The sequence below is a fragment of the Patella vulgata genome, chromosome 6 (genome assembly GCF_932274485.2).
Source record: "Patella vulgata chromosome 6, xgPatVulg1.2, whole genome shotgun sequence".
NCBI lineage: Eukaryota > Metazoa > Mollusca > Gastropoda > Patellidae > Patella > Patella vulgata.
The window spans coordinates 16,755,713-16,827,801 of record NC_065884.2 but is presented as its reverse complement, the minus strand read 5'-3'; the positions used below and the strand labels follow the sequence as shown (position 1 = coordinate 16,827,801).

Here is a 72,089-nt window from a genome sequence, read left to right as displayed (position 1 = left end):
CCAAAAAAAAAAAATAGTGGGGGGAAGGGGGTCTACCTTCTGAATGTTGGTTTCTCGAGAAGCTTTTATCATTATCATCTATATATAGTCAATTGACTATAAATAGATAGAACACCCCCTTTAACTGTAATTTTGAATTGGAGCTGTTCTATAACGCGAAGTCTTTGTGTTCACATGAATATTTTATTTATTGATATACAGTAAAAATTTACCGGTTCCATAATTTTGTAGAAATAACGTATCGTTTTTATAGAATTCCAATACGTTAAGTGATATTATCTGAAAGCATCCTCACGTTAAATGGCCAACAGCATCAGTATCTACATTGTTAGATTTAATGTTGATACACAGTTAAATTGGGACCTAGGAAGGTGCTAAAAAGAATAATATGTTAAGGACGAAATATATATTTTTAAAAACCTATTACAACTTCTATCGTAATTGGTTTTTATTTAAATTTCCTTAAAGATCGACAGAAATATATACTTAAAACCTATTACAAATTTTATAGTATTAAGTTATTACTTAAATTTCGTTAAAGATCAACTTTTATCGTAATTAGTTATTATAATTTAGATTTTTTAAAAGATCGACCTACATAGATACTTAAAACCTATTAAGAGTTTTATCGTAATTAGATTGGCTTAAAGGACAATATTGGGTTAAAATTATATTTGGAACGTGTTTAACCAGTTCTATCCCATATGTGATAATGGCCGACACCAATATTGTCCTTTAATATGACAGGAGTGAATTATGGGGTATGTAATAGTCTTTATTCGGGGTTTAATGGAGATAAATATCTATTCTTTGGCACCTATAAATGGACACAACGCATATAATATTAAAATAATATGAATGTATATAAACTGATTTACATTCAATCGTTTCTGTTTGGCAGTCTTTGGCGTCTGGTTATTAGTAGTAAATGGAGGAGAACCGTAACCCACACACAGTGTCAGCTACAGCCGCCGGTGATTGGAGGGGGAAAGCTGGGCCAAAGTCTAAGGTTGAGCGGGAGCTTCAACTAGGGGTATAGGCGTCTACCCCAGACATTTGTGAAAAACACACTGCCCGAAATGCAGTCGGGCCGTATTTCAGGCACTGATCGTCGAGATAAATAGATCTGACCAGACACCGTCTATCGCCTGACCACTAGTTTATCCGATCAGAGTGATACGTGTCAAACGAACATACTTGCCATCTCGACGAAGTCCCGCCATGAGCGCCAAAGTTGCGAGCCTTTACGCAGTGTATGAGGGACCTCCCCCAGAAAGTTTTGAAAAATAAACAGTCAGAAATGCAGTCTTACAGTATTCAGGCACCGATTGTCGAGTTAAATAGGCACCGATTGTTGAGATAAATAAAGTTGACCAGATACCGCTTGTCGCCTGACCAGAGAGGAAAGTGTCAAACGAACGGACTTGCGAAACTCAACGAAGCCCCCGAAAATATGAAAAATTCACTGTCGGAACTGCACTCTGGCAATATTTCAGGCACTGATCGTCCAGATAAATAGATCTTACCAGATACCGCCTGTCGCCAAATGACTACTTTATCAGACCAGAGAGGAAAGTGTCAGTGGAATGAAGTGAGTGAATCAAAGTGAATGAATATTTTTACCACGATTTGTTTGAGAAAAAGAGAGCCGGAAATGCAGTCTGGCAGTATTTCAGACACTGTTCGTCGAGATAAATAGAGCTAACCAGATAGCTTATCCGAATAAAAAGGGATGTGTCAAACGAACGGAGCGAGTGAATCAAAGTGAATGAATATTCTTGCCGCTTTGAACCCATAACCAGATAATTTGAGGATCGTAAAAAGCACTTGTGGTTTACGTGTTATTGTTTATGTGTAGGATAAAGCACGAGACTGAGGTTTTGCTGGGGAAAGAAAGACTGAAGAAAACAACCCGAGAAAAAGAAAAACCGAGGCCGGTAAGCCGAGGTTTTTCTGTCGAGGGTTTTTCTGAAGTCTTTCTTCCCCAGCACAACCGAAGTCGAGGACTTTATCTTGCTTATAAACCGTCTGTTTACATGTACACAAGATGAGAATAATATCCCAGAATTCCCGCAAGAAAAACCTTATATCATGTTTTCTTATGGAAAATAAAACCTACCCTGGAAGAATAACCTGTTACAGGTTTAAATAAAAACTTTCAGGAGAATAACCCCAAATTTCCCTGTAGATGTCCAGAACCTTCCCCGACTTTCAGACCGCAAGTTATTCTTGGCATAGAATATACCCCAAAGATCAAAGAGATTTACCGTTACAGGTTTATAAAGTAGGTTTACAACAAGATGGGTTCGGTAAGATATCACTTGAACTCTTCTACAACATGCAAGTTTTCGACTGAGTGGGAATGTGGGATTTTATCACCGTGGAAGGTACAGATTACTGAAACATATCACAAATATTTTTTTTTATTATTTTTTAAAATTATTGGGTGGGGGGGGGCAAACAGGGCAGACCAGATTTACGGGGGGGGGGGCGCCGCAACTGCCCGCACTAAAAACAATGAGCAAACAAGCGGATGAGACACATAACATAGAGACTGTAGTCGGTAAATTATATGTACTCACGCAATAAAATATAAAACAAAATATTGCTGATTTTATAACCCACATTTACCGATTATCTGGGCTTGTTTGGACAAAATTTAAATTACTCTTGCCTACATGCCTAAACTGTATCGTCTATCTTGTTATGTAAGATAGAATACATTTTATTTCGTTCCAGTAAACCATCGTAACGAAAATTTCTGATTTTTAACGAAGCCTTCAATCTCACCGTACAGTGTTATGATCGGATATATGTTCACAACATATCTCAATGCTTGTACACGTTAGAAATGTTTTGAAGCAATTTCCTTGATAGAAATGAAACAAATCAACAAGCAACAGATCATCGTAAAGCTGGAATAAAGTACCTTTGATTTACTAGGTATACGCCCACAATCGGAGAAGATGAATTTTGCCTGACTTCTGTTCCCAGTGTCAATAGTTGGTTTACGTTCACGTCAATGGGTATGTAGCCTACTGTCTTTATCTTAGGCTTGAAGAAACAGATTCCTCAACACCGCCTTGGATTACATATATTATAGAGAAAACAAACCAAAATTAAAACCACGATCCCCGTAAAATTGATACTGTTATAATGGAAGATGTCCGTTCGACCAGATAATATGACAATCATACCATACTGGAATTCAAAGGAAGAGTTGCCTACAGCCTCAAATATATGTGCTTTATAAACTGCCTGTTGCCTTTCGGATGAAAATAGCGTGTATGAGAAAGGTTCAGTCACGGGTTCGCCCGTGCACTGCGGACAGCAAACATTCGCCCCAAATAGACATTCACGTAACAATTTTCATTCACTTATTTATCAATGAAGCCATAAAAAAATCTACTTTATACGTTTGGCTCTTAAAAATACATAGTTACGAACTTGATTCAAATTTTGACTAAAACTCAGCGATGTAATGTTTTGATAGTTGACTGTAACCAGTAACATATATGTTGTAAGGGTTATCGGTTCAGAGACAACTCTTGTAGTTTCGTCCTTTTTCTATATCTTTTAAACTCACTCTCGCGGTAACGTACCGACACTGCAAGACTGTGAAAATTACTTTTAGTTAACCGTAAAACCCTGTGGTTACTGCGGACAGCAAACATTCGCCCCAAATAGACATTCACGTAACAATTTTCATTCACTTATTTATCAATGAAGCCATAAAAAAATCTACTTTATACGTTTGGCTCTTAAAAATACATAGTTACGAACTTGATTCAAATTTTGACTAAAACTCAGCGATGTAATGTTTTGATAGTTGACTGTAACCAGTAACATATATGTTGTAAGGGTTATCGGTTCAGAGACAACTCTTGTAGTTTCGTCCTTTTTCTATATCTTTTAAACTCACTCTCGCGGTAACGTACCGACACTGCAAGACTGTGAAAATTACTTTTAGTTAACCGTAAAACCCTGTGGTTAGTTGCCGCCTTAGTGAGTTTAGAAGTTACCTTGTCGATTTACCTTGTGGAAATTTACATGAACGAAATATATCTGCCGTAGTCACGATTAAAGGGACTAGTATGATTAAAATAAATTACAGTACTGGCCACAGTACCCGAATTCTAATCTTTTTAGGGAGCTGCGAATTTAGCCTCCGGTTTTTGGTCAAATTTAATGCCAGGATGTGGTGTACAAAAGGGCTATGCCCCTAATTGTGTTTAGTATGATTATGCTTTCGCGAATATAAATTACTTTTGCAATTTCTATAACATGGTAGTTACAAAACGTTTCCTTTTTTATAAAGTCAGCAACAACTCATTCTTCTAGAACCCAAATATAAGTAAAGAGACGCAGACGCGCATTGACTGTTTCATAACCATGCATGAAAACTCGAGACGATGCGTAAATTGTGTGTCTTACCTCCAATAACAATATCCATAAAATAGAAATTTCCATATTGATAAATGATACGACACAACCAAGCATAGAGTGGTAAATCACACACAAAGGATATATTTAAACTTAAATTACTTTAGCATTTCACTACACGATCTTTATTGTAGAACTTATTATGTGTCAAATTTTCGGGACACACTGTCACGGATCGTATTCTATGGTTATACTACGTGGCGCCTCATATAACTCAACCATATCAGAAAGCATGCAGTTCCACCTTGAAATGAGTTCAATTGATTTAAGGTTTATTCTATAATTTGTTAGACAGTTTAGAGCGCAATGCGTTAGGAGTCACACTGTTTACTTCTAAGTAGATTCTTTATACGGAATTCCGGGTGCAACTATGGGTTGCACACGCGTACAAATGTTAAATTCAATCGTTATTTGTACGTACGTAAAAAACCCCCAGAAGAATCCCGACTGTGGAAATTAAGAATTCCTTTTTCAGAGACAAAGAAACTTATCTCTTTGTGGACAAAAGATCTACCACTGTAACGCCAAAGAAATATAGAAATATGTTAATTGTTCATGAACGGTGATTTTAATGGTAAGTCTTGTCATATTTGTTAAAGGGACTATCCCGATTTCAAGATAGTCTCAAAAATAAAAGTCGGAGTACGTATCAAATTTAAGCGCCAAGATATAGAGGAATGGTGTATTTACCTTCTCTCAAAATTCCAGCTCAAAATATTGAGTCGTTTGGATGTGAACCTCAAAACTGCTTATCCGGACACGTAACCCTTTTAAGATTTCGGGTCATTTTTTCGTTGGGTGACCTGATAATTGATTCCCGTTCCTTGAGAGGTCTATATAGTGAATGACCCATGTGCTCTACTTGATAAGGAAAGGTAAATTTCACCTACACATTGTCTGCGATATCACCTCGGTGGAAGCGGACGTAAAATACAACTAACACTAACTAAACTAATCACCTACACATTATTTTTATAAAATAAAAGTCTAGTTTTATCCAGACACCGCATAATACAGCTTGGGGCACCGGTCTCCATTTCCAGATGAAGTCTGACGGGTTTAAGTTGTTTGAAAACGTATCACATATATTTAGTTAGTTGCTCGGCCCTTAGCTAGAGGATTTTAAGGGATTTTAACACAAAATTAAGCAGTTTTATTCTCTAAAAAATATCGGGATTAGCCCTTTAAAATAAACCCCGAATATAGCTCGTTTATTGGCTTTTTGTTCTGTCCCTTAACCACTATCAAAGGTTCTACTCCACACCATATTACACGAGCAGTTATACCAACCGATTTCTTTTGTGTCTGGCAAGATTATCATATTGATTGTTTACACACTGTTTCCAGTAATAGGCAATTTATAATATAAACGACACATGCCAGCTAGCTGTATCTGAGATAAAGAATAATGCCGCATTTGAAATTGGAAGGATTTAAAAGTCGAATAAAAATAATCAAGGCACAATAACAGATATGCAAATTATATAACATAATCGATTGCCAGCTAGCTAGAATACATTCTTTAAAAAAACAAACAATATTGGTTTAAAGATACATTATGAGATATTAGATAAAGAGCTGGCAGTTCTTAGTATAATACTGTAGTTAAAAACTCCATAATGTAAAGGGAATTTGCTGAAAATCTCAGTCAAATTGATCCAACCTGATCCGAGTATTTAGCGGTTGAATTTTGGGCCTGGCCTTCGTCAATCATTACTAAAGTCGGTACAATAAAAAAAACATAGCCTCGATTATTATCCATTTCATGATTAAATCAGAAGCAGCAGACCGGGTTCTAATCCAGCAAATATCACAGGCTAGCGATGTCATCGAGATTTGATTATGGTCTGGATAAGTTGATTAATGTCTAATTAATAATTTAGATAGCATTCCAGGCCCAAAGAAAGACCTATGTCTAAATTAGATATCTGAATACGTATACCGCAAGTGGAACAATAGATGAAATGAAATGGGGTTTAACGTGCTACTGTTCTGCACCCACTGGACTAATGAAGACGTCATACGCCCAATCTGATACGACATACAGTGGATAAGTTAGCAAGACGTCTCGCTAACCCTGAGGTCCAGTGTTTAATCCCGGTGTTGGCCGAAAACGTTCCCACTTGTCAGTTGGAATTGGATATAAGATTAGGCCGTATCGCCGCTGTCCGGGCGAAATTCCTCTTATATCACACTGTTTGGGGCATACCCGTATTTATTAACCCAGTCGGAGAAGAAGAGTAGGACGCTAAACTCCATTTCATTTCATATTTTCCCCAAACACATCCTTTAAACATTTTTCATCCCGCAAAGTCAATGAACGATACGGATATTGACAGGAGGTTCCTTCAACCTTCGCTAACAAAATCATTTCATGTTTCCTTCAAAAAAACAAATCGCATTTGTTGAGTGGCTGCATCCCCTGGTGTCAATGAGAAATCAATCCTCGACTAACTTTTCAAATGGTTTTTCCTAATGAGGAGTCGAACTGTGGGACCACATGATTTAAGTGTAGTCAATCTCGACCTGGTAAAAAGTCATGTAGAGAAAACTGCACAAGGGATCAGGAATGCATTCACTGTAATAAATGCAAACATTGGTTTCATTCCACATGTGCACATTTTGTTTTTTCGGTATTTAATTTTTTTTTGATATTTCGGTAATTAGTATCAAAAAAGTTTTTCCCTATTTTGCGGTACTTTTTGGATTTTTTTTTCGGAACGTTTCGATAAGTAGGACAGCCGACTCCGAGCATTATTCCCATATAATACAAAATCAAATACAAGGTAAGTGTCTAGATCGAAATTAGTATTTGGAGAATGATTGATATATCCTTGCGATAACCTTTAATTCATTCATTTTATAGCAAACTAAACATTATTGTGCGAAGGCTGCTTTTTAGACTTTTCACAACTGATAACTTTCATTCATTCCAAGGTTATAACACACTAAACTAAACTTACTGTTCGACGGTTTTTGCGAATTTTCACACATGTTTCGACAATGAAAGAGACACCTTTTGAATTTAAACTTTCAAGGATTATTTTAATTCCCATCTTAACGACTAGACACTGTGCCCTGCCAGGCCCTATAGTGCACCACTTATAAGGGGAATTCACTCCTGATAATTCCGATGAACATTCGCGGCGAATATCGGGAGACCTCCTGGTTAGTGAGCCAACGTCTTACTCACTGGTAAAATCAGCCAACAAGCGGGATCACGTGGTTAAGTGGGTATGACTCTGGCTCGCTAGCCTGGAGGTCGGGTGTTCGATCCCTGCATTGGCCGAGAAAGTTCATCCAGATTTTCCGGCATGGTTCCCCCTTGTCAGTGATGTAGGACCTGACAAGGACAGCTGTCTAGTCCTTCGGGTGAGAGTAAAAACCGAGGTCCCGTGTATATATTAGAATGCACGTAAAAGATCCCCTGGCAGTTGGAATTCGATATAAGAGTAGGCAATAGTGCCGCTGCCCGGCAAAATATCCCTCATAGCACACTGTATAGTGTATGCCCGTCTTCATTCGCCCAGTATAGGAGCAGAATTTACAGTAGGACGTTAAACACCATTTGATTTCATTTCATTTATCAGCCAACCAACAGTTGATTCAGAATCCCACATCATATCCCTGTTTACTCAAACTGTTTTGTGAGATTGATCCGATGTCCAAGTTTGACATTCTAAGGTTTCGTATATAAGATGGATTGTACATTTTATGTTTTGCTACCGCTACAAAAAGGATCAATATGACAACTAGGTTGAGTGACACGTCATGACATTGATAATCTCTTTAACCAGATATCCCCCTATCTCTTAGCTATCTCAATTGCCATTTAAGATCAGGTCAACACGCGATGAGATATTAATGAAACTCTTTTGCGTCGTAGCAGAACTTAATTTAAAACACAAAGGAATAATTTTAGCTTTACATATAAAAAGTGAAACGCAATGGGGTTAGCTTTACATATAAAAAGTGAAACGCAATGTGGTTTAACGTCCTAATGTTCTGCTCCGACTTGGCTACTCTTATATCGAATTCCAACTGCCAAAGGATATTTTACGTGCATACCAATGTGTACATGGGACGTCGGTTTTTCATCACATCCGATCAACTAGACAGCTGTACTTGTCAGGCAGCTGTACTTGCACTACCGACAAAGGGAAACCACGCCGGGAAATCCCAATGAACTTTCTCTGCCCGCTATTGGCAGCATGGAGATTAGTTGCACAGTATTAACAATGAAAATCGATTTTTATTAAGCCTGACTGACTATTCCACCGATTCCAATCTTTAGAGCAAAGTTTATGGAACATATTCCTCATAAATGGCAACCTGAAATGAAAGGCTAAATGATACCGTTCCAAGGGAGTCAAAATAATCGCATGTTAGTCACGAATTCCGATCGAACCCCTTTCCGACAATATCCTATTTCCCACGCTAAAATGTACTCAAAACGATTAATTAACATTTAATTAAGACAACAAAACGGAAATATACACAGTAGATAATCACACGCTTACATTTCATCGATATAAAGATACCCATCGACATATTGTACACAAAACATATAATTGAAACATGCTTGATTTCGTCTGAGGGGGGATGGGTGGTCTGGTGGTCTAACGCGTGCGTGTGAAACCATAAAGTCTGTCATTGAGTCAACTGGTGTGGTTTCGATTCCCCGCTTGTACGTGGGAAGGAGTAGGGTCGCCTGTCCAACCTCGTGGGTTTTCTTCGGGTCTTCCAGTCTCCCCACACTGCTAACAAATACCCAGTCTCCCCACACTGCTAAAAAAAAACCTATGTGCAAGCGAATTATAAAACTAAAAAATTGAAACATATGTTAGTCCAGAAAGAACCCATTTTCTTTCGAGAGGATGTTAAATTGCGTTTCTTGGTAATCTATAGAAACAATTCTGTTTTGATTATCTGGCAGTTTTTATACCATAAATACAATGAAGAACAGAAAGGATTGCAGATTAACGGTCGGTCGTCAGCACAATGCATCAGTCATGCCAAGACTAACATATTTACATTATTGTTTGTGCAGTGCCAGAGATTTCCATCTCCCCAAATGGTCCTTCCAATGTATACACGGAGACCTTACTTTATAAACGATTAGAAACCCTGTAAGTGCCAGTTCCTGACCACTGGATCCCGAAGGTTGTCTTAACTACAGCGGCTCGGAGTTCGAGTTAATATTAGCAATCCGTCTTCATTAGCCCAGGTTAGGAGCAGAACAGTAGGACGTTAAACCCCATTTCATTTCATTTCAATATTAGCAATTAAAGAATACTAGAATGCTTTAATTCATTTTACTTGTGTAAATTATTTGGATTTATATTATAATTGTTCAATCCAATCAAAAATGATGCACAGGGTTTAGAGTGCTAATCAATATAGAGAAATTACAGTCAGACGAAATTATGTTAAAAGAAAACAAAACCTAACTATCCAAATGAAATTGTGCAAGTACTTTTTATTGAATTGCAACCAACAACCACAATTTGCGTAAACGATGAAATTGCGCACTTAAATATATAATAGCGCCTTACCTTTGCCTTGTAGTTAATCTTAGTTTGATGATAACAGTTGTTATAAGACACTTGAGACATCAGATTATGCCGTGAGCTCATATAAAATCTCTGGCTATTTATAATACTGTATCAATGGTTGAAAACATATTGTAGGGATATCAGTTGGTAACGGGTACCGACATTAGCTTATAGCCAGTATTGATCTTGGCGACAGGCTTTAAATCTATCTTTCTAGAACTATTTATAGAAAACGGCGGCAATCAATGACGTAAACCTTTTGCTTCTTAAATAGTATGCAGAATAAGTTTCCTAACAGAACGATATAAAATTATATGGAGACCATTATTACTTTATCCGTTTACGACCCACACTTGGTCTGAGAAGGAAAGTGTTTCCATCGTTCAATCAACATAAACAAATTATCAAAGATGTTAAAGGTACCTAGTCACGGAGCTGTAAACCTAAATGGAAAGACACCAAGACAGCCGTCTCGCAATCTATTAAGTGATGGGAGTATTCTAGAAATATTTACAATTTAATGGTATCAGGGCGACTCGTTTTATTATACGCCCACATTTTCATGTGGACGTATATTGTCGTCGCCCCTGTCCGTCCGTCCGTTCGGACGTCCGTCCGTCCGTCCAGAATTGTTTGTGAACAGTCTACAGGTCACAATTTTTATCCGATTTCAATGAAACTTGAAATATAGGTTTATTACCCTAAGATCTCGGTTCCTTTCGATATTGGCATGTATCGGGCTGTAACTTCATGGATTATGGCCCCTGATTGTACGAAAAATCACGTTTTTAGCTTGTGAACACTGTAGAGGTCACAATTTTTATCCGATTTAGTTTAAACTTGAAATGTATGATTATAACCCAAAGAACTCGGTTCCTTTTTGTACGAAAAATCGCGTTTTTAGATTGTGGACCCTATAGAGGTCATAATTTTTATCCGATTTAAAAAACCGTATTATTATATCACCGTTAGACCCTAAGGACGGCTGAGTTCGAATTTCGTGAAAATCGGCCCAAAACTGACGGACCAAATGGCCGCCGTTCGTTGTCAAATAGCGTAAAAATATGGTATATCAAGGTTGTATAAAGGTCACAATTTTTATCCGATTTTGTTGGAACTTGAAATTTAAGTTTATTACCCAAAGATCTTGGTTCCTTTCGATATTTACGCATATCGGACAGTAACTTCCTGAATTATGGCCCCTGATTGTACGAAAAATCACTTTCTTTTTAGCTTGTTCTCTATCCATCTCTCGAAAATGTGGGCGTATCCTGCCTGGCAGCCGCTGGTAACAATATTAATTTGATTGCTTCCTAATGCCCCGATTTTACGTGGGCTACGTATGCCACGAATCGAAATTCGCGGCGATTCGGCAATAAAATCAAAAAAGATCGTAGAGTTTACAAAGAGTTAAGCCAGGCTGACACTTGCACGACTTTTGGCCACGATTTTGTCGTGGCAAGTCGTGCCATTTTGGGGCACAAACTGGGAGGCTCCCGCACTGTTCACGACTAGTTCACGCATAGATCACGACGAGTTCACGAATGCGTGCCCATCACTGTCCACATTGACACGAACTGGCACGACGAGTTCATGTATAGTTTGCGCATTGTTTACGCACTTCCCGCATTGGCACGACGAGTTTGCGCAATTCGGACGGTGTCGTGCCGACTTGGGCACGCCCTATAAAAAGGGGGCCTTCCCAACCCCTGGTCATTTTTGGATTGTCTGTGGAAGAGACAACATGCTGAATGTCAGAGACACAATCATTGCAGGGAAGAGAAGATGCCTATACCTGGCAGCTGCTCTAGTCATTGTTCAAGAGCGGCAGAAGAGTAAGAAAAGGCAACCCCACCTCGAAGAAAGACACAAAGGATAGTGTTGGTCAGGGAATGGTTGACCAGAAGGCAAGAGTTTGGACAGTATGACAGTTTACTGACTGAACTCCACAAGGAAGATCAAAGGGGCTACAAAAATTACCTCAGAATCACACCTGACCTGTTTCAAGAGTTGGTTGAGAAGTTAACCCCTCGCCTCCAGAAGCAGTCCACCTTCATGAGGGAACCGCTTCAAGTTGGACTCTTGCTAGCTGTCACCCTCCGCTTCCTAAACACTGGAAATTCCTATCCAAGTCTGCAGTACAGCTTCAGGGTTGAAGCAAGTACCATCTGTAAGTTCATACCCGAGGTGTGTAAAGCCATCATCGCGGTCTACAAGGACGAAGTGCTGCGCTGCCCCAAAACTGAAGAGGAGTGGAAGGAAGTTACTGCCAGGTTCAGCTCCGCTTCCTAGTCACTGGAAATTCCTATCCAAGTCTGCAGTACAGCTTCAGGGTTGAAGCAAGTACCATCTGTAAGTTCATACCCGAGGTGTGTAATGCCATCATCGCGGTCTACAAGGACGAAGTGCTGCGCTGCCCCAAAACTGAAGAGGAGTGGAAGGAAGTTACTGCCAGGTTCAGCTCCAGATGGAACTACCACAACTGTCTGGGGGCTATGGACGGCAAGCACATCGCCATGAAGAAGCCACCCAATGCTGGCTCTTACAACTACAACTACAAGGGCTCCCACAGCATTTTTCTGATGGCAGTGACAGATGCTACCTACAAGTTCCTCTATGTGGATGTTGGGGCAGAGGGTGGTGCGTCGGATGGAGGAACATGGAGTAACTGTTCCCTGCATGATGCTGTAGAAGAGAACAGAGCTGGAGTGCCTCAACCAGAACCACTCCCTAATGATGACCAGCCAGTGCCCTATCTCTCCGAACCTGGATGATGAAACCATTCTCCCATCGGTTACAGGTCCTACGAGAACGCATTTACAGCTACAGGTTGTCTCGTGCCCGAGACAATTCGTGGAGAATTCCTTTGGAATTTTGTCTCAAAGGTTCCGTTGCTTCTTGACGACGATGCATCAGCACCCCGACACTATCAACCTGATCAGCATGTGCGCCTGTGTTCTGCACAACCCCATCCTCATCAGATACCCACACGCAATTTCAGAAGTGGACAGCGAAGATCCGGACACACATGATCTGATCCCTGGTGGATGGAGGACTGACCGACACCTGCAGGGGTTGCTGCCTCTAACCGGCCATCATACCCAGAAGGATGCAAAGGATCAGCGAGACTACCTGTCACATTACTACATGTCCCCTGCTGGTGCTGTCCCTTGGCAAGAAAGAATGGTAGTAGCTCCATGAGCTGCATCCACAGTTGTTTCATTTTTGAAACTCAGACTGACCTGTCGGATCTATTAAGATGGAAGTAAAAAGACAAAAGACGCCTCAAACTGTACATGTGAAAAATAAGGGGGGGGGGGTGGGTAGATCTAATAAGACATCCACATCAATTCCTAGTCTCTTGTTCCAGACATCCACCACTTTCGAAATCCGAAATTATCAAATCTTGTTAAAGACAGCATTAGACGCGAACGCCACTGTCGCGCAGTTGTCGTGAACTATTCGTGGCAGTTCGTGACAGTTGTGGCATGGCGCGCACTGCCACGCACCCTCTCGCATAGTCCCGACGAGTTCACTACGAGTTCACGGTCGCTAAATTTTGTCGTGACCAAAATTTTGAACATTTCAAAATCCTCATCCCGACATGGCACGCAGTCACGACGGGTATACGCACACTTCACGCCAGTTTACGACTAGTTTGCGCACTGGCACGACTGTCGTGCCACGGAATCGTGCAAGTGTCAGCCTTGCTTAACGATAATGAAAAATATGCCGAATGTCAAGGTATAGGGTTACGATAAAGGTACGAAATGAAAGAATCATCTACGAATTTGTAGGGAGTCAGTTACGAATGAGTTACGAATATGCCTAATTGCTTACGCATATGCCGAATTCAGTTACGAATACACTACGCTCTCCACAAAATAGGTAGCTATTACAGGCAAGGCCACGAAAGTTTTTGAGAAACTACGAACTGCTACGAAAAATAAAAATGTGTAATGCCACACAGACACTTAACGATTTTCGGTCCCGAAATGGCGCACACTTCGGCGTGTCAATGATTAAAGTCTTCCGGTAAGAATGTATGGAGTGTGTGAAGGGTTGGTAGGAACATTGATGCGTGCCAAATTTTTGAAAAATTCAAGGATAATCGCGCTTCATTCCTCGACTCGCTGTGGACGATACAACATGTTGAATACCAGAAAGACATCGAGACGCATTGATACGCACCGTTGGCAGTGTTCACGCATGGGTCACTCAAGTGGTACGAATTGATACGCACCGAACTTCAAGAACCGTATACGAATTATCGGGGCGATTCGTGGCATTCATAGCCCACGTGAAACGAGGCATTAGAATGATCTTGTTAAATTCTCATTCGGTTCAACTGATCTGCATTATGTTAAATACAATCAGCATTTCGACATGCATAGGTGTCCAGTCTAATCTCAAACATCCCAACCAGGAATATCGAAAGAGAGCAAACGAAGTAGCGTTTGTAAGGTAACGCAAGGATAACTTAGTAATATTAGTTATAAGGGTGTTTCGAAAAGAGTACACATAGACTGTCCCGCGCACGACTCCCGACACTAATGTAATAGACCACATAAAAATCGCACAGAATTATTGATGTGTTTCATTTTACTTTATTTATGAAAAAAAAATCCGAACAAAGCATTAATTTAATTATGTTTGTCCCGTCTTTAACAGTAATAGAATAATTTTAGGGAAAATTCGCCTTGTCAATCTGGTGTCCATTCCCCACAATCATCAATTCATGTATAGTTGTCTCTAGATCAAAGAGGAATCGCGATTATAGGTATAGGCCAATGGGTATATCGTTTCGCATCCATCATGTCAATCAATTTCTTTACAGAAAGCTTATGTCTGACATTTATTCATTAAATAATGATGTGTGTACTTTATAGAAAGAAATTCATTTATCTTCGTTTCTGAGATTAACATAACAAATTTGGAAAGCCCTTTATATATTTGTTTGAAGTTCTTCTGTTCAATTGAAAAACTAAATGGTAATAACCAGGATAAAGACAATTTATTAACAATAAGAATCAATGATAATTATTTAGTAATCTGACATATGATATGAAACAGCCCTTGTCCGCCCAGGGCTACCTTACAAATTGATATTTGTTTTTATATTAAGATGATTTTTGTGATTCATGGGTTTCTAATGTAGATGCAGAAAGAAAGGAATGTTTGATTTATTGGTAACATGGCCTACAACATAAACTTGATAAAGATTGTATATATTTTATATACTGACTATTTATATAACATTTGAATCACACGCGATGTTTTAGACTTATAATACATTACAAAAAGCAAATTGTTTTATTATAATAATATTTCAAATATAAAAGGTATGAATGTCATCTTTAAATTATTTGGTAAAACAGAAAGAAAACGTGTGGTAATTTGTATCTCTATGGTTGTGGGTACGATAATTTTGTCTGAGGACGCCGTTTCCGTCTACTCCCATATTTGAACGTTTTCTGCATGAATAAGTGCTTCCTCTACCTCAAGCGCGAGAACCACCAATATGATAAAACCGAAACAATATGACTGAGCAAGATAGGTCTGTAATAATATCAGACAGACATAGCCATCAAGAATAGGGTGATAGCGACCATTAAACTTTTGAAATGCAGACTTCCGTCTACTCGCGTAATAAAGTTGTACAATGTTATCATGAATGTAAGCACACCCTATACATCATGCGCGACAACCATCACAACATTCGTATTAGATTTAAAACCGAGTATGACAAATAGACCTGTAACGATATAAGCCAGACATAGCGTGATGGCGATCATTAGACGTTTGAAATGCAGACTTTTGACTAGTTAGTAAATATATGAGTTTCAGTAATATCGGAGTTAACAGTTTGCAAAGAACCAAGGAGTGGGGTCCTGTTATAAAATGAACGTGCTCTGGCACCTTTGATTTGTTTTGTTTCATCCATATACACAGGTATTTAAGTGGAATTAAAGGATCTAGCCACTATTTCAGTCAATAGATATATTCTGACGTATGTATACAGAAACAAACGTTAGCTTCCATAGGAATCCCAATGTATTTCTAAAACATTTAAACGCCAAATGTTACGAATATGTTGTCACTAAGGAATTCTAATACCCTCCCGGTACATGTATTTGGCTCCAGATTGTTTCTTATAAACTATTGCAGGTTATAATAATATACACTTTGTAATCATTTTTGTGTAGTTCGTCTGCGGGCAAAGCCCTTTTTTTGAAAAAAGCCTAAGACACCGCCATGCAATTTATCATGATTATTCTATGGATAATTGCACGCTTTTGATATTCAAAGATGGGTTCGATGACTTCACGGTCGGTTCCCGTTTCTAATAAAACGCTCGTAATTTTTGTGATTACTTTAAGACGATTAATCATATCCTTAAGACTATGTGGAATAGTTGTGTATCACAAAATCAACTGTTTTAGTGGAGGAATTTTTCGAAAGTGTTCGTGACTGTAGCTTTTATCGAGCTATATTTTGCGATTGTATATTGCTTAGAACACTTTCTTAAAATATGAATTTGCAGAACTTGGGGAGTAACGATTGCATAGCGTTTGAATGGAATTTTGTTTAGCTTCGGAATCCAATACAATTAAGGGGAAACTGAAGTGGTCATCCTGAAAGACTTGGGCAGATCAAAGAGTGGAAATGATTTCTTGAGTAATTAAATGTATTAAGGAATTCTAATATTCTTATACACCCCGCCAAGCTCTCGGTATCTGTGCTTGGTGCCAGAGTGCTTCTTACGAAAATCTATACACTAAGTTATCTAAATTTAATGTGTTATTTTCCAAACCTTTCTCTTCTTTTAATAGCTTTCCTTAAAAACGTACCCTTCATATATGTTGAGTTTTTGTTTTCATAAATTTTGAACTTACGCGTACTCTCCCGATACTAACGTAACTAAAGTTAAAAAACTAATTGGTAGCTAGCTCCGCAGGTAGCATGTCTCTAATGTTCAGAATGCAGTCACTCGCCATAAAAACGCCCTTTTCCCTAGTGTATCCGTCTTTAACAAACAATTTTGCATGACAAATATCTCCATTGTTCTCGATAATCTAAATTTAACTAAAGGCGTATCAAAAGGATATTGAATCAACGTGGTGTATGATATAGGAATTATTGGTTTTAATTGAAGTCTTATTATGTGATTTTAGCGCAGGAGGAATCATTACAAACTACAATATTGAGAAAGATGAATCTTTGTAATAGAAATTCGGTTAAAGGAGCTAAATCGCTAATATTTGGGACCTAGAAATTGACACAAATGGGTCGCAACGCATATAATAATGTAATATGAATTTATATAAACTGATTTACATTCAATCGTTTCCGTTTTTACTCTAATATTGAGTCAAGTGACGTGGTTTCTGTCCCCGCTTGTATATGACAAGGAGTATGGTCACCTGTCCTTCCTCGTATTAGTCCCGAAGTGATCTAGTTTGTGTTGAGTGGACGCTCAACCCATCTCTCTCTCTTCCCCCTCGTTCTCTCTCGATTCTGTTCTTTTAATTAAATGTTAAATAATCAATCTAAGTCCAGATTGAAGTGAATGGAAAGCAACTTGAATTTACCCCAGACATGGCATATTCAAAAGTCCGAAATGCAAATACTAAAGTTGCCATCCTAAGTTTATCTTAAAAATAATAATGCAAACATATGCCAGAAACCTGATGCTACTTTGTCATGAAAACAACTTATTTACGTAATTCCTTATATACAGTTTACTTACCGTTGGTCACTTGTACTTATGAACTTTAAATAGCCTTGAAGATGTATTATGTAAGATTCAGATAAAGAGCTGGCTTTTCTTCGTATACTTGTGTAAAAAGAGATAATACCAAAATGTATATTAAAAGTTTCAGTAAAATTACTTGCTTATTGGCGAGGTTATAGGTGTTTGAAGTATCCGATGGCCCAGAGAGTTGATTATGACCTTGTCAGGTTATGGGCGTGTCCGGATTAGTACTCTGTATTTTAAAGTGGGTGGGGAGGAGGTGCATCATTATTAATTGTTTCACCAATTGTTTTCGAGAAGTTAAATTTCTGGTGTCCGGCGAATGCAGGTGCAACAAACCGCGTGGTAATCTGATTGGAACTGGAATTCAGGTTCAGAGTGGGATTTCGGCTGCGGGCGTCTCATTTTCATAAATTTTTGTGAGAAGCGCAGCTCCGAGGAATCTAAACAGGAAAGTTTTCGGACTGTCAATTTTTGGCCCCCTCCCCCAATCTGGAAAATCTCAAATTCAGGATTTCGGTTTCAAAATCACAAATAAGGCTATATAGAACCACTTTATACTTGCTGCACTTTATACTGGCAGGTAAACGCGTTTGAAGTATGCACCGTTGGTAAACATTCAACCAAAGAACTTAATTATATGTGGCCAACCGACAGCAGCTTCTATGGTTGCCATGGGCGGCGTTGACATCAAATGATTGTAACCTGAATAAAGATTGATGGAAAACACATTCTAATAATTATTAATTCCCAATAAAAATATGTTGGATTCCTGACATAACCTGTAATAGCTCGGTAATGGTCGTCACTAATATCAGCTAAATTAGACATGATTTTCGTTAGAACCAGGGGGGGGGGGGGGTTGGATGGCTGAATGGTTAGCGTGCGCGCGCTGTATCATAAAGTCTGTCATTGAGTCGACTGGCGTGGTTTCGAATCCCCGGTTGTACGTGGCATGGAGTAGGGTCGCCTGTCCAACCTCGTGGGTTTTCTCCGGGTCCTCCGGTTTCCTCCCACTCCTAAAGACCCCTACGCGCAAGCGAATTATTGAAATAAAATTAAACCAAATGTTAGTCCCGAAATGACCTAGTTTGTGTCGAGTGAACGTTAAACCCCATTTCTCTCTCTCTCTCTCGTTAGAACCAAAACTACGTGACAACTTCTATCGGAATGGGGTTCTAAAACATATATATGGGAGGTAACTCTTTTCGAGTTAAAACTTGTAATTATCTACAATGAATTTAACACTAATGCGGGATAGAACTATTAGCGTTATGTCAACTAACGCCTCCTTACACATGTGATCATTTGCTGCCCACAGTCCGATGTCTGGTCGTTGTGACATTCATCAACGACAACAACAAAACAAAAGGTACAAATTATGGGAATAGATAGGTCAATCCCACTCCTCTTTACTTCAATTTTCTTGAATCTGTTTACTGAAGCTGAAAAACTAGTAATTAGTTTTGTAGAGCCCTATTGCTTAAAGAACAATTAAACCCAAGCAGTGCACATACACGTAATCTGCAAGAAACACTGGTTAGATCTTTCTCGTGTTAAGACGTCCCTAGGTTGGTGAGAAGTGTACACAGAAAAGACGAGAAAGAAATGGATTTAATTCCCACTCAACACAGTGTATTTCATTTCGGGATTAACATTATCGCTGTTTCATTTATTCTCTTTTGCGTTGCATTAATCGATGACAGACCTTGTAAAGTACACATGGCTTGTATTAAAGGGAAACATTCCTCAGACATGTTTACATTTAGTGCATTTGTCAACGAAATAATCAGTTATATGCCAATGAAAATTAGTCTGGTCCATAGCTTTTATCTGTAGCTACCCATTTCCCCCTCGTTACAGGACGGCTGACCTGGTAGTGTCTCGTCGTTCGGGTGGAACGTTGACCTTGAACTAAAAGAAACTATGATACTTGGAATTCGATAATAGATCGGGCCGTAGAGCTACTGTCCGGGTAAAATGTCCCCCACAAGACACTGCTTGCGTGTATTCCCGTCATAATTATCCCAGTAGGTGCAGCATTATATCCCATTTCATTTCAAACGCTTCATATTTGTTTGGTCAAGACTAAACCGCTGTTAATTTAATGACATTGTTGGCGTACGAGGAAGGTTATGCTTACTCTTTTGGGAACACCTGATACGACCTTGTTTGGTGAATCTATTTTCTGTCGTTACACGATTTTACCAAATTCGTTCACTGAACTTTGTATATTGGTCGAGATAGATATTGCTTATTCCAGGAAGACAGCGTTCGGGTGGGGCGAGTCTAGGTTATAGTGTGGGGCAAGCCCAGCTTATAGTGTAATTTGCAATCAACTCATATAAGATTGGTTGTTATTTGGTAAAACAGCTTCTTGCCTTTCAACTTTTAATGTTTGCGAACATAACAAATGAAATAAACAAAAAACTAAAAATCTTATGTCTCCAACGAGTGGGTGGGGGTGCTAACGGTCGAATCTGTCTCACAAGGGCCGGATTAAAGAGGGGGGAGTGGACTGACTGGGCTGCAGACCCAAATTAGTTCTAAAAATATGTTTGTACCATAAATAACTATGACATACAAATTGCATTTGGTGTGTGTGGTGGACTATGACCAGAATATGCCCCTCTTTTGACGCTAGATGCTAGGACCCAGGCGACATGTTCAGCAAATTTAATCCGGCTATATGCGTCACTATTGATTAGGAACGTGTGGTAAACAAACCAATAAGATACATGATCTAGATTTTCCACAACATATACTATTCAACGAGAGCATTGCTAACGCTGCAATATACGTCCACATTCCTGCTTTGATTGATATGGTACTTTTTAAAATGAAGAGAATGAAATATGAAATGGCTGTAATATGACAAGAAGCAAAGAAGGCAAAAAAGTGGGTGTGACAATGCCCCAGGGGATCGGGCATTCACCAAAATAAATAGTTGCTGTCTTTACGGTATAAGGAATAAATATGCAAAGTTCCAAGATGATCCATTCAGAATTGCAGCCTGCAGACGATAAATACAAAAAAATGGGTGTGGCTCTATCCCTAGGGGTGGGACAATCACCAAAAAACAATAGGGGTCATCCTTAGGGTATAAGGAATAGGTATGGAAAGTTTCTAAAGGATCTGTTAAGAATTGCTGCCTGTAGGCAAAACACAAGACACATACAAATTTGGTCATCCTTAGGGTATAAGAAATAAATATGAAAATTTTTCAAGACGATTGATTAAGAATTGTGGCCTATAAGCAACACACACACAAAAAAAGAAAATGGGTGTGGTTCTGCCCCTGGGAGTTGGGCATGCACCAAAAACAATAGGGATGTTCCTTAGGGTAAAAGGAATAAATATACAAAGTTTCAAGATGATAAGCCAAGACATGCGACCTGTAGATGACAAACAAACAAATACAAGAAATGGGCGTGGCTCTGCCCCTGGGGGTCGGGCATGCACCAAAAACAATAGGGATCTTCCTTGGGGTATAAGGAATAAGTATACCAAGTTTGAAGAAAATCCATGAAGAATTGCGCCCTGTAGGCGAACCACAGACACACACACACACACACACACACACACACACACACACACACATACATACATACATACACACACACACACACACAGACAGGGGCGACGGCATAATACGTTCACATTATGAATGTGGACGTATAAAAAAAGTAGGGGATATTTGATTTTTAAGTGTTATTAAAGTCACCTAATGAAACTGACGAAGAAACAAATGACAAAATGAAATGAAGTTCACATTCATCGATTTATTCCAAATGATCGTTACACTAAGTAAGGCACAGACTGACCATTAAAAGGGTAAAATGATACCCGGGGTCAAACAGCAAAGTTACCACAGCATCACAACCAAGTCAGTAACGGGTAAATCCTCCTCTGTTTGCCAAACAAGCATTGATCCGACGTGGCATACTCGTAATGAGACGTCTAAGGTCATTTTGGTCCAGATTGTCCCATTCCTGTTGCAACGCAGCAGCAAGTTCTTGGACATTGGCAGGACGTTGTTGACGTTGACGTAACCTCTGTCCAAGCATGTCCCAGACATGCTCGATGGGGGAGAGGTCGGGACTCAGTGCTGGCCACGGTAATGTGGTGATGTTCTGTTGTTGGAGGTAACCTGTAACGATCCTGGCCCTGTGACATCTTGCGTTGTCATCCTGGAAGATGAAACGGCGGCCATGACGTCGTGCGAACGGCACAACATGGACTGCCAAGATGTTGTCCCGGTAGTACTGGCCTGTAACACGCCCTGCAACAACATGTAAAGCCGTTCTTCCAGCAACAGTGATGCCTCCCCACACCATAACAGAACCACCCCAAATCGATCATGTCTGATGACGTTAACGTCTAGGAAGCGCTCGTTTCGACGACGCCACACCCTCCTACGTCTGTCCAAAAAATCAACAGTGAACCTTGACTCATCTGAAAACATGACATTGCTCCAGCGTCGATTACCCCTGTGTTGACCATCCCTACACCAACGACGTCTTGCCTGAATGTGATGATCTCTCAAACAAGGGATCACGCGAGGACGTCGGGCGCGAAGGTGACCCCTATGCAGTCGATTCCGAATCGTCTGGCCACTCACTCTCACACCAGTGTCTGTTTGAAGACGAGCGCTGATCTGATTTGCTGTGATGACACGATTTCTCAAGGCCAAGGTACAGATAAATCGATCCTGGGCTTGAGTGGTCGACCTGAGCGTGGTCTGTCCTGTACAGATTGTGTATCTGGACCATAGCCTGCTTATGACAGACTGAGAAACATTCATCGTCCGCGCCACAACCGCCTGTGTTGTGCCGATCTGTAGCATGCCAAGGACACGTAACCTTTCATTTTGGGTAAGCCGACGCATATCAAAATTTGTTTTCTGGTCACTAAAACAATTAAACTGATGTTTCCACCCTGGAATTCAATGCCACAATGACTGTAACATTCAAAGTCAGAGTCGTGCAAATCTTGGGTTGGACCCCCATGATGATCCCAAGCATCACCTGCATTCCATGCGGTAGCTATTGGTGCGTTTGGGCGTCACATGTAACTGGAAATGTTTCTTCTGTTAGGTTCTATAGTGACTTTTTTCGTAGTCATTTGCATATTTTAGTATTATGCCCCCAAAATCAAATATCCCCTACTTTTTTTGAATAGTATACTAGGTGCATTGGGGTGTTTCGCTTGATGGTTATGTCATTGGTCTTTTGTTCTGTTTGATAAAGCAAACCATTATACATAAACAAGGTGATCCTCTAGCTGTACTTTAACAATCAGTAAAAAAATCTTAAAACCTTGTTTTGATACATCAAGTCATATTCCCGTGTTGGTCATAATTTACAGATTGTCAACATTGTGCCCATGCTTTCATTAGTATCATAATGAAAACATACTACGATCTATAATAATAATTCCCATGACCAATTTGAGACAAAAGCATCTTTGAGGCGAACAGTACCAGTCTTAAATATTTTATAGTTTTCTTTTCATAAAGTATGTTCTTAATTTCTTTCCTGGCCCTTTGTTAAGACTTTCAAACTAATAAGTTGGAAAGATAAGGAAAGAGTTTTTCTGGTTACAAATAAAAAATGCATCTTTAAGTATGATTAGATAGTGTACGAAGGATCACGGTTAAAGCGAGAATTTCATATTTTCTAAGAAATCAAAACATAATTATTTCTATGTCTTTTGCTCAATAGGTTATCAACTCACTATTATACGGTCATAGGTATCATTCTTACACTTAAAACTCATGTACACAGGAAATGACAACACAATTTCCTCCCTTGTTTTCCTATTGAAAACAATGGTCAGCCATTTCCTCAACGTTGGAGTTTGAAGTTGAAAATGATATTTTTGCCAATTTCTCAGCTGGCAATAGTGAATTATAGGATTAATATGATTATTCTTTCACCCGATTAGATTTTATTACATACTTCGAGAAGGTATTTGTTGAGTAATAAAACCTTCTAGTAGTTTATCGAGGGCTAGCCGTCCTTACCGCACGGTACAAATATTATCACCACTAGAAGCAACAATTTCCAGAACAAGCCAGAACTCATACCAAAATGGCCGCTTTATACAAATGAGTATTTCGGTGAATACTAACCCTAACCCTGACCCTTTTAAGAGAAGTAAAAACTAAATTAGACCCAAGTTCAGTCTTTTAAAAAGGTTTAGGGTTAGGGTTCGGGTTAGTTATCCCCAAAATTCTCATTTATATAAAGCGGCCATTTTGGACTCCGGAAGCACCCGAACCTCGATAAACTACTAGAAGGTTTTATTTGTACCGTGCGGTAACGACGGCCAGCCCTCGATAAACTACTAGAAGGTTTTATTACTCAACAAATACCTTCTCGAAGTATGTAATAAAATCTAATCGGGTGATTCTTTAACAAGGTAGGACTGTTTATGGATACCATCTATTTTAAGGCTTTATTTTAATAAATTTTAAAAATATGACTTAAAAATTGAAATTTTCGTATGCACAACACATTTCTTGAAACATTACTTAATGCGTCAAAACAAAAGGGAACAAAGCCATTGCCTATCAAAAGGCAATTACTTTTAAAAAGAATAGGAGTGGATATTATGGTTTGTCAACATAATATTTCGAACATTTGAGACAAATTTATTTTCTATGGCCACGTTTGTAGTGCTAAACAGGGGTGTTGCATTTATCATGACAGCGGATACCAACGCCTTACTTGTAAGCCGCACAGGTGCTATCCCGGATTCGCCTCGGGGGTCACGGTGGGTAAGACGCAGGCTTGCTAGCCTGCATTGGTCGAGAAAGTTCATCCAGATTTTCCGGCGTGGTACCCCCTTGTCAGTGATGCAGTACGGAAGGCCTGACAAGGACAGCTATCTAGTCGTTGGATGGGACAAAAACTGAGGTCCCGTTTACAAATTGGCGTGCACGTCAACGATTCCTTGACAGTTGGAATTCGATATAAGAGTAGGCCGTAGTGCCGCTCTCCGGGCAAAGTTTCATAGCACACTCGATGGCGTACGACCGTCTTTATTGGCCCAGTTCGGAGCAAAATGGTAGGACGTTAAAGGCCATTTCATTTCATTTCTGATCTCTCGACCCCGGCGGAACCCGTGTCATTTTAGTCTCGAATCCATAGCACATCTACTTAAAAACAGAGTTGATCCTTCGATGAGATGTTATCAATATTTTAAAGACCCGTACGCGCCAGCAAATTATTGAACCATATGTTAGTCCCAAAATGACCTAGTTTGTGTCGTGTGGACGTTAAACCCCATCTCCCTCCTCTCTCGTTTCGTTGAAGCTGCCGGATAGAATTTATTATTGTACATGATAACACCAAATACACAGTCTGAGTAATCTTGTATATTCCAACGGGAATACAGTTATATGAATAATCTACTAGGCCCGTGACATACCAATTAAAATTATTGTACTACTATTATTGTACTGTCAGCCATCCGATATCTATCGCATCAGTTGTTTTATTATATTGTATCCGAAGAATGGCACCGCCATTGTCAGGTTAACCTGATCGCACCATCATGTAAGGATTTCCCAAAGGACTCAACCAATCAATTCCCATTGGTTACTTTTGTTCTCTGCGTTGCGGTTTTCAGTAAGTTTAAAAAGCTATCAGTTGTTATTTATATCACCGCCATTGAAACAGTTGATGAGTTGTACGCGTTAGTGAGTCGATATAACAGGAAACTGTTCTCTTTCGTCGAAGTAAAGATATGAACGGTGGATGTATATTATATATTCTGATATTTATACAGTTTACCTTTAGACCTACCTTCACACGTCCTGGTAAATATAGCCTATTTCTTCAAATTTATCTTTCATAGAAAATATATCTTAAAAAAAAGTGCGTTGTTAGTTTTTATAAACAATTTGATTTATTCAAATTCAGTCAGTACCTTTTCGCATCTGAAAATACCAATGTGATATTTTCCAAAAGATGTATGTTTTATTTCTAGTGGAGCGAAATTCAGGATTCTTGGAATTAAATAAGTCGTTTAATTATACAGAAAATTTCTTGCGGGAATGTATTGTGTTCACCACGTGCACACTCAATTTCAGATGCCCCTCTCCCTATTTCCTGGGATTATTCATTTATTTATTAAAATAACATGGGAAATCAGCCCTGTCATAATTTTTTAATTGTTCATATCCTTATTCAGCCAGTTATAGGAAGGAAGTTTCAAAATTCAGAGCCGCATTCTGATATTAAGTGGAGTTATTGTCTCGGTCACGGATTGGCTGTAAATTCTTTTTCAAACTTGCTGTGGTTGTTCGGCTAGTCATAGATTCATTCACAAACATTTTAATTCAAGACTTTGAGAACAGATCAAAATGCAGTGACGTGATTGCTGCCTACCTTAACAAGGAGGGCGACTCGATTTGTGGCGTATTATAAGAAGAAACCCTGTATCAAGATTCATAGCCCCTGTTTAACACGCAATCTAAACTCTGCACTAAAAGGCAAAATTCTATAGTCGTTATCATACAACTGTTGCTAGATTAAAATGTTTTCAGTATCCTGTGTTATTGTATGAGTGGCTAGTGGTAGATCCCTTACGAAAGTTTGGCGATTCTGTGCTATAGCACTGATTGAGAAACATTGTGTGTTCTACTTCTACCAACTTTCGAACTTAGGACCACCAGGTTAGCGATACAACGCCTTGCTCACTAAGCCACAGCGGCTCCCTGGCGCTTAAACGATTCTGGGGTTGAGAAACTCTTTTATCAAAGATATAACTTCAATATACTTATCAGGGTTTTTGTTTCAGGAATTGATTATGCTTTTAATAAAACCTGTAAGGAATCGTATGCGGCCGATGTTAGTTTAGCTGGTTATGCAGTAGATGGCAACATTACCACTTGTAGTCGGACCAGATTTAATGACAATAATACAAGATGGTGGTACGTTGACTTTGGAAAGACAGTTAATGTCGCCTCCGTTATCATAAGTAATAATCTTGACTTCCGTAAGTACCACAAATATTGTTTCATTTCTGTGGAATTTCGTTGCTGAATTTATTTACAACTGTTAGTTTTATTTATTGTAGTTTCGGGGTGGCGGGGCCTCAGTCTAATTGACATCCGCAAAGTATAGTTGTACCTTGGTGGTAGGCCTTACGGGGACTATTCTTCGCAAAGTAAATCATTCTAATACTTGAATGAATGAATGCAGTGAGGTTATGCATTCTACTTTTCTGCACCAACTGGGCTAACGAATATGTACATACGTAATACAATATGCTATAAGGGGCATTCTGTCCAGACAGCAATTGAATTAAAATTGCCAAGGATTATTTTACGTGTATACGGGATATTGGTTTTCCGTCCTACGTTTCGGAATGACGTCATGTAGGTTGCTATGAGGGGAATTTTGCTCGTACAGTGGCGCTACGTCTACTCGTATTTCGAATTCCCAAATATCTTACGTGCACGCCAACAGGTCACAGTACTTAGGTTTTTCGTCCCATCTGTATAGAGAGCGCATAGTCATGTTCATTAGACATATTATTTATCTTGGTTACATTTTCAGCTGGTCGTTTAAAGAACTTCACTATTAAAACGTACTTAAGCAGTCCTATCTTAAACCAAACGGATCACGAATTATGTCTCTGGTACGAAGGAAGATTTACTAGTGGAACAGATACTGTAACCTGCAATAACATTGTGGCAGGTCGATATCTAGAGATTGCCAAATTGAATAAAGATGCACCATTGGGTTTGTGTGATGTTAAAGTTTATGGTGAAGAATTGCCGAATCGTAAGTACTTTTTCTTTCGTTAATGTCAACTAAATGGTTTTCAAACATCACAGGAGTGGGGTGCACAGCCGAATGGTTAGCACGCGCGCGCTGTATCATAAAGTCTGTCATTAAGTTAACTGGCGTGGTTTTGATTCTCCGGTTGTACGTGACCAGCAGTAGCGTTGCCTGTAGAAAATATAACTTATACCAACAATGCACCTCTCTAGTGGGAAGTTTTGAGATAAATGCTGACTAATAATATTGTTTTACTGGGCAAAGCTTGATAGATATTATATTGCTGCATATTATGTGGGTGCTGTTCATGCGAGAATACTACCAAAAACTTATAGTTTAGTTTTAATCAAGACAACTTTCTTAAAATTACAACAAAAATATCCAATATCAGATCTGAACTTTGCTGTCATTTAGGTCACATGTGCAATACCAGTGTTCGGTTTGAATTCCTTTATAAACATTCAAGGATTTGCGATCTAGGGTGTTTTATACTAAAACGTGTTCATTTCGGAATTCAAAGGTCATGGGATGGTAGTGCTTCTGAGGTAACAAATTTTACCGGAACTAAAATAAACCGAGTCTGCATTTCGAAAGCAAAATAAATTAACAAATTTTCTTAATATATTATTTTTAGATACAATGTACTGCGAAAGCCGTGGTGTACGGATGGTGAGCAATTTTGTGAAAGCTATGGCTGTGGTAGAAGGTCCAATAGAATGCGCTCGACGATGTAGTCATTCAGATGGGTGTGGCATGTTCAACTATGAAATCAATCTAAAACATTGCATACTAATTTATACCAATGGAACTCTAAATCCGGATTCGGAATACGGTTTTTATGTAGCATGTTAATAGGGCTATATTATTTTAATACCAGAAGCCGATGTTAAAGGAGATAAATCTCTACTCTTTGGAATCTAAAATGGAAGAAAATGAGTCGAAAAGCACATATTGAATAATATGAATGTATATAAATTGATTACATTTATTTCTTAAAATTTGTTATTGTAATTTCTTATCACTTTTGTTCGTCGAAATATGTGCTGAACATTTTTATTATTATTTACAGAAATCTTTTATCATTGTATGCTTATGAATTTATATACGCCCACATTTTCATGTGGACGTATATTGTCGTCGCCCCTGTTTGTCCGTCCGTCCACAATTTGTTTGTGGACACTCTACAGGTCACATTTTTTATCCGATTTCAACGAAACTTGAAATATAGCTTTATCTTCCTAAGATCTCGGTTCCTTTCGATATTGGCATGTATCGGACCATAACTTCATGGATTATGGCCCCTGATTGTACAAAAAATCGCGTTTTTAGCTTGTGGACACTCTAGAGGTCACAATGTTGATCCGATTTTGATGAAACTTGAAATGTAAGTTTATAACCCAAAGATCTCGGTTCCTTTCAATATTCGCGCATATCAAACCGTAACTTCCTGAATTATGGCCCCTGATTGTACGAAAAATCACGTTTTTAGATTGTGGACCCTATAGAGGTCATAAAATTTCTCACAATTTTTATCCGATTTTGTTGAAACTTGAAATGTAAGTTTATAACCCAAAGATGTCTTTTTTTTCGATATCTGCACATATCGAATTATAATTTCCTGAATTATGGCCCTTGATTGTAGGAAAAATCACTTTCTTTTTAGCTTGTTCTCTATCCATCTCTCGAAAATGTGGGCGTATCCTGCCTGGCAGCCGCTGGTTTGTCGAGTTTTTGAATCTGGAATTTTACTTAAAATCAATAGATGATTAAAAAAGGGACTAATTGATGGATAAATAATTCTGTGATTTCTCTTTGAAACGAACCGTGAATTACATTAGGCATGTATAAAGACAAGTGTTCAATGTCATATAGAATCCATGTGAAAACTGAAAAAGACAACATGCCTTTGAATGACAGCTTTCCGTCGACAAAAACATACTCGAAAAGTATGTAAATATAAGCACTAAATATTAGTATTAAATATGAGATTTAGTTTGTCTGAAGATGTCCCTCAAAGTTACTGATCAAATTAACACTAGGTCATAATGTTAGTTGGTGACTAGAAAACCGTATTTCAAGGTGGGGCTTGGGAGGAGACGGGTTACTGATAAAAAATATATTAAAGACAAACAATGGTCTTGCCTGTAACAATATTAATTTTGTTGAGATGAATGAGTGGGTAGAAAGGCGGAGACATAAACAGGAAGAATATACCATAATTAGACGAAGGCCATTGTTTACACCAATTTCATAATTACAATCATCAAAGAAACGCCATTTAACTGATGCGAAAAGTTAAATATCAATTATGCCGTTTGATAAAGCACAAAACAATTTTACAAAATTTAAAGTAATTTGTTCCCCTGTGTTCACCCACAATCACGAAGACAGAAGATAATAATAACCTATACACTGTAGCACACCTGTATCCCTAGACAAGTACAGCAGAAAAATTTGATATGTTATGAAGGATTGATTGAATAGTTAAATAAGAGGACAGTGTTACTCACCCTTGATCTACCGAACTATTAACTAACACTTTATTCAGTGTTTTATTCATTTATCAGAGACAGCTTCATGACAATACATAGTTAGTTTCGCACTGGCTTACGTCACTGATTTCTTTAACAAAGGTGTTATCTGTTGTTTAACATGCTCAATGTTGCCCAAGTTTCCTTAAAAAATTGTGCATTTTTTAAATTTTGTTTTTAGGCTTAAATTTTTATTTTTTTATTCAAGATCATAAAATTTATTTTTTATTCAAGATCATAAAATTTATTTTTTATTCAAGATCATAAAATAACAGTTTAAAATTTTATAACTATGTTTTATCTTGTTTTCCTTATCTTGAAAAATGTAAACTTAAATTTAAGGCTCTACATTTGACCTAGGCATGACCTTAATGAAATGATAGATCATTGAATGCAGACAAATATTTTTGCATTATCTAAAATCAATATTAAAATTAATCATTGTTGGCAATGTATGAAAGTTGTCTGAATGTAGACAACCTGTCATATAATAATATTATTGGCCTACTGTGCACTATTTAGAGACTGCATAACTACTTGTTCAAATCTACTATCCGTATTAAAACAACACAACAATCTTCTTGACAATCAGTGGAGTCTAATATATCACAGTCTATCTCTTTTATGTTCCTCCATGTTTTGTAGACGCTCTTTAGCCGTTTCTAAAACAAGTGCTCTAGATATCTAAAATGTCAAATTAAAAAGAAAATGACTCGAAGACATGACTGCTGTCTCAATAGTTTATCATATAGGTTAAATGAAATGAGGTTTTACGACCCACCTTTCTCCACCGGTTGGGCAAATAAAGACAGACTGACGCTATACAATGTGCTATGGAGTTCATTTCCTCTGGTCTAGGGCGCTACGGCGTACTCTTTATTTCGAATTCATTATTTATTAATGTATAAAATGAAATGGGGTTTAATTCCGACATTTCTGCGCCTACTAGACTGGCACACGCCATTCAGGGTATAATGAGGGAAATTTTGCCGGAAAGCGGTGCTACGACGGACTCTTATTTCGGATTCCAACTTTCAAGGGTTATTTTACGTGCCAATGTGTACACAGGCCTAAGTCTTTCGTCGTACCCAAACCTACTAGACACTGTCCTTACAATACCCCCCCCCCCCCCCCCGCCCTGCACAGCTGAACACTGGGATCAAACCCCGGACTTTTCTGGTTAATGAGCTAGTGACTTCTACATTGGGCCACTGCGGTTCCATTATCATATAAAGTAAAATAAACTATCAAAGGGGGGCTTAACCATTTTAAAAAATGAACGTATTGGATTGGGATGGGATTTTTCGTTGTGTCACTGAACCAAATCATTTTGACGCGAACTAATTTCTTATTTGCTTCATGTAAGTGTGGCTTTGGTATTGATCTTAACGATCAAAGGCAATGTCAATTACACAACTATCCAGTTTCTCGTTCGTATCAAATTATGGACGCCCGCATCCTCGGTATCCCCAGTGGTATCGTTCCCTTCTACTCAAATAACCCCTGGGCCCATTCACGGGGGGAGACACACAGTCAAATTATCCGCCCTTGTGCTTTTTTTATCGACCAATCAATAAATTCGCGAGTGGGCGAAAGGAAGTATCTGGCATTTTTTATTGTAACTAAGATCGTCGAATTGTTGTGTCAAACTTTATCAAAAAATTTATGACATTATTTTGTGTGCATGTCACTTCTTTGACATCAATTTTGCAGATCTTCTCATAATGGATCGAACAGCCTGCTGTATTGCGATGAACGTAAAAAATAAAGCTAAGACTGGTATGTAAACTGTTTTTGATTGGTTCGTGGAATCAAAATCATCAAGGGCAGGTAATTTGGATTAGTGGAGCAGAACGGAACGATACCACTGGGGGTACAAAGAAAGGGAATCCTGTTGCAGTCATTTTATAATCTTCATTTCAACTGACCGACATTGTCAGTACATGTAGGGAAATTTATCCGAAATGAAATGATTTCTACCTTTCTCCGGGAACCAACTTTTGCCAGGTTGTCAAACACAAGGCAGTAATCGGGACAATTTCTTTCGGTCAACTGAAAATAAATAAGCTTTATCATTCTTCCATCAAGAAAATTAATTTTATTATTCGTATATCATATTGAAAATAGCCCAAAATTCACGTAATTATCAGAATCCCTATCACCGGTAATCATAGATAAAAAAAACACCATAATGTGTAAGATTCGCATGAATGACATTATAGATATTTAAACTATGGGTTGATGAACAAATGAAATACAGTTAAATGGGGCTTAACTGTTCTACACAGATTAAGTGGATTTATGGCACTTTTGCCATGACAGTGGCGCTACAGCCCACTATTATTTCGAAATGAAATAAAATGAAATGGGGTTTAACGTCATACTGTTCTTCATGAGAAGACGGCCATTCGCCATGAAGTGTATTATTAGATAACTTTTGCCAAGACAGCGGCGCTACGTCGTATTCCTAATTCCAACTCTGTTCTTTTACGTTGAGAATAATGATCTCACAGGCAGCCACCCAGGGTCTTTATTATGGTGTTGCTTGGGGTTTTGTGCTCGTTACTGACTTGATTTAGGCTATTGCGTCTATCTTTCACTTAAAAGTAAAGTTGTTATGACCACCGAGGGGTGTCGTTGATTTTCTTTTGCCGGTAATTAACCAGACTGCAATCATGTAGGTCAAATCAATGGTGTGCTCCATTGCGTCATAGTATGTATTTTGGAATCAACCAAGTTTACACAGCACAAAATTATTATTTTTATTCTACCGTGTAGCCTCAAATCAGAAGTGAAATACCCCGCGTAAAGTACTTTAAAATCCGTCACGTACTTTTAGAAAGACTTTCAAAAGTATTAAAAGGTGTGTGTCCAGTACAAAGGAAGTCCGTTAAAACATCTTTACTGGTAATAGTCAAATAATGTAGCAAATCAGCCTAATAGTGAAGAATGAAATCCAATAATTAATGTCCTCTATGTTGAATTACATTATAAATAAAATAACTAAATTGTAAATGTTCATTTACCTGTTCATCACAGAACGACAGCAATTCTTCACCCGAAACTTGTCCTTCATCTTGTTTTAAACTGCAGGTATTTAAAATGTTAATTAAAATGAGAATAAAATACCGTAATACAAATGATGGAATTTTCATTTGCTGTTATCTTGATCAATTTTGAAAACCCTTAAAAATTCACTGAATTTTGATACGCTATTTGTACACACTGACATTGATAATGTTGGTTACAAGAATCGTTATTGGACTAATTCGACTAATGTTTTAAATTGTGTTGTTTACCTTTTCGTTAACAGCCGAAGAATGAAATAGTTAAATTGTGAAGAGTACTTACCTCACGCATAAACAAATAATATCTCCTTCAAAATCAGAAGCTATTCCAACAACCTAGTAAAGTAATATACATAATACAATTATGATTATGAAGAATCACCATCAACAACAACGGAGTGAAATCTATGCACAATGGATAAGCTCCTGCATCGTTGCTTGTAGGACCATTCTCTACTCTGTCGAATTATGCTTCCCGTGGTTTTAATACTCATGCCCACTTGAACAGTGGCGTAGTAGGGCGTTCGCGGAAAATGTGTGTGATGGAGAGAAAGTGCGTGTGTGGATTGGCGTGGGTGGGGGGTACGGTGACGCATCGGAGTTCAGTACCTGCTGCAGGAAGCGGCAATCCAGCTGGGGGTATGGTCATCGTTTGTCTGTTAAAATGGTCTACAGTTACATCTCTAGTCTATAAAATGTAGCACTGACGGGGTTTAATTAGCGAATTGGTTTGAAATATTGACTTAACGTCCAAGTTTTTCAGCACAACTTATGCAGTGTGCTTTGAGGGGAATTTTATTAGTAATATATAGTCATCAAGACCATGTAAATTGTTTTGATGTTAAAATTGTTTGCAATTCTATGGATAGAAACATCCTGCACCATACAATCGTCTTGAAATGGGGTATGCACTTCTCCAATAGCCTGGTTTTCATGATCAACACATAGACCCCTACTTACAACAGCGTCATTCACAGCTGGGTGTTGGTGTGCAATATTTTCTATTACTTGTGGATAGACGACATCCCCAAAATGTTTAAATCTGATACCATCTGCTTTTCTTCCGATTATAACTACATGACCAGTTTCATCCATGGTACCTACATCCCTGACAAAACCACAATCACATTTTGAACTATGTAGATTTTGTATATGGACTCATAGAAGTTATATTGTCCTATAAAAGTTTGTTTATTAACATCCCGATGATCTCGATCTTTAAATGGATAAATAGCCCATGTTAAAGCATATATAGGCAGTGGAGTCAGTTTGTTTACCTCCTTATCCTTCCGCCTCAATATTCACCAAATGCTGATGGAAAATGTAATTTCTACCATTCTTCCTCGATTTTTAGACCAAATATTGACATGAAAAAGGAGGGGATGTGGAGGCAAATGCTTTAAATAGGCGAACTGATTACTAGTCTTTGTTCATACAGTACAGGGATGAATGGACGACGGCTGACCTATATGAATATTTCAATCATTTAGTGTAGTCTTTGTATGTTGAAAATATTTCTATTTACCACCAATTATATCAACTTTCAGATTAACTGAAATTAAATACAGAAAAAAAGAATTTGTAAATATCATTTGTTTTACCCTGTGTGAAACCAACCACCAGAATCTGCTACAGGCGTAGGTTCTCCATCAACGTTAAAATATCCAATGGTCATGGACCACCCTTTTAATAGAATTTCACCTATACTCTCAACTGGAACAATACTACCAGTATCATCCACCAACTTACACTTTTGTAAAAGAAAAAATGCAAACACAAGTTAGAAAGAGACCATAAATTCCTCGTAATTATATTAGAAAATATTTTAATAAAAAGAGTGAAGATGGCATGTTAGGAAATATTGTACAAATGCACACAAATTTGGGCCTTTTTCTATAGAATTATGGTATTAAACCTAAACTTAAGCCAAATGTGAGGCTGATAATCCCCACCCCAGCCACCATCCCGAAATAGATGCTGCATATCAATAATTGTACATTTATCTTATATAAATCATCGAACATCTGAACTGCTTATCTATGCTTAGCCTAAGCAGGAAATATTCATATTCATATTAGTCAAGGTTGTGATGTAGTGAAGCTACCCATATACACCAAGTTTCGTCGGTCACGTTCAATTGGGATGAAAGTTATCGTGTCCAAAAGCATCGGTCAATCAAGTTGCTTGTTTAGCATTAGTGGAAATTGTTAGTCAACGCACTCAGTCAAGGCATTTCACCAAATCAACTTTCGTACCAAGTTTCACGATTCTACCTCAATTAGAAGAAGACTTATTGCCGAATATGTACATCATCAGGGTATTGATATGCTGTAACCATATACACCAAGTTTCGCCAAAGTTATCAAACTTTGCTTATCACTCCGCCTTAACTTGGTAGAAAATGCTCATTATCGAAATTAGTCAAGGTATCGAATTCACAAGTCCCTCAAAGGTATCTTGACCCAAAGCATTAAGTTATAGTACAAAATGCTCATCATCAGACAGGCCGACGGACGAACCCATTTTAATAGCATAAAGCAAACATACTGACATTTTGTAATTTGTGTTTTATCCAATGCAAGTTCATAATATTTATACTGACCTCTATGTGGGATACCGGATACCCTGATGTCCGCAGGAACTTATCAAAAGTAGAAAATGCAGGGGACGTTACTAAACCAGCTAAAAATTCAGTAAGACCATAAGCGCTCTGTCAATAAAAGAGATAAGTGGGGTTAAACATCCATTCGACACAAACTATGTCATTTCGGGACTAACATATGGTTCAACTTTATCAGTGGGAGGAAACCGACGGACCCCGAGAAAATCTACGAGTCTGGAAAGACAACCTTACTCCTTTTCACGTTCAAGTGGGGAATCGAAACCACACCACTTGACTCAATGACAGACCTTGAGATCTAAAGAGTACGCATTAAATCGTTTAGCCACCTAAGCCAAAATATAAACGTTGTAGTAAATTGCGACTACGCTTTAGAAACCCCAAAACAATTCGAGTATGTGGCAGTGGTTCAAATGTATAGACTGGCACTACTTACAATATATTCTGCGTGATTCTTACCAAACCATTGTTTCATTTCAATACTAACAGTTTGTGATGCTATCATACCTAGTGCAAATAGAAAAAAATATTTAAAAAGATTTATAAATTACCTCATATTATATATTATGGTAGGCTTATTCATTTATATTTGTCTGTAACCAATATAGTTTGTGATAGATACAAAAGGCATTATTTTATAGATTCGTACTAAGGACAATGCATACAAAGAGAATTACAGGAAACATGATAATCACAAAATGTTAATGTTACACAAAGAGAACACTGTGGCACATGTTATACACAGAGTAGTATACATGACAATTGTACCCAATTAATACATTTTATTTTTTTAAAAAAAGAATTTTAGTTTTATATCCATTTTTCATTATATACAGAAGACATTATATGATAACATTACACAAACATCACTAAATGCTAATTTTTTTTTAAGAAGTATTAGACATCATACAAAGAGTATTTATACATTTATATGTGCTACAAATATAAAACCCCATTTTATATTACAAGACGGCCTATTGTCGTACTGTGAACCAGGAACCAATTATGACGTCATTGCGGACGTCTTGAAATCGTAACGTCATATGAAAAATCGTACTCAGTCCATGTGAAAATGTCTAAGGAACAAGTTGTATGTACATCGTACATGAATAGGCTGAGGCTTGGTCCACAAATGTGGGCGTATCATATAACACAAAGAGCCGCCTACGATAGATACAGTTCATACAAAGAACAGCAAATGATAGATACAGTTCATACAAAGGGCGGCATATTATAGGTACAGTTCATACAAAGAGCAGCATAAGATAGATACAGTTCATACAAAGAGCCGCATACGATAGATACATTTTAAACAAAGAGCCGCCGCATATATACAGTTCGTACAAAGAGCTGCATACGATATATGCAGTTCAAACAAAGAGCCGCATATGGTAGATACGATATATGCAGTTCATAGAAAGAGCCGCATATGATAGATACAGTTCATACAAACAGCCGCATACGATAGATACAGTTCATACAAAGAGTCGCCGCATATATACAGTTCATACAAAGAACCGCATATAATAGATACAGTTGATACAAATTTAAAGAGCCACATACAATAGATACAGTACAGTACAGCCACATATGAAAGATACAGTTCATACAAAGAGCCACATACGATAGATACAGTTCATACAAAGATCCGCCGCATATATACAGTTCGTAAAATGAGCCGCATACGATAGATACAGTTCATACAAAGAAATGAAATGAAATGGAGTTTAACGTCCTACTGTTCTGCTCCTAAACTGGGCTAATGAAGACGGGCATACGCCATACGGTGTGCTATGAGGGAAATTTTGCCCGGGCAGCGGCACTATGGCCTACTGTTATATCGAATTCCAACTGCCAAGGGATCTTTTACGTGCACGCCAATGTGTACACGGGACCTCGGTTTTTCGTCCCATCCGAACGACTAGATAGCTGTCCTTGCCAGGCCCTCTGTCCTGCATCACTGACAAGGGGAAACCACGCCGGAAAATCTGGATGAACTTTCTCGGCCAATGCTAGCGTCTTACCCACTTAGCCACCGTGATCCCCAGTTCATACAAAGAGTCGCATATAATAGATACAGTTCATACAAAGAACCGCATATGATAGATACAGTTCATTCAAAGAGCAGCATATGATAGATACAATTCATACAAAGGGCCGCATATGATAGATACAGTTCATACAAAGAGCCGCATACGGTAGATACATTTCGTAAAAAGAGCCGCATGTGATAGATACAGTTCATACAAAGAGCCGCATATAATAGATACAGTTCATACAAAGGGAGGCATATGATAGATACAGTTCATACAAAGTGCCGCATATAATAGATACAGTTCATACAAAGAGCCGCATATAATAGATACAGTTCATACAAAGAGCCGCATATGATAGATACAGTTCATACAAAGAGCCGCATACGATAAATACAGTTCATACAAAGAGCCGCACACGATTGATTTAGTTCACACAGAGATCCGCACACGATAGATTTAGTTCATATCAAATACATATATTTGTTTAATTACCTGATCGTAAAGATGATAAATCATACTTTGTACGATTTGAATTATGATATATATAATATAACCATGCAGGATATACTTGTAGTGTGGTAATGCTGGAAATAGACAATATATTTATACATTAGTCAGTCCAGCGAGAGATATATTTCAATGTCTTACTGACTTTAATATATTTTGCAATAATCTGATCGTAAATGCTGACACAGGGGCTTTAGAGCGGAGTACATTTCATTCTTAATGGACTGATTACTCATTACTGATTAAACTCTCTCATCGTCCATCGATATTTTGTTAAAGTACATCGTATGGCTCTAGATGACAGTTTGTTCGGAAATACATTTGAAAAGTTGAAATTTGTCCTACATCAAAATATAAAAAAAATCAGTAACAAATTGACAAATATATCAGCCAGCAAGCAAATACAAATACCAAGCCATAAGTAATCGGAGATAAGCCGGGTTTTGGACCTTTCAAATATCTCAAAATTAAAATAAAGTACTATTTTAATGAAAGGACTGTTATTTTTATGTTACGAGTTGATTCTTTGTTAAATGTCAAGGCTTGTATGGCAAAGGTAGCAAAATTATATGGCTAGGACACAAAAAGGTATGAAATAAATAAACTACTGTAAATCTTTAAAAGAGGCAAGTCTTTAACTCAATATCATCCACAGTCCTCGACATTGCAAACGCTACTTATTGGTCAAATTAAATCAACATTGATGTTGTTATCTTACCATGAAAAGATGAGATTTTAATATCCAATATTTAAGAATCGCGGGCCAGAATGCCATTTGTAATGAGGCGACTCCATGAACGATGCTAAACATACTCCACAGGCGAATACTGCCGGTGTAGATTAGTATAACAAGACACCAAACAATGCCATTCAATTTGGACTCTTTGCGTGTTTCGCCGAACATAACGGATTAGAAATGGAAGTAAAATCAAAAACGATTGAATGTATATCAGTTTAAATACATTCATAATACATTATTATATGCGTTGCGACCAATTTGTGTCCATTTCTAGGTGCCAAAGAATGGCGATTTAGCTTCTTTAAGTTACACTGGTTTGATTCGAAATTTCGAATAATTGTAAATGCTTTTGATTGTGTATGGCCTTTTATCTGTATTTTGGCATGTTGGAAATGAAATGAAATGGGATTTGACATCATACTTTTCTGCACCGACTCGGCTAATGAAGATAGACATGGGTCAAACATTGTGCCACGGGTGGTTCTTTTACCTGTAAGTCACCGTGGGTTTTATAGTATTACTGGATCGCCAGTTATTAAATTGAGATTTCGTCTTTGACTTCTAACATTGTGCTTTTCTCTCGTGAACAAATACAACAGACCACTTCAGTTCTAGTTCGTTGGTGGAACTTTAATCTTTAGATTAAGGCAAATTGTTAGTCACAAATCTACCCGCTCTCAAAATTAGTAACTGACTTTCTGGCTTTGATATAGCTGGTATGCCAGTCTGAGCGAGCCCTCATGAATCACAGCCCGCTCTCTCTTTAAAAGATGCGAACGCCCATAATTGTGTTACGCCAGAGACTGACTAAAGTATTAATTTCTCAACATTGAAATGGACATGTATATGGTGTGTCTTTGATAACCAAAATGAAAAAGGCAATACTAGCCAGTCTCTGTATTTTTATAACCGATAGGTCATTTGAATATATAAATATACCATCTATTTCCGTAGCATTACCTACTGTCCTATCTAATAAACCCTGTTTATGAATTTGAAACCAATGTTAGGTCGAGGCCATAATATTGTTACAGTTACGCGCCATCCGAACGACTAGAAAATGCCCCCCCCCCATCCCATCGCCCTGCACCACTGATAATGCGAAACCACACTTTCTCGACCTCCAGGTTAGTGAGCCACCGCGGCTACAGTGGCATATTGGGACTTTAAAAGGCGCTGATTGTATTATCTATAAGTTGAGATTGGAGGCGATTCGTGGAAATCAAAACCCAATACAGACATGGTAATTATTTTTACACAACATACCGCATGTCTTCAATTATTTTCAGTATGACATCACTGGATCCTTCACCAAAATTAGCTGACGATGGAAGAAACACACCTACCATTTGTTCCCGCCAAAATGCCAACACAATCAAACTTTCAAAGACAGCAAGCAGATCATCGGCGTTTGGATTAAGAAAAGCTATCACCTGTTTCTGTTGTAAGGTATATTTAGAAGTATTAGATACTGACGAATATAATAGTGAAAATTTGTATTGAAATAACTTTGCCATTCAAGATAATTTAAACGGAGAAACGGAAGTAATATACGTTAATTTCAATAATTCGCGTGGCGTAGGGATCTTAGCAAAACCGGATTGAACAAATAAATATCCGAGGCCCCGTGCACATTTTCGGTATAAAATAACCCTTGACAATTCGAAATGACGCAGCACAAGGCACAGCATACTCCGTCTTCAATAATTTCATTTTAATTATCGTCCGGCTATTTAATTTAGTAGGTCGTAGCGACGCTATCCGGGTAAACTTTCCAATAACGCAAAATACATAGTCTATATGTCCGTCTTCATTAGCCCAATTAGTACAGATAGGCAGGATGTTAACTCCATTTCATTTCATTTTCTGAATTTATCAGAGAGACAGATTTAAGAATCCGAACTACGGCAACGTCTCAAAAGATAACCGTAAGATAAGTCTCTGAAATCCCTAGTCTTTGAAATGGAAGTGAAGAAGAACTGTACCATACATAAACAGATCTGGACGTGTCACGGGGATTGACCGTGATCGTCCACTACCCTGCCCATGGGAGACAACTCACAAAACGACAAAGCTTCAAAAACGTTAACCGAAGGTAATGGTTGTTAATGAAATGAAATGAAATGGGGTTTAACATCCTACTGTTCTGGTCAGACTGGGCTAATGAAGACGGACATACGCCATACAGTGTGCCATAAGGGAAATTGTGCACGGTTTTCCGTCCCATCCGAACGACTATACGTTGTCAATTGCCGGGCCCTTTCTCCTGCACCATTAACATGGAGGGTCGACGCCGGAAATACCCGATGAACTTTTTCGGCCAACGCAGGGATCGAGCACGGGACCTGCAGGCTTGCGATCCAACGCCTTTTTGTTTCTTGTAGATCTATTTATTCATGAAATATACAAAATACAAAATTCATTTTCATTCTACAAGGATAATCCCAAAAGGTATTTACTTTTACAAATAAATATATACACACATGGACAAGCACCCATACATACATATACATGTACATACATTTAACAAAAGCATATTTTCGGTTGATATATCATTAGAAATATATCTATTTTGCTTTAGTCTTACTCACTGAGCCACCGTGGCCCTCAATGGTTGTTAATATCGATGTGTATATACTATGTACGACGTAACCTTCTCTGCACAGGTCGGTATAATTTAATAATAGATTTTCAAAAAATAACCTTTCAACGGAACTCACCTTATTAAAAGGATTTCTTCTCAATTCGCAAAATAGACTGTAATTGACTAATGTATAATGACTTATACAAGATAATCTAACATCGCCTGTTGTTCCCTTTAAAATATATCATTAATCGATTTGTATATGAGGTTATTGTTTTATTAACGCAATTGTTCCCATTAAAACATCATTAATCAATTTGTAAATGAGGTTTTTTTTGGTTTATTAACATAATTCATTGATTGCATTTGTTTATTGTTATTAAATGCAAGTCTTTGATTGTATTTGTTTCATTATGGACCAACTGAATAAAGCAATAAATATTTTTAAGTTTCCAACAGGCAAAAAATAAAACATATTCTCATATCAGCTAAGCCGCCTGATGGGGTCCACAAATCGCATTGTGAATCTTTGGATAATAAAAAAAGTCTTTGTCATGTTAACAACGTCAACAAGGGCAATCAACTGCATTAACTATAAGAAATTATCAGAAATTTTTCAAATTCGAACCCTTCGTCTAAACCAGTGATTACTCAATTGGGATCATGTGGTTTTTCATATTATCTTAGTGTGCCGTTCCAAATTCCGGGGCACACTTAGGAAGATCTCGCGACCAAGATAATACGAAAAACCACATGATCCCAATTGAGTATTCGCTGGTGTCTACTGATAAGTTCATAGCTGAGTTTTTCTTTATTTAGTTTGAGTCATTCTATTTTTCTATGACTACTCTCTGTTTACGGTTGTATGCCGTCTCACTTGCCATGTTTTTATTTTGCAAATTTCAAATATTTTTCATATATATATATTTAGCCAGGTTTGCCGCTATGTTTTCATGTGTTCCAAGGTGTGCCGTTGGCAAAAAAAGGTTGGGAATCACTGGTCTAAACAATGCATAACCTTTTCCTATAGAGCATTCATAAAGTCAAACACAATAATTGTTTAAATTTTGTAGGGTTATTGGTCTTATTAATTCATGCAAATTTCAACCATCCATTGGTAATTTTCATCACAAGCGTATTCATAAGCAATACTTTACAATGTCATTAGAGCAATAATGACCAGGTTTATGAAAACTTCTCCCAAGTTAGTGCAAATGGCAGATTTTACAGAAAGTTCACATTTTTATCTGATGGATTGCTTATATCTTGATTAGAAAACAGAAACTTCAAATATGACAATTTATGAAGTTTATTTCTACGAAACTCCTTTAAAGATGCATTTTGCCAGATTTACATAAAGAGCTGGCCGTTTTTGCTATAATAGTTTGAAATTGGCGACCGTGTTTTAATCCGTGTAAATGTCTGCCAATCGGGTTGATTATAGGCTTGTCATGTAAATAAATCGTGGGCTGAGGATTAACTGGTTCTATGTCCACTTTTTGTGAAACTGAGAAAAATGGGTGTGAAGTTTTGCATCGCTGTATTTTGAAACTCGTTGAATTTTTACCAAATTTTCATTGTTGTGGAAGCTGACAATATAAGCAGCCGGCAGGGTGTGTGGTGCTTTGTAATGCAGTGGTATCCGATCTAGTCAAACCGAAATACGATAAATGGAGATGGGACTTTGTGACTTTCAAAATTTTATGAATTTGTCAGGCACAAAGTTCTATCTAGGAGATAGAACCTTGTGTCTCAAGACGGTCCAAATCACATAGTTCTATATCCAGCCTCATTGTTTAAAACAAAAACTACCCGTAAACTGGGGCAACTCTAGCACAGGGATTACATTGTCACAGGTTCAGAATCCTTCTATTTGTGTAAAACATATTTAGCCTATGCCAAAGTAACCCCTTAGGTCTAAAGTTACTCTGGTTTACAGGAGAACAAAATGGGTTTAATTCATGAAAATTACTATTGAAATCCATGCTACATTTTCGCCTAACGAAGATTAACCATGAGTGTCAATTTATTGAATAGCTACAAAAATATGATTTCGGAAAAAGTAACACATAACACTCTCAAGCATTAAACATAACAAAAAGCCTTTTCCGGCCCAAAATTTAACGAAGAGAAAGAATTGTCCACTGATTGGACAGGTAAACCCACTCTTAGCTTACCGCCAAGGAAATGTACATTTGATAAAGATCATAAATATATTGCACTGTAAGCCTATGATGGTAGGGAGCCACGGTGGCCAAGTGGGTAGGGCGCTGGCTCGCTATACTGTAGGAAGCGGCTGTCTAGTCGTTCGGATGGGACGAAAAACTGAGGTCTCGTGTCTGGCATGTACGTAAAAGATCCCTTGGGCCTTGATGTCAACTAGTTCCATCTCCATCATTATGCACTGAACTACTGTGTACGATCATTCAAAATAAAAATAGGGTTTCAACAAAACATCAGGCCTATTAAGCTGTCTTAAATTGTCTAACAATCAATACCTTTCTAACAGATTAAGAATTTCATTCTGGGACAATATTCTGAGGGCCTTACTGCGAGTTTTCTGCTCTAGAAATACAGCCTTGCTGGTGTCTCTTTCCGCCATTTTGTCAAAAGACCACATGACGCCAGACCCAAGAATTATATATATTGGTGAAAGTGGACATAGAACTTTGTGATGGGGAATGGATTGAAATTTAAACAAAGGCCTATGTGTTTTTTTGGCAATTTAACATAGAGGGCGCTTCTGAATTAAATCATGCTCACAGTACATAGCACCTGTTGTTTCAAAGATAGTTTTTATGCAAATATCTCATTTTTAGTGAAAAGTTGACATAGAACCAGTTAATCCTCAGCCCACGAAATGTCTAAATAAAGAGTTTATATAACTTTTGAAGCCAGCATAGAGACTTGCAATAGGCAGATTTAGCTCTTACATCATTCATCTTTAAGCTGACAAAGATGACGAGGAACCCAGAAGAGAGCAATATAGAAACTGTGACAAAGCTCGTCAAAATCGGTACCAAGACTGTTCTAACACCTATCAGGAGTGAGTATCTAAAAGTCCACTCTTACGTATGAGTTTTTATCACCCTGCTCGAATATACTTCATTTGTAGGACAAACGAATATATTTTGTTATCTTCGTTAGTATAGCAGTCGTTCTGCTAATGCCAGTTTTAACATAATATCTATGGAGGTTTGAGTTTTTTATTTATCCGTTTAATCTACTTGGACTTACTGATGAAGATAGTAAATAGGCAGTATCATTCGGTACAACAGATTTCTTCACTGTGGCAAGATGAGCATCATCAATAGGAGTATTATTGGTAATAAAATCTTGGAATGTTAACCACGAGGTTCTGAAATATAATGAATTATGTCCTGGTATATTAAGATACATATAGCTTTACCCCTTGCCAGTGCTGTATGACAACTGGCAAGGAAAGGCGTCTAGATGTTCCCATGGGACGAAATGCCGAGTTCCCGTGTCTACCTGATAGTAAAGAATCGAAATGTCCTATTTTAAATGTCCATGAGAACATTTCCCGACCTGTGATTCGGATCCATATACATGGTACTCGTGTGAAACAGAATCAGTTACAAATAGTATTTTTTCCCCCAGTTTCCTTATGGAATCTAGCTTATAGCAATAGAGAATGCTTCACTTTTGTTTCACCATTGGTAATATGAAACACCCAGCATATAGGGTGATTTTCATAAACCCAAATGTTTATTTATTAGAATAAGTTTTGATTTATTGTTGCATTTCCGATTTATTTTCAAACTTTTCGTTTTTATTTACCATAATTAGATCTACTTAGGACTATGGAGTATACTGCATTACTTGCATGCATTTCCATATGTAAATACATGAAAAGAGGCTAAAGTCGCCTTTAACGGTGGGGTGGTGGGTGGGGAACCGGTTAATCGACGCTACTTCTTGACACACTAGTCCTGAAATGACCTAGCTTGTGTCGAGTGGACTTTAAACTCCATTTCTGTTTACTTTCTTTTTCTTGTCATACAAAAGCGTGTGATCGCATCACGCCCATGGGAATACATTAATGACTATACCCATTTAGTAATATTGTCTTTTGATACAAATGAAACTGAAAGGGGTTTAACGTCCTACATCTCCACAGAGTTCGGGCTAATGAAGACAGGCATAAGACATGCAGTGTGTTGTGGGGGGGGGGGGTTATTATCCGGACAGCGGCATTTTCACCCGCTCTTCACCAAGTTCCCATCGACAAGGGTTCTTTTTACGTGTGGCCATTGTGTTTAGGGCTCTCGGTTTTCCATCCAAACCGAACCACTACATCAATGTCCTTGCCATACCATCGGTCCTGCACCACTGGACAATCTCGAATAGCACTGGGATCGCACCCAACACCTCCAGGTTGGTGCGCCAGTTCTTACTTACCGAGCCACCGTCGCTCTGCTATAAAATAGAGTTCATGTTTCACATTAAAAAGGAGATTTAAAAACGACATTGTCCTTTCATCTTAAGTAGATATGAGCTAATCAAAAAGATAACTTACAATTTCATTTCTTCATCTCTCGATTGGTAATTTTCAGAGAATATGATTATCTGAGACCTACAAGTATTATTTTGTGAGCGTCAGTAGTCAAAATTCACTGCAAAATCATTGCTAAATTTAAAATACACCTCTTTTACAGAAATGTTACGTAACAGAACAAAATAACCCGTCTCATGCATTAAATCTGTTATCAAAACAGATTAACACTAAAATATATCGCCCTGGGCCCTTATTCACGAAAAATTAAACTAAGATACAATCGAAATTTTAAGAAATACTGCAATTCGATTGGCTGACCAGTAAAATCAATTTGCATATATCCAATGAAGTTGCAGTATTTCTTAAAATTTCGGTTGTAACTTAGTTTAAGTTTTCGTGAATAAGGGCCCAGGGGCTATACTGTCGTTATAAGTAACAAAGTCAGACATTTTCTGTGAACCTTTTATCTAGTCAAATTGATAATAAAGAGATTTTTAGCATCTAAACTAAAATGTGTCTTCAAAGATCATTTGGAGTATTTTGAAATCCTTGCAAGCTGCAATATTGTTGCATCTCTAAATGGAATATCAGTCCAAAATGGTTCATTTCCGTTCGGCATCCTATAAACATGTCAGTCTTTGGCAAATTTTTTACGGGCTTCTTTTTATATATGACTGAATCTAACCGTTTATTAAATGTTAATTCAGGCTGAGAAAAAATACCGGTCTTATGCTAGGTTCCCACGATCACGATTCGCGCTACGATAGAAATCGTGGTTTTAATAGCGGGGTAATCGTGGTGATCCTGTCAAGTCTTATGATATATTGAGATCAGTTTATTAGTCCTGCAGAACTAGGGCTGAACCTGGAAATTGTATACAAAGTTCTTTTTATAATTGACTTTTAGAATCTGCCGGGTGAACCTCGGTCACCCTTGGGCGTTTTGAGAAATTCAAGATGGTGTCCAAGATGGCCGACATTTCAACTAATCCCCTATAACTATCACAGTATTTATTCTAGGATGCTAATTTTGGTGTCTAACCGTATGTTTGTGGGCAATATTGTCTTTTGATTCTACTTTCATCTCATCACCCCAAAACATAATGAACGATTTCAGTGTATTCCTTGACACCGAGAATAATACGGTTAGACACCAAAATTATAATCCTAGACTAAATAGTATGGGGGTTATAGGGGATTATTTGAAATAGGGTCCGCCTTGTACGCCATCTGGGTGGGGGGGGGGGCACGATGGCTAAGTGGGTAAGACGGTGGCTTGCTAGCCTGGAGGTCGGGTGTTCGATCCCTGGATTAGCCGAGAAAGTTCATCCAGATTTTCCGGCGTGCCCCCCCCCCCCCCTTGTCAGTGATGGAGGACGGAAGGCCTGACAAGAACAGTTGTCTAGTCGTTCGGATGGGACGAAAAACCGAGGCCACGTGTACATATTGGCGTGCACGTAAAAGATCCCTTGACAGTTGGAAGTCGATATAAGAGTAGGCCGTAGTGCCGCACACCGGGCAAAATTTCCCTCATAGCACAGTGTATGACGTATGCCCGTCTTCATTAGCCCATTTCGGAGCAGAACAGTAGGACGTTAAACCCCATTTCATTTCATTTCCTTGTACACCTAGGTTCACCCGACTAAAATCAATTAATGAAAAAAGACTTTGCATACAATTTCCAGGTTCACTCCATATATTGGGTTTGGCTATATAGCAATCGTGTTGATCGCATCGAAACTTATCCGAACGTATCGGCACGTACCAGGGCGTGGGCTCATTAGGGGTAATCCTGTCGTAACGCATCACACGACAGTGGGAACCTAGCATAACGGTTACTTACCCCAAATTAATTCGGAAACATTTTAGCGTGGATTCTGTGCGATAGGACTCTAATGGAACCAGAGACGACTAGACAAAAATATAGCATGGTATCAACCAATTAGCCTTTTAAATATAATAATATAGTCACAAATTTAGAATGTTTCAATCAACTCCCGCAATCCCTACCACACAGATATATCCGTTGCCGTTATTGTGTCAGAAATGAAAACAAAATGGTGTATTTATTCCGCTTTACTTACGGTTTGTAACAACTTGGTTCTAAAGAAATATAAAGATGGCGTAATGCTGTCATCCCAGGATCGTCTTCTTCTTTGCAGCAATATATTAATACCTTGGGTTGGACCTATAGGATGAAGAAGCTGTATTATTTGTTGTCGTTAGTAAAAAGACAATTTAGATAAACGCTACACTTATAGCTAACTATCCCCACAAGCATTGCCGGGGTGTTATTGACGCACAATTCCTTGAGAATTGTTTTATATGTGTTGGCCGGATATTTCATATATCCAAAATTCTGCTTTAACGCTCCGCCGTTCCCCCCTTGAAGTACTTATTATGGATAAAAGAAATTACTATGGGATTCTCGATGAGTGAATTACCTTATCTAGAAGACTCAATAACGATTGATCTCGAGGTGGAAATAAAAATGTCTGAAAAAAAATAGAACAAAAAGTCATAATCTTCGAAATTGGACTATGGGGACTAACATTTTTTTTGGTGTGTTCCACATAACTACAACAGACATTCCTCTAAATATTCTGGTAATTTCCGGTGTTATCAATATTAGAAGAATATACCAGTTAACAAAGAGTTTAGCTACCGTTTGTCATTTCGAACCTAAGTTTTGTAAATTATATTATCTTCACATGTTACATCATGCTCAATCTCGGCTTTTGAAGACATGTTGCAAACCAAACTGTACAGAACGTGGGGATGTCACAATTATTAATCACGTTTATGTATATTAGACAATTTCATTTTATTTATCTATATTCCGTCTTTAGTTCTATTTGTCTAAAATATATATGACCGAATAATATACTTTGAAAGGCTTCAGTTCAGGCTGCATCAGACTTTAGTAAATTTACAAATTTATCCATGTTTTGGCCTGATTGAAATAACTATATTTTTGATTGGCTGTTTCTTGGTACACAAAAATAAGAACAAAACACAACGGTAAAAGTCCGGTAGAATAACAAATACGGAATATAAAACATCGAAACGAAGAACCTTTCAATTTAATCAGATCGTAATGTATACATCTGAAATATGGGTTTATAAACAAAAAAGAGAAAAACTAACATTAAAAAATATGGCCCCAATTCCTACAACGCCGTGAAATAATGCAAAAAAATCTTTAGTTACAACGCCCGTTACCATAACAACATCCCCCTTCGTTACTCTCAATCCAAGTAAACCTTTCGACACCTCATCACTCTACAAAAAATTAAACAATTGAAAATTGTAAAAGGGTGTCAAAATGACAAGATATCATTGGTGTTGGTAAATAATGAAAGCGTTGAATAAGTGCGAACATCATCACACAAATGTTTGATAAGTTTCTGAACAAATATATGATCGTGTAAAATGACCTTTAATGAAATTGTTGAAAATAGAATAATGTCATCATTTATTTACAATAGCCTGTCATAAGAGGCATGGGGACATTTGATTGAATATTTCATTTTTGGGGGAATATAAAACTTCAAGTTAATTGAGATATTCAACAAAAGAAAATACAAAAAATCGATTTTGTACGCCCAAAGAGAAAATTAGTTATTGATGTCGAAGATATATTCCAGTAGAAGACATATGTAATAAAATCCAGTATAAAATATAGATCGTCGTTATCGTTCAAAGTAATAACGTGTTTATCGATATAGTTGCAGTGCATTTGAAAAGATAAGATGTCAGGCAATGCCGAAACATAACCCACAGTAGCTAAGTTGTCCAAAAGGTCCATGATGGTAGCTGCGTTTGTAATCAATTCGTATTAACATTTACAAGAAACTAAAACCTGATCAAGGGCTACAGCCCTGAAGTAATTATCAGGCATAATTAAACTTGTGTGCTCGATTGGTGTGTGAATTTCAAGTCAATGTGATGATAACTTCAGTAAACGCTCTAAAAAAAATACCTGTCTTCATTTTATAACCCAGTCGGGGCAGAATAGTACGTACTTCTTAATAATATTGTAAATAAGGTTAAGATTTACTTAATAGATTTGTTATTATGTACATATACCTTTGATTTTATTTGTTGAGCTGTCATTGACTGACCAAATTCTGGTATTTTATACACAATTCTCTCAGGGTCACCATCGCACGACTCTGCTAACAATTCGGCAATTGTCTCATTACGTAATGGTTCCTTACTATAACCTTTAAAATAACTTCTAATGAGAGGTTGTTGCGATGGTCTACAGTCTCTGAAATAAATCACAAATACCCAGTGGTTAATTTACAGCTGAACCCTAAAGCACTCGGGCGACATAGAATTGCTCATTATTCCGAAAGCTTACATCGATCACTGTGTCTGTATGCGGGAGAAAGCAATCCCTCGTTCTTGTTAAACCAGTAAGCGCAACCCGATCTTACAAAGTGTTAGTCCGCCTTAACTAAATTTTCATCCTTAGGCCCGCCAATTTCATTGGACACTAGACCAGCTGTGGCAATCCGTGACGCGTCCCCCCAATTCTGTTGTAAGCGCACATACGTATTCGTGATTTCGAAAGCAGAAGTGTAAGACTTTTGTAGAGTTTTTGCTCTTTAAATTAAGGATATCATTATATTGTATTAATTAATATCTCTGGCAAGTTAATAGATTCACATATTTGTACTTAAATCAAGTTAGCGAATGAGTGAAAGAGGGTTACATAAAAAAGAGTCATAATGAGGTAAGCATTCAATTCTAGGTTGATAACAGATATCTTGTGGGGAATTTCTCCAGTAAATTTCCACTATCTATTTAAGGGTGGGTTTCAACGTCATTTGGCTCAATTAACCAATCTCTCTAATTATTTACATCATATATTATTTTAAAAAAGTAGGCAATATTTGATTTTTAAGTGTTATTAAAGTCACCTAATGAAACTGACGAAGAAACAAATGACAAAATGAAATGAAGTTCACATTCATCGATTTATTCCAAATGATCGTTAGACTAAGTAAGGCACAGACTGACCATTATAAGGGTAAAATGATACGCGGGGTCAAACAGCAAAGTTACCACATCATCACAACCAAGTCAGTAACGGGTAAATCCTCCTCTGTTTGCCAAACAAGCATTGATCCGACGTGGCATACTCCTAATGAGACGTCTAAGGTCATTTTGGTCCAGATTGTCCCATTCCTGTTGCAACGCAGCAGCAAGTTCTTGGACATTGGCAGGACGTTGTTGACGTTGACGTAACCTCTGTCCAAGCATGTGCCAGACATGCTCGATGGGGGAGAGGTCGGGACTCAGTGCTGGCCAAGGTAATGTGGTGATGTTCTGTTGTTGGAGGTAACCTGTAACGATCCTGGCCCTGTGACATCTTGCGTTGTCATCCTGGAAGATGAAACGGCGGCCATGACGTCGTGCAAACGGCACAACACGGATGTTATCCCGGTAGTACTGGCCTGTAACACGCCCTGCAACAACATGTAAAGCCGTTCTTCCAGCAACAGTGATGCCTCCCCACACCATAACAGAACCACCCCCAAATCGATCATGTCTGATGACGTTAACGCCACACCCTCCTACGTCTGTCCAAAAAATCAACAGTGAACCTTGACTCATCTGAAAACATCACATTGCTCCAGCGTCGATTATCCCAGTGTTGACGATCCCTACACCAACGACGTCTTGCCTGAATGTGATGATCTCTCAAACAAGGGATCACGCGAGGACGTCGGGCGCGAAGGTGACCCCTATGCAGTCGATTCCGAATCGTCTGGCCACTCACTCTCACACCAGTGTCTGTTTGAAGACGAGCGCTGATCTGATTTGCTGTGATGACACGATTTCTCAAGGCCAAGGTACGGATAAATCGATCCTGGGCTTGAGTTGTCGACCTGAGCGTGGTCTGTCCTGTACAGATTGTGTATCACGGTATCTGGACCATAGCCTGCTTATGACAGACTGAGAAACATTCATCGTCCGCGCCACAACCGCCTGTGTTGTGCCGATCTGTAGCATGTCAAGGGCACGTAACCTTTCATTTTGGTTAAGCCGACGCATATCAAAATTTGTTTTCTGGTCACTAAAACAATTAAACTGATGTTTCCACCCTGGAATTCAATGCCACAATGACTGTATCATTCAAAGTCAGAGTCGTGCAAATCTTGGGTTGGACCCCCATGATGATCCCAAGCATCACCTGCATTCCATGCGGTAGCTATTGGTGCGTTTGGGCGTCACATGTAACTGGAAATGTTTCTTCTGTTAGGTTCTATAGAGACTTTTTTCGTAGTCATTTGCATATTTTAGTATTATGCCCCCAAAATCAAATATCCCCTACTTTTTTTGAATAGTATATTTGACCAATTAGATAATTGAAGGTCCAAAACCCAAAGCTACAAAACTATCATACTTGTGAAAATTCGCCAGACAGCAGCATGATTCCAGAATGGAAAAGATATAACAATTTCTATCAGCAGACTCGCGTAGAGTCTGGCTGGCTAGTGTTTGAGAATGAGTTTAGTATTGTAATCTATACTATGCTTGTATCTATGTATCCGGCTATGATATATAAAAAATGTAACAACGAACTGTTGCATTGTTATTCCTGGAAAGACAAACGTCTTAACTAACTGATAGATAAGAAGAAGAAAATGCCCAACGTGAAGGGGAAGCAAAGACGATCACAAGGCTACTAAGATATGTAGTAAGAAAAGATGCATGGGTCATACGTAGGATGTGGCGACCGGATTTGATGGCCCGCTTTCTACGTCTGACAGAAAGACCCATGGTGCTACAGAAGAACAAAAACACGATGTGCTCTAGGCTTTATATTCATGAAAAATTTAACAGCAGGGAAATATTTTCAGTCTTTAAATGTTACATGTAGTATCTGGAGTCTTTTCGTTCCAAACGTTGATAAAAAGACAGAATAGGACATGAGGCATCTTAAAACAACCCCATCTTCACTACGATACATACATCTCTGGTCAAGACAATTTCTTGATCAAATCGATTCTTAAAAGAGAAGTGCGAAGCATCTCTTGTCGGCATTCCGTACACCGTGCTCGACACGTGTCTCTAAAGAGATTGACAATTTGGACGTGGATTCAGGGGCGGATCCAGGATTTTTTGCAGGAGGGGAGTTCGCTGGGTTCCTGTTAAGGAAATTTGACAGCTGACAATGCATAATGCCATCATCGTCTCCAAATTACGTAGGCATACATACACACTGATCATTTTAAAAGAGAGAAGTCCAACTCCCCGTTTGACATCAATTTTTATTATGAATTAATAGGATCATATAGTGATTCAATTTCATTGTGATATCACACTAATTTTGTTATCCCATCTATATCATTATTAATTGTGATATCACATCTATATCATTATTTGAATTCCCACCCCACCCGACCATGTGATGATAAAGGGTGAAGCACACGACCGTGAAACTGTAGCTGACGCCGCTGGGGGTCTCCTTCCGCCCTCCCTTGCGGATTTGAGAATGTAAAATGGACCACATGCCACCAACAGAGTAAATTATAGCAGCAGTTCAGTGGTTTACCTTATCTTTCGGTTAACAATGCTATATCTTAATAGAATCCTGTGATATTTGCCGTATCGGTTAGATGGCCGAATGGTTAGCGTGTACGCGCTGGATCATAAGGTCTGTCATTGAGTCAGCTGGCGTGGTCTCGCTTCCCCGGATGTACGTGACAAGGAATAGGGTCGCCTGTCCAACCTCGTGGGTTTTCTCCGGGTCCTCCGGTTTCCTCCCACTGCTAAAGACCCCTACGCGCAATCGAATTATTGCAATAAAATTAAACCATATTACATAGTTTGTGTCGAGTGGACGTTAAACCCCTTTTCTCTCTCTATCTCTATTTGCCGTATCCACCAGTTTGTCTTATCCTTATCGGTCGTGAACCGTGTACTATTTTAAATAACCTGGTTATAATTATATCCACCACTGATATATACTCTTCAAGAAAGTAGGGGATATTGAAATGCAAATACCTATGCAGGTTGCGATAAGATAAATAGTCATGGACACTTGACATGCTTTGAGAGTATGTTCACAGATGAAGACCTTATCGCCCCAACAGAACCACTGAGCTGCAATAGCGCCATACACGTGGGAGGGGTTCATTGTCAAATTTGACACTTCATGGAAGGGTTGATGAAAACTGCCGCGTGCTGGTTTATCCATGTTTGCTTTCCTATCGGTTCTTGCATAAGATTTACTGTTCAGGGTATTTGTGCTTTAGTGTGTTACGTTTAATTTGATCGGGAGACGTGTTCGTCGACGTCAACCGACAACACTGCAAGAATTGGCCGTGGCACTGCAAAAGGAGTGGGCTCCAGGAGGATCCAAAATCTTCGTAAATATTTTACAATTACGCGTAAAAGTCAATGGTCATAACCCCAAAAGTTGCAGTCCGATGCGCAATTCTAATCCCCATCACACTGTTAAAATTATATGTATATTTACAGTTATAAGTATAGTAAAAATACAGTGCAGGATTTGTAAAATCACATGGTTTGTACATTTAAAACGATGTCGATGCATATGAATACAAGGCTTATGTAAAATTACATCAAATTTAATGTAGTAATACAACCATATGTTAGTTTACATTATATGAGCTGTATATTAACAGAAATGCCGTTTGAAGTATTATTTTTACAGGAAATTGTAAATTTACTGTCAAATAGTGGTCACATCGGTTATTTCCCCCTTTTGTGCAAAATATTGACTGTTCTGTCAGTCACTTTAGTCCATTTAAGATACATAGGTTATTCAAAATCTGAATGCACCGAACTGGCTAATAAAGACATGCATATGCCATACATTGAGATGTGTGGGGCATTTTGCTTGGACGGTGTCATGCCACCTACTCTTCCATTGTAAGGAGCAGAACAGTAGCACATTAAACCCCATTTCATTTAATTTCTTTATTGTCTGCGATATCACCTCGATGGAAGCGGACGTAAAATACAACTAACTCACACAATTTCTTTACATTATCGAATGTTGTGTTACGTGCTCGGCTGAAAGTTCCGCAAAACTTTCTGTGTTCGCCAGGATAGAACCTAGGACTAATTAGCCAAGCGGGGACAAATTACATAATATATAATTCTACAATAGTTATGAGGTATTAATACATAAACTCTGTGAAAATACACAATATTCTTTTGTATTAAATGTTATTGTACACATTTATGTAAATTAATATGATAATTTTACATGTACTCCATTTACAGATATGTAATTTTACCTTGGATGTATATAGCTAGAGGTAAAGATACATTACAGACTGTGAAATAACATGCAATGTTAAATTTACAGTTATAACGATGGCAATATTAATGCCAGTTGAAAAAGGGTAAAAATACATAATAATGTATAATAATTTTAGCAATGCAGATGAAGGTATTTTCAGTTTATATTATTACCTTATTTCAGCCATTTCATCATCTGGTAAAGCCATTCTACACGTTTCTTTGCTCGCAGTCCTACGAGTTTAAATTATAGTTCTTCAGATAACGTGTATCCAAACATATTAAATCACATGATATATGTGCACATAAATGGTACATGCTGCAGCATATTATGCCTTAGCATAGCTTGTAATATTAGATAAGCGTAAATCTACGGAGCCCGGTAAGGGACACAAAATAAAAAAAATATATCTGGCGCGCGCCACATATTATCCGGTCCGCACCGGATAACTAAGTAGCGCGCGCCAGATAATAACTTGCTCAGGTTCTCGCCACTACACGCATGGATCAAAATAGACTAACAATCATTCGTAAACCCGATGTCCTATGTACACACTGATGTGCACGTAACAGAACAATTGGCACTTGGAGTGTTGGATGGCCCAATGGTTAGCAGTGCGCTGTATCATAAGGCCTGCCATTGAGTCAGCTGGCGTGGTTTCGAATCCTCGGTTGTACGTGACAAGGAGAAGGGTCGCCTGTCCAACCTCGTGGTTTTCTCCGGGTCCTCCGGTTTCCCCCCACTGCTAAAGACCCCTACGCGCAAGCGAATTATTGAAATAAAAAATTAAACCATATGTTAGTCCCGAATTGACCCAGTTTGTTTCAAGTGGACGTTAAACCTCATTTCTCTCTCTCTCTCTCTCTCTTTTGACAGTTGGAATTCGAAATATGAGTAGGATGCAGTGCCGCTGCCTTGCCTCATATTCTGGCATTAATTAGGCGCTAGTTATTATCCGGCGCGCGCCAGATATTTTTTTTATTTTGCGTCCCTTACCCGGACTCCGTATAAATACTCTATATCGTAAACTTTTTATACCCTAGTTGTCGTAAGCATACCTTCCTGTATCGGAGTTATGCTACAACATGTACCATTTATGTGCACTCCATTAATAGAGAATCATTATTAACATCCAAATCGCTGCTAAACTACACCAAATCCGTATTTGAAACATACCATGGTCACCAGGACATCGTTGATTGTTTCATACCCGAGTCATCACGCTGTAGTGAACATAAATTCCAATAGCAGATTTATGCTATATGGACCATCTAAATAGAGAAGCATTCTTGACATCCAATTTGCACATGCCCGTCATTACCATAGTGATTCCCCGAGAGTACGTGACAAGGAGTAAGGTCGCCTGTCCAACCTGGTAGTTATCTCCGGGTCCTCCAGTTTCCTTCCACTGCTAAAGAACCCTATGCGCAAGCGAATTATTGAAATAAAATTCCATATGTTAGTCCCGAAATGACCTAGTTTGTGCCGCCTGGACGTTAAACCCCATCTCTCTCTCTCTCATGCACGTAAAGAACACTTAAAAAATCAAAATAAAAGTAGGCCGTGGTGCCGCTGTCCGGGAAAAATTTCAACCACAGCACATTGGGTAAGACGCTGGCTCGCTGGCCTGGAGGTCGCGTGTTCGATTCCTGCATTGGGCGAGAAAAATTTATCAGTATTTTCCGGCGTGTGTTCCCTGTCAGTGGTACAGAACGGAGAGTCAAACAAGGTCAGCTGTCTAGTCGTTCGGATGTGACGAAAAACAGAGGTCCCGCGTATACATAGGCGCGCACTTAAAAGATCCCTTGACAGCTGGAATTCGATATAAGAGTAGCCCATAGTGCCGCTGCCCGGGAAAAATTTCCCTTGTAGCACAATGCATGGCGCATGCCCGTCTTCATTAGCCATTGGACGTTAACCCCAATTTCTTTTCATTTCTATGCGGTTAACGACACTGGGAGACATAACATGACAATGCAAAACAATAGGGCCTAAATGTCAACCCTTTACATCATCTATTTTATAGACCAAGTCCTATAAAATAACCCTAAAGCTTGATCGGATCTTCATTGAGTCTGCCTACGTAGTGACACACAAATGCAATAGTACAGGTAGTAACGCAAAGAAAAATTGTGTTATCTATATGTGTAATGTCAAAACGTGAAATTGCATCGGGTTTTCTAGAAATAGTAAGCATACCACTCTTTACTGAATAATGTTATTGAAGGGAGGAGGGGGGGGGGCATTTATAAGTATGGATTTCTTTATTTCCTTTTTGTTTTTCACTTAAGTAATACCCGGCTGTGTTATGGCTATGCCATGTACATTGTTTAAGATAAAATATTATTTGAAAAATTGAATATCTCAGTTTCACTGCAATGTTCTGCTTTTTGAAAATGCTGACCCCAAAGCCCTATCCCTGACACTATTCGTAATAAATCAGTCTGGGAAAATAAATCCTTACGTAATTGCAATTTAAAAAAGAAAAAAAAATGTTATCGAACCCGGATTAATAAACCCAGTGCTAGTGTACTAGATCGGATAAATGTGTTGTGGATAGGAAACTACACAAGTCAATTAGAAATTAGGAAAAAAACGAGGGGCGCTATTATCGCAGTGTGTGTTTATATTTTAATTTCCTATTTTCGAGTCGATTTTGGCTTGTATAGCGTGCTGTCGCCTCACATTTTGTCGTAACTTCTACTTTTCGACTTTCGCGCTTTGAAGGGGCGAAAAGTTGAAATAACGAATGGTAGTTATAGGTTTCTTTAGTTTCCATCCCGTGACTTCTGGCTCAATTTTTCAACCGGACTGTTAGAATTATCTCTGCTTTTGTTCAATTTCTATTGCTCTTGACGAATAGTTTATATCATCGATACTTTGACTTTTCAAAAGAATCATTGATTCCGTGATTAAAATAAATTTTAATAAAGCAGAAATGGAAACAACAATATGTATATATGACAAATATTTTGTTCAGTGTCACCTGCTTTAAACCACGATTTGAAACGGCATTTTCTGTTGGTTATTTGGGAATTCCATACAAATGTTTTTAAAGGCACATCGAACCAAACAGACCCCTTCACTTACAGCTTAATAGTCAAACAAATATGTTCTGTTTTAATGTGAGGACCATTGTTGTAATATAATTAAGCTTGCCTTGGCTTGATCGCAGCTTATCCGAACAGAAAACCACGACAAATGAAATGAAATGAAATGTTGTTTAATGGCACGTCAGCTCCAACCGGGCTATATTGCGCCAAACATATGGTGAATCTAACGAGACAAATTAAAACAATATCACATAAATGAATTTATATATGTAAATAAAAACAAATATCACAGAAAATATATTAATTAAAAACAAATATAACAAATCTTTTACATACATAAATATTTAAAACGATATACATGATTAAATATATACAATTAAAATTGAGAATAAAAGTTTGTCTCTTTTAAAAATGTTAGCAATTTATCATATAGCTCCGGTTGAACAAATAGCTGACGTACTGACTGGCAACGGTAGTATTTAGATCTAATATACTTGAGATGTTTGCACTCAATCAAGATATGTTTCACTGTCAAAGGAACATGGCAGTGAACACATTCCGGTTGAGGCTCTCGCTTCAAAATGAAAATGTGAGTTAAAAAGGTATGGCCAATTCGAGAGCGACACAAAACAACTTCATCCCTCCTGTTGGTTCTATAGGAGTTTGGCCAGTCTCCTAAGAGAGGCTTAATGTGATGAAGTTTGTTTGTGTCTGCAAGATCCCAAGACCGTTGCCAGCGGCCATATGTAAAAAATTTAATGGGGGATTTAAAATCGGTGAATGATAAAAGGAATTTTGATATGGGAAGATCTAAAGCAGACTTGGCAGCTAAGTCTGCCTGATCATTCCCTTTAATATCAACGTGACTGGGGAGCCAGCAAAGGCCTGTGTCCTTGCCGATAAACTCGTGTGATAGTAGCAGACGATAAAAAACCCACGACAAAGGGGGGTAACTCTGTTTATGAATGGAAAATGCAGGAATGCTTAAAGATGTATTATGCAAGAGCTAAACACGACTGGCTCTCTCTGAAGGTCCAGAAAATTGTAACATAACCACAGTATATGTTAACAAAGTTCCAATAACCTGAAATATACAACAAGTCACATAAATTAATCTAGTTCGAGTTCGTATCTTTTGGTCAATATTGCTGAAATGGATTTTTCCATTATGTGTTAGTATAAAGTGTATTAAATAGAGATGAGCATTCTACTTTTACAATAGACTTAAAAGTTACCTTTCATTACAAAATTGTCAACTGGCAGTCATTTTAGCAATTCTTACCAATTGGGTCAATTGTCCATATTGGCCAAAATCACCAAAGTAGAATGGTTCGTACCTCGACAGCCGTTACTCCAATAACGCTAAAAATTCGGAGTATTATTATGTCATGCAATATAAGTATATAAACCAATATTTAGCCAAACTAAATTGGGTACGATTTACTATTTTATTTTTTTTAAAGTTTCGGGTGATTTGATACGGAATGATCCCTCTATGTATAAAATCTCTTTGATTACACGCAGGTCTCTGATATTGTGTATGAGTGCAAGAAATATCACATAAGGCGATGGTTTAAATAACTGCTAGTATAAACGACCCAAAAATCTGGCAAATGACCTTTGTATTATGCAAAAACACACTTTTCCCCTGATGAAGGTCTGTAAATATAGCACCCCGATATGTTGGAAATCAAGCGTTAATTTATCACTCCTTTAATCAACGCTATAGTACTCAGATTAATTTACTTAACATTAAATTAAAAACAAAACAATATCAAAATAACAACGCAAGATAAACTCAGATTTAAAATGGGCCTACCAATTATATCCGTCCACAACAAAATGGAACGTGCGGATTACATTGCGAGTGTAATACTATAGGGGTTATTTTAGTTCTAAGAAAAATGTTCTGTTTAAAATAGAAATCTTCACCTACATGATGTGTGACGAAAACTAGGGTAATGAAGTAGCTTGCATTATTCTACTACTATCTTAGACTTACTTACCGACAGTTATATCAGTATCGTTCAGTCATCTCGTTCACTGATTAGTACAATTAACTAGAATAGTGTTGACGTAAAACGGTGCCTATACGAAACACTTACCCAAAAATGGTAATTGCCCCGCCCTAATAGCTGACACATCTACACTTTGTATATAAGAAAGAAGGAGGTTAAATTTCCCTTAAAACATCATTCGGAGTTCAGGGTAACGTCATACCCACAGCCTCTTCGGCTAAGAGGCCAGGGATACAGACATCATGATGAGACCGTAGAGAAGACATAATCCGTGAGTTTCTAGGGGTAACGTCATACACACAGCCGCCTCGGCTGAGAGGCTGGGATAGAGACAAAATGTGATGTTTAAGCCGTTACGTCAGAGTTATAAAGTAGTTTGCTGTATTTGTTATATAAACTTAGTAACACCATAAACAGTGTTTCAGACCTAATTGATCATTGGAAATAGTTATCACAACGTGAAGGCAATGGAAGTCCTAGACGGAAGTGGCACATCTGTCCCCATAGTGTCACAAGAGAAACATACGTCGAAAACCATGTGAAAGTGATAGAGGGTACAGCATTTGATTCATGAGGAGACGAACCCTATCGGTATCCAGACTTCTGCGACTTTTAGCTTTATGCGACTTTCCGTTACGGAAAAACCCCCACCCCTCTTCTGAAATTCTTGTAAACACGATAGAGGCTACGGCTTTTTCAAATTAAGTAGTAAGCATCGGGTCATGGGAGGATGAACTCTAGCAATATTCAACGTTCTGCAACTTTCCATTCCGGATTTATCCCCCTTTGCCAAATAACTTGTTACCGCGATAACTACTTTAGTTAAGAACGGATTTCTTTCAAATTTGCTGGGAATCATTGGGTCATGAGAGGATGAATCCTATCAATATCAAGCACCCTACGACCTTTCCGTTCCGGGGTCATCAAATTTGATTAACATCCAAGTTTTCCTTTATGATAAGCTACAATTGAGACAAAGCTGCTCTTGGGCGTATTTGTACGCTATGTTAATTAAAGTTTATATAATGTCAGTGTTTAAAATGAATAGCGACTTTATTTGAAAGACATGCGGGACGTCATGTGAAACATTTAACCTCGACACAAATAATTCCTTTGATGGATATAATAGAATTAAATGTCGATAAATGCTTCAGAATGTCGCAATATTACAGATTAACTTCTTCACCAGCATAAAGAAAATATTGGACATCCACTATATTAAGAGCATGAGGTGAATGAAATGGATTCAACGTCCTACTGTATAGTCAATTACATGTTATTCACCAGCATATATACATTCCTTAGTTTTCATTTTAACTGGCAGGATAAATGAAATGAAATGAAATGGGGTTTAACGTCCTACTGTTCTGCTCCTAACCTGCGCTAATGAAGACGGGCATACGCCATACAGTGTGCTATGAGGGAAATTTTGCCCTGACAGCGGCACTACGGCCTACTCTTATATCGAATTCCAACTGCCAAGGGATCTTTTACGTGTACGCCAATGTGTACACGGGACCTCGGTTTTTCGTCCCATCCGAACGACTAGACAGCTGTCCTTGTCAGGCCTTCCGTCCTGCATCACTGACAAGGGGGAACCACGCCGGAAAATCGGGATAAACTTTCTCGGCCAATGCAGGGATCGAACACCCGACCTCCAGGCTAGCGAGCCAGCGTCTTACCCACTAAGCCACGTGATCCCCTGGCAGGATAAAGGCACCATTTTTTACGCAGTGGTATGAACTGAAATGCTATTTAAGGTCTGCTTTACCCGGGCTAATAAAAATAGGACGAGCATACAGAATGTTATGAGATACATTTTGTCCTGACAACAGATATACGCCCTATTGTTATTTCAAATTCTAAATGACCCGAGTTCTTTTACGTGCACGCCAATGTGCACACAGGACCTCGGCTTTATGTCCCGTCTGAATGACTAGACGCTGTTCCCTGCTAGTTCCCCCATCCTTCACCACTGAAGAACCCACCCTCACCCCAGTGGGGAAAAAAAGAAGAACTTGCTTCTAGGTTAACACCGAGATCGAACACAGCATCTCCGCCTTAGCGAGCCATTGCCTTACGCACTGATCAACCGTGGCTCACTTCGCAATTGTGGATCGAAGTTATTTCTTTGGTTGATTTTGTATGATTCGCATGACGTCTGGCCACCGCAAGCTATCGCGCGATCCTTAACTGTCGACTGTTCTACCTACCCTTACTCATTGAATTCAGTCGCGACCCCATGGCAACTGGGCGACCTCATATGGGAACCCCCACAGTTTAATGGACTCTTAATATTCTTAATAGAAGGGTAATGTCTTCCATTTGAAATAACAAAATGAAGCGGTGTAGTGTTCCCTTTTCGTTTTATCTTAACCGAGTTAATGACCACTGGCACGAGGAAAATATTCCAACATAGGGGGCGTTTCTACCTAATACATTATATGAACGTGTTTAAACAGATTTAAGACCTGGCACAAACAAAACTTGTATTGTCCAAAACATATTGGTCCAAATATTACCCAGATCGGTCGATTCCAATTAAAAGTCACACCACGTTCCCCCTGATAACGCCAGCAACATCAACAATTCATTAATATTGAGTTAGAGGTTTAGCCCCTTTAAAATATAGTCTGTTGAATAGGTATATAGACTCTCCCAATAATTCGACCACCGACCTCTAGGATAAACCACTGATTGTGTCATACCTAAACCAATCTTAATTACGGTTTTCCTAAAACATATAGGTAGCGGTGGGTGGGAGAATGGTCTAACATGTGCGTTTCCATTCCCAGTTTGTACCTGACAAGGAGTAGGGTCGTCTGCCCAACCTCGTGGGGTTTCCCCCGAGTCCTCAGATTTCTCCCTACGACCACAGAACCGTACGCACAAACGAATTATTGAAAAAAAATGAATAATCATATTCGTCCCGAAATGACTTGGTTTGTGTCGAGTGAACGTTAAACTCTCCGGCTAAAGAACCCTACGGGCAAACGAATTTTAAAATAAAAAAATAACCCAATACAATCAGGTTGTGATATAGTTTTTATTAGGCTGTTAACGTCGACTATTATAGGCTCGAGTTATGTCTTGTTTTAATCCATACAACACGCCTGTTTGGCCTGCAATATCACCTCCCGCTCCATCTGAAAAGAAATATAATTGGCCTATATATCTATTTTAACGATTCCACAACATCAGATAAGCAGCCGTGCACATAATATTGTGTCCACAGTTTATAAAAAGTCGGTTCTTAAACATATTCGAATCTTTCCCTAATCGTGTTTTATGGTAATTCTAATTGTTTGACGATACAAAAAAGGTGTAATGATTGTGCCCAATCGCTAAATGACACTCAAGGGGTTATAAAACCATCCATATTTCCAGAGACGTATCTTGGACCTATACACACCTGTGTCACTCGGTCTTGTCAAACATGGACTTTCGCAGTTTAGACTTTTAACAGCTATTTTCGGTTTCTGGTATGCCCCAAATACTTTTATTAACATGGGAAACCATGCTGGAAAATCCGATAAACTTTCTCGGCCAATACAAGGATCAAACGTTGGACCTCTAGCGGGTCAGCGCCCAGTCACTAATCGCCGTGGGTCACAAACTGGCAAAGGCAATTCCGTTGCATAGGGTAAATTGTCATGGGCGGAAGTGCTCACAAGTACGAATCTATCCAAAGTTTTGCACAAATCACTAAACCAAGTATCGAAATGTCTAATTTATATTTTTACCGGCATTAGATGTCGCGATAGTTTTTATGCTTGTAACACAGAAACAAGTAGAAAAATCTGAGTTACATAATTATTTATAAGTCATTAAAGCCGCTGATCGTCAAATGTTTTTTTCGGACAATTCTATTTTTCTTACGTCTTTATCCAGGATAAATTCCACTCAAAATTGTTTAACATTTAGTTAAGAACACACAATCAAAATATCAACAGTAGATAATCCCCATGCTCATATTCAATAGGATTAAGAAGAAGCTCATCAAAATATTTTAGCGAAGGTTATATCATAAACTCAGGCTTTTCTAAGTTTTTGAAACTTGTGCTCAATCCTTTTGATATTTGTCAATAAAATATGTTTAAACTATAAACTCAGAAGATGGAAGGACATTGCCGAAATGAAATATATTTTGCATTTTCTGAATTCCTAATTATGCTACACAAAATGAAATCAAATGAAATGGGATTTAACGTCCTACTGAAGCTACACAAAGTACATTATTATAATCCTTGACATGTTCAATAGGTGCATGTGCAAATGGGTCGATTTGATTAGTGATTAGACAAAATAAATATACGATTAAATTTGCGTTACGCAACAGAAGAGAAAGTCAGTCTGTTTACTAAATTTAGTTTATTTTGTTTGGCTTTAAAGTTGTCTAGATTGGACCACAAAACTAAAAGTGACGTCACGATCACCCCCCAAACCGCTCCACAATGCCCACCGCCCCATCGAAGACGACCTAGAGACCACACTTGTACAGATAAATTAACGACAGGCAGTGACGAGGTACTCCTTGCCGATCGATCGCGACTCGCAACCCGGATGGGTCGCCGACGGGGATGAATCCTCCCGAACACACGAAGAGAGCTAGATTTGGCTGATGGCACAGGCTATTCCAGCCGTTTGCCTGTAGGTGATTTCGCGGTCTCTTGAACCCCCTCTTCAAAGTTCAGTTGTTCGCTATCTGGCTCGTACAATGGATCTTACCACCCACTTGGAGTAGCAATCCGAATCGCATGTACAGGCTGCATCGTGAAGAAGACCTCTGAGAGCAGAGATGCCCCTCGCGACTTTTTCTGACGCCTGACGAGACGGAATATATGCATCAATTACAAAACCCGATGACGAATCAGCTCTGTGGGGAATTGTCACTTCCACGGATGTACCCGAGACATTGACAGAATTACAGAGACAAAGAAGTCTAGTGATTTCAAATAATCAATTAATAATAATGAATTTGTATAGCGTCTCTCATCTAGAATTGTTCTACTCGATGGCGCTGCGCTGCACTGTCACGTTTGGTATTCACAGTTAAATAAGTGAGTCTTTAGGGATAATTTAAAGGACTCTAATGTTCAGACTTCCTTTAATGTTGCTGGGAGTTTATTCCATTGGATGGGTGCTGCCACTGAAAATGCCCTATCACCACATGACACTTTCAAAGTTTTGTGAACCACAAGGTCGTGTTTTGATATTGATCGAGTTGTTCTTTCTCCACTTTTGATTTGTATAACATCACTCAGGTAGTCAGGAGCTAAACCATAGATGCACTTGTAAGTTCAGTTTAGGAAAGTTTGCAGTCATCCATACTTTGATGCTCTCAATGCAGCGTTCTAATTACTGGTGTTTGTCTGGAATATCACATGGTGGTCCTATAAGATAGAGTTGAGTGTCATCTGCAAAAAGATGGTAGTCTACACAGTGTTTGCGGATGATTTCACCAAGGGGAGAGGTATAAATAGTAAACAGAATTGGTCCCAAGACCGATCCTTGGGGAACACCAAATTGTAGTCGGGCTGAATTTGATTTAGCATTGTCTACACATACAGTCTGGTTACGATTAGATAAATATGACTGAATAAGCTTTACGTACAGCAGTCAAATAATTTTAACCTATATTTGAGTCTGTGAAGTAAAATATGATGATCAATAGTGTCGAATGCTGCAGATAGATCAAGCAAAACAAACAATATCACACACTTGTTGTCCATACCACGCAATAAGTCATTACTCACTCTGACTAGTGCAGTTTCACAACTATGGTTGTCTCGATATGCGGACTGAAATGGTTCCGAGAGATTCTCATGAGTTAGATGTTCTTTGAGTTAACTTTCTCGATGACTTTCGACACAAACGATACATTTGATACTGGTCGGTAGTTTTTAAGACCGTCTGGATCAAGGTTTAATTTCTTTAGTAATGGTCTGACATGGGTCGTTTTGAATGCAGTCGGAAACTGGCAGCTAGGGATGCAATCATTTATTAAAGTGAATAATATCTGAAGTAGGTGTGGTAAGCATACCTTTAAGAGCCATGTTGGTATAGCGTCTAGACCGCATGATTTTGCGGGAGCATTTCGAATAATTTTCTCGGAATTTATCAGAGAAACTGGATTAAATGTTAATCGGTTTGAATCATCTACACTGTCAAGTAAGGAAATATATATGTTTTTCGGTCTCAGCCACATCGGGAAACTGATCACGGATTTTGTTTATCTTACTTATGAAAAAGTCAGAGAAAACCTCTGGTAGAGTATCTTTGTCAAAACATGATAGGTACTTATCCCCAGAAGGGTCTTTTGTAAGGTTGTTGAAAGTTTGAAACAGTGTTTTAGAGTTACTGGGTGTGGTTATGAGATCTTGAAGATATTTAATCTTGGTTAATCTTAACTCAAGATGAGTACTGGTTACGTTTACATTTGTATATTTGACGGTGCACTTCTAGACCTGACCTTCGCCAGCTGGTTTCGGCACTCCGACATTGGTGTTTTAATGTTAAAATGGAATCATTGTACCATTTACTGTCTGTCTAAGGTACCACTATGTCTTGATTAAAAACTAACCACTTATCATCAACAGAGTCTAATTCAGATATCTTTTGTAAAACAGTTTCAATATTGATGTCCTTTATGAACTGACCCACGTTGATATTCCGGCACTTCCTATATACTAATTCAGTTTTAGTAGGGGCTGTTTTTGACAGGTTTAGATCCACAAACACACTGAAGTGATCTGATAATTCGTGGTTACAAACATACACATTTGTTATCAGTTTTGATGTTGATTTGCAGATAACTAGATCTAATGTGTGGCCGCTACCATGTGTGGGTTTGGCAACAAGTGGTTTTAATCCAAAACTATCCAATATCTGTGTAAATCTCTGGGAATTATTGTCGAGAACATTGTGAACATGGATATAAAAATCTCCAAAGAATAGGGGTTGACTGCAAGTTACATTAAGATCACAGATCAATTCAGGGAATTCATCCTCAAAATTTTGGAAGTTTAGTTTGTTTTTAGAAGAAGAGGGAGGTCTGTATAAGGGAAATATTCGAACAGAAACATTATTTTGCTGCAAGTCGAAGCCAATATGTTCGAAACTCTTGAAAGATTTGATGTCACAGCTATTAAACTGTTTCAGAGATAGTGACTGTCTGAAGATAATTGCTAATCCACCACCTCTAAGAGGTTTGGCGATTTTCAAACAGAATGTCCTAGTCTGGGGGGGGGGGGGATTTCGTTGATAACTATTGTGTCATTGTTTTTAGACATGTTTCAGTTATTAACAATATATCTATGGATTCATCTAAGATACACTGATTCAGTTGAATTGGTTTGTTTCTGACAGATCTTGAGTTTAGCAAACAAAGTTTCAACTTATCATTATTGACAGATTTTAACCCAGATTTATTGGGTGTTTCTTGAACAGTATTGGGGTAGGCTGTGAACTTTTTTCCACCTCGCCTACTTCTTTTGGTTGATTTAAAAGAGTTAACGTTCAGAAACTTAATAATGTTAAATACTCCAGGTTTAAGTTTAAGGTCTGTTTTGTTTAAGCGGAGTAAGTCCTCACTAGTATAAGCCACCATAAGTTTCACTCACTAAACTGGATGAACAAAGATCACTGTATCGCTATTGTCAATATTTCAAATGCATATTTCTCCAAAGTTGATGAAAATTTCTGGTAATAAATCAATCCATGGTTTTCCCAGGTATCTTATGTTAATCCATGCCAAATTTCACAATTACACACTTTCATATAACCTGTGAAGATACACAAAATGTGACAAGAGCTCTCACTAGCGGCTTCTTAGCGCAAGGGAAATAACTCAGTTAAAGATACTTTGTTTTAAATATTTTCAGTACAAAAAATATTTACACCCAGTTGTTGGTGGTGGTGGTGAAGCTCCAGGTGGTGGTGAACTCCCAGTTGGTGCTGGACCTCCTGGTGGGCCCTGTGGCATGGATATTACACCCAAAAATATAAACACACAACGACACGATAGTGAACATCTTCAACGAGATCAACGGATATGTCACTAGGAATCTAGAAACGTCTGAATTGGTAACTGAGTGTGGTTTCTTTTATAATCCCAGAGGAGTATTAGATCGAATTTTATATTTTCTCATTTTATATTTTTCTCGTACGTTATGTGACACAATAGCAATCGAGGGTCAAATCTCAAAATACTTGATATATGGAGAATGTGATTATAGGTTGTTGTACTACTGCATTTGTTACAACATGGAGATTTCTTCTTTTTTTTAAAAAAACTAACACACGACAATAACGCGGGTCTACAGAATGCACAACAAGGTCGTTCTCATCTATCCGAAATGTAAAAAGCTAGCCACACAGGGCGTGGAAATACGCACACACAGTAGCTGTCCGAAAGGAAAACTTGGATGTTGAGCAAATTTGATGACTTCGGAACGGAACATTGCCTAACACCCGAGTGCTTCCACCAAATTTGAAAGACATCCGTTAAAAACTCTAGCCTCTATCACGTTCACAAGGTTTTTGGCAATGGAGTGATAACTCCGAAACGATAATTCTCAGAACGCAGAATATCCGTAGGGTTTACCCTCTCATGACCACAAAGCTTCCAAGCAAGGAATCCATTAAAACTAAAGCATCTATTACTCTCACAAGTTTTGTTTTGAAAACGTAAAGTCGCGGAACACGGAGTATTGACAGGGCGAAAATCAATAAGGTTCACCAATTCATGTCCCCAATGTTTATGCAACCAAAGTTGAAAATGTGGCGTTAAAAAATGCGTTCTTAAGGTTTTCGGTGTCCTCTTGGACGGAAAGCCGTATAAAGCTGAATGTCGACAGACTTTGTCTTCTCCTCAATTTGATAAGAAACTTTCAAAGACTGTAGCCTCAATTGCGTTCAGAAGCCAGTTGTTGACGGACCGACGGACAGAATGAAGACAAAATACGACCACACTGAAATGTCTATGTATAAAATATGCTCTTTAAAAAGATTATTATTTTCTAACTAGCAGGATACCCGGCTTCGCTCGGGGGTCATAACTCCGAAACCGGAAGTGGCAGACTAACGCCCCCTGGCCTATGTTACTCCCCGGTCCGAGCTACCCCTATACCCCAAATTTCAGACTCGGGGCAGACCTAGTGTAGCCGCCAACCCCGAACAGACAGACAGATACCCCGGCTTCGCTCGGGGGTCATAACTCCGAAACCGAAAGTGGTAGACTAACGCCACCTGGCCTATGTTACTCCCCGGTCCGAGCTACCCCTATACCCCAAATTTCAGACTCGGGGCAGACCTAGTGTAGCCGCCAACCCCGAACAGACCGGCTTCGCTCGGGGGTCATAACTCCGAAACCGGAAGTGGTAGATTAACGCCACCTGGCCTATGTTACTCCCCGGTCCGAGCTACCCCTATACCCCAAATTTCAGACTCGGGACAAACCTAGTGTAGCCGCCAACCCCGAACTGACAGACAGACAAACGACAGTCACAAATATATAGATTAACTATCTAGGTATTTTAAAAAAACAACACGAAGAGTGGACTGTTAGAAGAATATAGCTTAATTATTATTTCCTCAATTGCCTCAGACACATAAATATGGAGGATTGAATACTCTTCAAAACAAGTAGGGGATATTGAAATGCAAATACCTATGCAGGTTGTCATATGATAAATAGTCATGGACACTTGACATGCTTTGAGGGTATGTTCACAGATGAAGAACTTATCGCCCCAACAGAACCGCTGAGCTGCACATGCGACACACAATAGCGCCATACACGTCTGAGGGGTTCATTGTCAAACTTGTTGGTTTATCCTATCCATGTTTGCTTTCCTATCGGTTCTTGCATAAGATTTACTGTTTAGCGTATCTTTGCTTTAGTGTGTTACGTTTAATTTGATCGGGAGACGTGTTCGTCAACGTCAACGGACAACACTGCAAAAATTGGCCGTGGCACTACAAGAAGAGTGGGTCAGATTGCCCCAAATCGTGATTGGGCGGTTTATTACGGGCATACCACGACGAATTGCTGAATGTCTGAGGATTGGTGGATGAACTTTCTCGGCCAATGTAGGGATCGAACACCCCCCAGACTAGCGAGTCAGCGACTTACCCACTTTGTACTTTTGGTGCCTAGTGATATTATAAAAGAACCCACGTTATTTTACACTGGTTAACTACATTTAATTAAGGTTTGCATAATAAGCCTAAATAAAAACCAATGTTAAGTTCTCAAATGAATAGCGATTTTATGTTAAAGAAATGCCAGATGTTACGTGAAAAAGTTAACGTCGACACAAATAATCCGTTGATGGATATAATGGGATTAAATGTCGATAAATACTTCATCTGTGTTGATATTTTGCATAGAATTTGTAGTTTTTGCTTTAAAAACAGCGTAGTCCCTGAAAAATGGAACATAGATATTATAAATCCCATTCTGAAGGCAAACATATACAAGCATGTGCCACTGTCCTATAGGGGTATATGTCTATTCCATGCAAAATATATGCAGACATCCTTAATCCCAAAATTAGCAAATGGTGTGAAAATATTGATAGTTTTGTAGAAGACCAAATTGGCTTTCGCAAAGATAGAAATTGCATTGATCATTTATTTTCACTCACTAGTGTAGTTAGAAACCGAATCAAAGCTAAGCAATCCACATTTTGCTGTTTTATGGATATGAAATCAGCCTTCGACAACGTAAATAGAGACTTTGTGGTAAAAAATCCGAAAAACAGGCATAAGTGGAAAATTTGTCCATGCTGTTAGGTGTTCCGTTCGTGTAAATGGTCGACTTACTCCTTGGTTTGATGCAAAAGTGGGCGTTAAACAGGGCTGCCCATTGTCGCCGCTACTTTTTTTCTATCTACGTTAAAGGGACAATAACACTCTTGCTGGCTTGACAGCTCCAGAAAATAAAAAAAATAGCCTTATTCTAAGTACTAGATGTGGTAGTGTCTTACTTGTCCAGGGGGTTCAAAAATAGTTTTAAATCCAAGTCACATTTGAAAAGCTTTACGTCAGGTTTTTTTAAATCATTTAGTTGAATTTTTCCAATTTTTTAAATTAGGTGTGTTAAGATGAAATTTATATCAACAATTAATTGGAATATTGTAAAATAGTACAATTTGTTGACCAGAATAAAGATTGGGACATATTATTCAGTTACAACAAGAGTGCTATTGAGCCTTTAACGATGTAGCTACAGCTATAAGTGAATTAAATTGTGGCGTTGATATTGATAATTATAATGTTGGTATTTTACTATATATACATTGCTTTAATTGCACCGTAGGAAGACAAATTGCAAATTATGATAAATGAAATTAGTTCTTGGTGCTACAAATGGCGTTTGTCTGTAAATCAGTCAAAGACTAAAATTGTACATTTTAGACCATCTACATGGCAAATATCGAAGAGAATATTTACTATTGGAAATTTAAATATTGATTATTGTAAAAGCTATAAGTAGTTAGGACTATGGCTAGATGAGCATCTGAATTTTAAATTGTGTGTTAATGAGCTATCCAAGTCAACAAGCAGGACTAGA

At 38.4% G+C, this 72,089-nt stretch overlaps 1 protein-coding gene and 1 long non-coding RNA gene across 3 annotated transcripts; one reads left to right on the top strand and one right to left on the bottom strand.

Moving 5' to 3' along the window:
* The first annotated feature begins 25,431 nt into the window (after nt 1-25,431).
* On the top strand, nt 25,432-30,304 carry LOC126823688 (uncharacterized). The gene is made up of 4 exons (XR_007681256.2): nt 25,432-25,579; nt 26,563-26,760; nt 27,324-27,551; nt 28,183-30,304. It is a non-coding gene; the product is annotated as an uncharacterized LOC126823688 (long non-coding RNA).
* Nucleotides 30,263-55,681, bottom strand: LOC126824279 (uncharacterized). Of its 2 annotated transcripts, XM_056101531.1 has the most exons (18): nt 55,614-55,681; nt 50,241-50,424; nt 49,299-49,433; nt 48,596-48,646; nt 48,236-48,339; nt 46,174-46,230; nt 44,871-44,991; nt 41,770-41,865; nt 40,316-40,488; nt 38,296-38,387; nt 36,204-36,274; nt 35,750-35,857; nt 34,749-34,897; nt 34,108-34,255; nt 33,431-33,483; nt 33,106-33,166; nt 32,060-32,131; nt 30,263-30,763 (listed from the first exon to the last, which is right to left on the bottom strand). In XM_056101531.1, the coding sequence occupies exons 1-18, from the start codon at nt 55,646-55,648 to the stop codon at nt 30,686-30,688; spliced, it is 1,788 nt and encodes a 595-aa protein (XP_055957506.1). In that variant the 5' UTR covers nt 55,649-55,681; the 3' UTR covers nt 30,263-30,685. The 2 variants fall into 2 exon arrangements, with proteins under 2 accessions (XP_055957506.1, XP_055957507.1); XM_056101532.1 differs by lacking the exon at nt 46,174-46,230.
* Between the last annotated feature and the right edge of the window lie 16,408 nt (nt 55,682-72,089).

Bases quoted from the DNA above. Each gene is read 5' to 3' on its own strand.
- LOC126824279 (XM_056101531.1), bottom strand. From the start codon at position 55,648: ATGGCTTTACCAGATGATGAAATGGCTGAAATAAG. The intron at 32,132-33,105 runs GTAAATGAACAT...ATTTATTTTCAG, and splicing joins TGTCGTTCTGTGATGAACAG to TTGACCGAAAGAAATTGTCC. The intron at 30,764-32,059 runs GTAGAAATCATT...TTGACATTTTAG, and splicing joins AAGTTGGTTCCCGGAGAAAG to ATATCTAGAGCACTTGTTTT.